At 52.8% G+C, this 69,458-nt stretch overlaps 10 non-coding genes and 2 pseudogenes across 10 annotated transcripts; 6 read left to right on the top strand and 6 right to left on the bottom strand.

Moving 5' to 3' along the window:
- The first annotated feature begins 5,736 nt into the window (after positions 1-5,736).
- TRNAS-AGA (transfer RNA serine (anticodon AGA)) lies at positions 5,737-5,818 on the top strand. Its single transcript has one exon. It is a non-coding gene; the product is annotated as a tRNA-Ser (tRNA).
- A 2,278-nt stretch (positions 5,819-8,096) lies between these two features.
- TRNAH-GUG (transfer RNA histidin (anticodon GUG)) lies at positions 8,097-8,168 on the top strand. Its single transcript has one exon. It is a non-coding gene; the product is annotated as a tRNA-His (tRNA).
- A 1,392-nt stretch (positions 8,169-9,560) lies between these two features.
- Positions 9,561-9,642, bottom strand: TRNAS-UGA (transfer RNA serine (anticodon UGA)). The gene has a single exon. It is a non-coding gene; the product is annotated as a tRNA-Ser (tRNA).
- A 12,959-nt stretch (positions 9,643-22,601) lies between these two features.
- On the top strand, positions 22,602-22,674 carry TRNAF-GAA (transfer RNA phenylalanine (anticodon GAA)). The gene has a single exon. It is a non-coding gene; the product is annotated as a tRNA-Phe (tRNA).
- Positions 22,675-31,221: 8,547 nt separating this feature from the next.
- TRNAL-UAA (transfer RNA leucine (anticodon UAA)) lies at positions 31,222-31,303 on the top strand. Its single transcript has one exon. It is a non-coding gene; the product is annotated as a tRNA-Leu (tRNA).
- Positions 31,304-36,328: 5,025 nt separating this feature from the next.
- On the top strand, positions 36,329-36,400 carry TRNAH-GUG (transfer RNA histidin (anticodon GUG)). Its single transcript has one exon. It is a non-coding gene; the product is annotated as a tRNA-His (tRNA).
- Positions 36,401-37,790: 1,390 nt separating this feature from the next.
- TRNAS-UGA (transfer RNA serine (anticodon UGA)) lies at positions 37,791-37,872 on the bottom strand. The gene has a single exon. It is a non-coding gene; the product is annotated as a tRNA-Ser (tRNA).
- A 7,378-nt stretch (positions 37,873-45,250) lies between these two features.
- Positions 45,251-45,322, bottom strand: TRNAH-GUG (transfer RNA histidin (anticodon GUG)). The gene has a single exon. It is a non-coding gene; the product is annotated as a tRNA-His (tRNA).
- Positions 45,323-45,997: 675 nt separating this feature from the next.
- On the bottom strand, positions 45,998-46,197 carry LOC142016243 (small nucleolar RNA U3; annotated as a pseudogene).
- Positions 46,198-52,466: 6,269 nt separating this feature from the next.
- TRNAG-CCC (transfer RNA glycine (anticodon CCC)) lies at positions 52,467-52,538 on the top strand. The gene has a single exon. It is a non-coding gene; the product is annotated as a tRNA-Gly (tRNA).
- Positions 52,539-59,757: 7,219 nt separating this feature from the next.
- On the bottom strand, positions 59,758-59,839 carry TRNAC-ACA (transfer RNA cysteine (anticodon ACA)). The gene has a single exon. It is a non-coding gene; the product is annotated as a tRNA-Cys (tRNA).
- Positions 59,840-64,055: 4,216 nt separating this feature from the next.
- Positions 64,056-64,255, bottom strand: LOC142016251 (small nucleolar RNA U3; annotated as a pseudogene).
- Between the last annotated feature and the right edge of the window lie 5,203 nt (positions 64,256-69,458).

Here is a 69,458-nt window from a genome sequence, read left to right as displayed (position 1 = left end):
TTGACCACAGCCCTGTATCCCCCAGACACCCCTTCAACCCATCTGAGGTGTGTCAGGAGCCCAGCCAGGGGACGCAGACGAGGGCCCCTCCTGGAGTGAGACGGAGTTTAAGGATTTCTGACACTCTGGGGAAAGAGGAGCTGCTGCTCCACATGACTGGCTGGTGCCAGGATGCTGCAGCCTTCAGCCACCTGTTCTCTGGCCTGAGCTCCGAGGGTCACCCCACCTGAACAGCTGAACTACTGGGGAGAAAAGTGAAGGAACTGTGGCAGGCCAACTACCAGGCCCAGGATGAGGCCAGCCACTCGAGGGGCAGTGGCCACTACCTGCCCCACTTCCAGGAGTTCAATGGCCTCCTGGGACCCAAGGAGGCAGCACTGACCCCCAACGTCCTACACACGACCAGGTCAGATGGCGCTTGCCAGGGGGCTGCAGGAGGTGTCAGGACCAGTAGCAGGCAGCAGCTCCCACCCAACAGGCACAGGAACAGAAACCCAGAGCCATGACAGGGGTTCCAGCAATGGGGCCCTCATCATCTCTGTGTCCTCAGAGGTCTCCATCTGGGCCCTCTCCACCTGGCCCTCCCTTGAGTTCCTCTAGGGACACGAAGGTAGGTTTCGTGCGTGTTGGACGCCTGGCACAAAGGGAGGGGAGGCCAGCAGTGGCCCACTCACACAGCCACCAGCTCCAGTCTGGATGCACCCCACATGGCTGTGCTCCCTGAGCCTCAATGGGGGCCTCATGCAACACTCAGCACCTGCCCCTGAGGACAGCACCACGGGCTGCATGCCCAGGGAGGGAGGCTGACCTCCGCTGCATATGTCCCACCCACGCAGGGACCCCCCAGCCACACAGATCCCTCAGGGACCCCGGGCCAGATGAGGGGACAAGGTGGAGGGGGGCACACAGCCCCCAGGGCCAGGTCATGGTACTGATGGCCTTTCCCTGCGTCCCCTTCTGTCTCCAGAGCTGCACCATCCAGGGGCCAGACAAGGCCTGTACACAAGCCAGAAAGGCCCACACCAGAGGGCGAGGGGGCTGGAACTGCACCCCTAAGAGCTCCCACATGGGGCCAGTGCTGGGGTATTGCTGGTGCCACTGTGGGGAGGAGGAAGCTGCTGCTGTCACTGCTCACACCACCCCCCTGCAGGACGTGACTGCTGTCATGCAGGGGAGGCTGGTGATGGAGCAGGAGGCCTGGGGTTGGGTGGCAGGCAGCCTGGACACCCTCACACAGGCTGTGACCACGTGCCTGGCTCAGCCTCCCACCCCATCACCAGTCCCTCCCACAGCCCCTGCAGCTCCTCCCTCCACATGTCCCTCACAAGCTGTGTCTACACGTGCACACTACTTCGAAGTAGCGGCACTAACTTCGAAATAGCGCCCGTCGCGTCTACACGCGTCAGGCGCTATTTCGAAGTTAACTTCGACGTTAGGCGGCGAGACGTCGAAGTCGCTAACCTCATGAGGGGATCGGAATAGCGCCCTACTTCGACGTTCAACGTCGAAGTAGGGACCGTGTAGACGATCCGCGTCCCGCAACGTCGAAATTGCCGGGTCCTCCATGGCGGCCATCAGCTGGGGGGTTGAGAGATGCTCTCTCTCCAGCCCCTGCGGGGCTCTATGGTCACCGTGGGCAGCAGCCCTTAGCCCAGGGTTTCTGGCTGCTTCTGCGGCAGCTGGGGATCTATGCTGCAGGCACAGGGTCTGCAACCAGTTGTCAGCTCTGTGGATCTTGTGTTGTTTAGTGCAACTGTGTCTGGGAGGGGCCCTTTAAGGGAGCGGCTGGCTGTTGAGTCCGCCCTGTGACCCTGTCTGCAGCTGTGCCTGGCATCCCTATTTCGATGTGTGCTACTTTGACGTGTAGACGTTCCCTCGCTGCGCCTATTTCGATGTTGGGCTGAGCAACGTCGAAGTTGAACATCGACGTTGCTGGCCCTGGAGGACGTGTAGACGTTATTCATCGAAATAGACCATTTCGATGTCGCAACATCGAAATAAGCTATTTCGATGTTGGCTGCACGTGTAGACGTAGCCTTAGTTGTTAAAAGAATTTTATCCTTTTTTGATGTACACACACATTTCCTTTGTTACACTATGCTGCAATCTTCACGTGGGGACCTGGTTCTGCTTTTCTACACTTTTCTCTGTGGCTGGCTGAGTCTACACCACAGTGTGATGTCAAAAGGCAAACTTTCCAAAGCCACCTTCTGACAGATCAGCGTTCGAAACGGAGCGTCCACACGCCCCAAGCGAAAGGAGATTGTGAGCCACTCTTTGAAAAGACCAGGCCCTTGGTTTGCAAGAAAGCAGCCACATGTCACCGGGTGCTCTTTTGGGAGAAAAAGGCCAGAAAATGCAGTGGCTGCGCTAGCAAGGCAGATAATCCCTTCTGGGGGCTGCAGCCTGGTGCTCCTTTAAAGGGCTCCTCCAAAACACACTCATTCTGCATATGCCAAGGGCTGGCTTGTACCCAGAGCACCGAGAATTCAAATACATGGAGAAGCCACTTGGTGGCACACAATGGCCCCCAGAGACTCCCTGGTGCCTGACTCATCCAGGCCATGGTCAGCATGTAGGCACTGCTCCGAGCTGCCACCCTCCAGCAGCGAGTGATGGGACAGGCTGGTTCTGGGGGACTGGAACGACACCCGCTGGCCCCACAACTTCAGTATGACAAAGAGGCGATTTCTGGAGCTAAGTCATTGGCCCTCCCCGGCCCCCCAGCACCATGACACACAGGTGCCGCCCACACTCCCCTTGCACAAGGGGGTAGCCATTCCTACTTGGAGGCTCACTACCCTGGACAGCCACAAGTCATTTGGCCATCAATTGGGGGTGGGCAGGGCCACCATTGCGGCTGTTCTGCTGGAGGTAGGGCATGCTTGGGGCACCTCCCCACCACGGGGAGGAGGGCTACCAGGCAAGGGGGACCCTCAGAGATAGGGGAGAGGGACAGGGTGGGGTGGCTGGGACCTGGTGGTGGGAGGGGAAGGGGATGCATGGAGCACCCCACCACGCACACATGGACATGTTCTCCCCACACACCATTCAGGTCTTCTGGGCAATCAAAAACAACCTACTTTACTGGGTTGTCCATGTCTGGGATCTGCAAGTCACCCTAATGGGGGCTGAGAAGCTGGACTTCCCCAAGTGCTTCAGGGCTCTGGATGGGACCCACATTGCTATCCAGGCCCCAGAATGCAGCACAGGCATCTTCATCAATTGCAAGGGGTACCAGTTTGGGGTGCTCCAGACCCGCGTGGACACCAAGTGGCAATTTATGGCATTCTGTGTGGGTTTGTCTGGGTGAGCCCACAATGCAGGTATCTTCCAACTCATGGCTCTGCTGCAGCATGCAGGAGAAGACATCCATCCCAAGCTGGGAACTACCAAATGGGGACACCACTAGCCCCCCGATATAATGCCCAATGCCATTTACCCCTTGCATGAGTGGCTGATGTGGCCCGACATGGGACACACTGAGCCCAGCCAGGATGTTTTTATTTAGTTCCTAAACTGGGCTTGCAATATTAGGTGGCTGAAGGGCACTTTCAGGGCCCCCTCAGGATACTGGAGGTCATCCCGCGCAATGTACCAGATGTGGTGGGAACATGCTGCTCCCTCCACAACACTTTGGAGGTAAAGCAAGAGCCGTTTATGCAGGGGTGGGTTTTGGGTCTGGCCACGGCTCCAAGCAGCTGGCTGCTTTCCCATGCTGTCAGGCACAGAGGGTCAGGGTGCAGGTCACTAAGTTCCTCTGGGAGGCCTTTCTCCGGGGGCCCATGTGACCCCCAAACATACAGCCACCACCACAACTCCCTTCCCATGCACCCACCTCTCACTATCAACCCCGCCCGACACTCCCATACCCTCCTGGCCTCCCAATAGACACCAGGGACACGGGCGTGTTGCTAAAGAAAGTATTTCATGAAACTCTGGCAATGGATTCCAAACTGCATAAACAGAACTGTAAACGATTGACAAGAGGGATGGGGGACTATAGACAATTGGGGTCCTGGGGGGGGCAGTGGGGGCAATGGAACTTAGAGGAGGTCTTGGAGAGGGGGTGGGGTAACAGAACTCAGAAAGGGCTCTGGGGAGCGGGTGGGAGGCCACAGTCCATATTCTCACACGGGCTGGGATGGAGCTGGGACCATCAGGAGGTGGGGACAAGGAAGGGGTCCAGTGGGCTCAGGCTTGGGCTCACTGGGGGCTACAGGAAGGGAGGGAGGGGATGGGGGAAGTTTGGGGGGAGCCGGGCAGCAATGTCAGTGACTGTGGATGGATGGGTGGGGGGAACTGTGGGACACTGTGAGGGACATGTGGAGGGAGGAGCTGCAGGGGCTGTGGGAGGGACTGGTGATGGGGTGGGAGGCTGAGCCAGGCAAGTGGTCACAGCCTGTGTGAGGGTGTCCAGGCTGCCTGCCACCCAACCCCAGGCTTCCTGCTCCATCACCAGCCTCTCCTGCGTGACAGCAGTCACGTCCTGCAGGGGGGTGGTGTGAGCAGTGACAGCAGCAGCTTCCTCCTCCCCACAGTGGCACCAGCACATGCCCCAGCACTGGCCCCAAGTGGGCTCTCTTAGGGGTGCAGTTCCAGCCCCCTCGCCCTCTGGTGTGGGCCTTTCTGGCTTGTGTACAGGCCTTGTCTGGCCCCTGGATGGTGCAGCTCTGGAGACAGAAGGGGACCCAGGGAAAGGCCGTCAGTACCATGACCTGGCCCTGGGGGCTGTGTGCCCCCCTCCACCTTGTCCCCCCATCTGGCCCGGGGTCCCTGAGGGATCTGTGTGGCTGGGGGGTCCCTGCGAGGGTGGGACATATGCAGTGTAGCTCAGCCTCCCTCCCTGGGCATGCAGCCTGTGGTGCTGTCCTCAGGGGCAGGTGCTGAGTGTTGCATGAGGCCCCCATTGAGGCTCAGGGAGCACAGCCATGTGGGGTGCATCCAGACTGGAGCTGGTGGATGTGTGAGTGGGCCACTGCTGGCCTCCCCTCCCCTTGTGCCAGGCGTCCAACATGCACGAAACCTACCTTGGTGTCCCTAGAGGAACTGAAGGGAGGCCCAGGTCGAGAGGGCCCAGATGGAGACCTCTGAGGACACAGAGATGATGAGGGCCCCATTGCTGGAACCCCTGTCATGGCTCTGGGCTTCTGTTCCTGTGCCTGTTGGGTGGGAGCTGCTGCCTGCTACTGGTCCTGACACCTCCTGCAGCCCCCTGGCAAGCGCCATCTGAGCTGGTGGTGTGTAGGACATGGGTGGTCAGTGCTGCCTCCTTGGGTCCCAGGAGGCCGTTGAGCTCCTGGAAGTGGGGCAGGTAGCGGCCACTGCCCCTCGAGTGGCTGGCCTCATCGTGGGCCTGGCAGTTGGCCTGCCACAGTTCCTTCACTTTTCTCCGCAGTAGTTCAGCTGTTCAGGTGGGTGACCCTCGGAGCTCAGGCCAGAGAACAGGTGGCTGAAGGCTGCAGCATCCTGGCACCAGCCAGTCATGTGGAGCAGCAGCTCCTCATTCCCCAGAGTGTCAGAAGTCCTTAAACTCCGTCTCACTCCAGGAGGGGCCCTCGTCTGCGTCCCCTGGCTGGGCTCCTGACACACTCAGATGGGTTGAAGGTGGCTGGGGCTGAAGAAAGGGGAGGGCAGTAAACCCCACCAGCTGTCTGGAAGTGTTCCTCACCAGCCTCGGCCCACCGAGCATTCAACAGGGTCTCTGGCCTGGGGGGGGGCAAAGGTGATCTCACAGCTGTGATGATCAAGTGGTTATGGTGTTGGACTAGAAATCCAATAGGGTTTCCCTGTGCAGGTTCCAATCCTGCTCACAGGAAGGGCTCTGTTTTAGCCACATCCTGGAACCAGGACACTACAGCAGCACACACCCTGAGACACTGCCCAGGGGCTGTCTGTGACCAGTGTGTGGAAGAGGCCAGGGGAGTCTGTGCCTGGGGGAAATGCTGACCCTGGGGTGTGGTCACTGCTCTGGCTGCTGCTGGGCCCAGCCTGTCTCCTATGTCAGCCCAACAGTGCTACACTCACCTGTGTAATGCCCTGGCAAGGAGTGGGCAGCCCTGGTTCAGCTGCAGCCAGACATAGGGCAGCTGCCTCTAAGGGAAGAGCCTCTTCCCAAGGCTGGCTCAGGGGCTCTGGTCTCTCCCAGCTCCTGAGCTGTGCAGTACACAGCTGGGAAAGGGGCACACACTTGCCCAAGGGGGAATGAATGTCGCAATCTTCTGTCTGCCCCCACAGCAATAGACTGATCTACACAACCAGACACAGGCCAGCATCTCTTCCTATGGTTCTCCCAGAGGTTGTGGGGACCAGCTCAGTGCAGGGCCAAAAAGGGGGCACAGCATAAAAACTATCATCACCCCTGTTCTAGGGGCAGCCGCCACAGCTGGGAGACCCCAGCTCCTCTGGTCTCTGGGGCAGAGTCAGTGATGCTCCTTTGCATACCCACAATGCATTGCGTGGTGTGTCCAGAGTCCCTCATCCACCAGGTGCCTTTTTCCTGGAGCCTCTGGTTCTGGTGCTGAAATTCGGCTGGAAGCACCTCTGGGCAATGGGCTGCACAAAGGGGAGGCTTTGTGGGTTGTCTGTGTCATCACTGTGATGTGAGAAGAACTTGCTTTCCCCCCAACTCCAGCTCCTTTAGCTGGTTTGGTGTGTACTCTCTTTCTTGCTTGTTTAATTTGTGTTTGTTTGTTTATAAAGCTGTCTGTGCAAAGAAGCATGTGAGAATTTTTATCCAGTTTGTGGTTGATGTGTGTTAATAGTTTGATTTTTATGTGTATTTCCTTGAATGTTTCTTGCTGTTTAACACCATTTTTTTTCAAATGTGCTTCCTGTGTGGTCTGGATATTCTGTGATTTTATTAAACTTTTTGCGTGTTGTATAATTTTTGCTCTTTTAAGCTGTGGGTCACTGTGTTCTGGAGGACCAGAGCTCTAATTCTTTAGCTGTGCACAAAAAAAAAGTCAGAGACCTAGCATGGGTGTATCTTACCCTCTCTGCGTCTCCTCGATACCAGCGTAGCCAAGCCGGATCGGTCACTCAATTCCGACGGAAAGACAAATACGAGGTTGGGCGTCCCCAGCTGTGGACCTCGGGAGGCAATCACCTGACCCGACCAGCAGGAAGTTGGTCGAATGCACTCAAAGTTAGAGTTCTGCTGGACCCATCTTTTATACCCCCTTTTGGATTACGTATTCTCTTTCTTATCTATGGTGCCAGATCATACTGGTTTGTCTTTGTGACTCCAGTTTGTTACAAGGGCATTTCTACTTAGTTTGCACTTGTAAGACAAGAGATAAACAATTTAGGAGTACAGGACATTCTTTTGTGCGGGCGGGGCACGTCCCCTTCTGAGTGATTGTGTGTGTGCATCATATTGATCAATGCCAGCTGGGGTGATTTCTTGAGGGTTCACCCCCCCTCTCATGTTGACAGTCTGGCCTGTTAGCCTTCTAGCTGTACTTTCTGCTTCTCAGGGTCACGATAAGCCAGCATATCTGGGCCTCAATGAGGGCATCAAAGACTGTGCTGTCAGCAGCCATTTCCGTGCCCTGTGTGCTCCTCAGTGGGGGGGGGCAACGAGCAAGCTGGCTTGTAAGGGGGAGACTCTGTCTGGCTACAACCAGGGTGGGTAGGTAGTAGGTTGAGGGCTCTATTTGCGTGAAAGCAGACACATTGTAAAAAGCCAGAGGTTTCTCTCTTTCCAGAAGAATGAGGCACTTTCTAGCACAGAGAATGTGTGTTATGTAGAAGTGCAGCAAAAGACAGAACCATCTGCTTCCCACCTGAGGCAACTCCCCCAGCCTTTTCCAATGTGGGCTTCTTTAACATTGTACATTCCTCTAATGCTGCCCTGACTGCACTTGTATCGAGGGCCAAAAGGAAAAGCCCCTTTTACCAGCAGAAGTTGGATGAGCATCAGGCTCTTTATCTGGCAGTGCTGGGCTCAAGTCCTTCTCTGGGCAGCTGGCTGTTAATTTGCTTTGTGCCCTGGAGCCCAAAGAGTCCTGCCTACAGCTGGAGCAGTGGTCCAGGCTCCAGACTGTGGGGTGATGCCCAAGAAAGGAAAGCTTATGAGAAAGCTTCCCCAGCTGGCCATGATTGTACAGTGGTTAGTACTCTGCACTGTGGCTGCAGAAACCTTGGTTCAAATCCAAGTCATGGCAGTAATAGTCGACCACAGGGCTGGTTCTGCTTTTATTTTCCCCAAAAGGGCGGTGAAGCACTGCAACGCGTTACCTGAAGAGGTGGTGAAATCTCCATCCCTGGAGGTTTTTAAGCCCTGGCTTGACAAAGCCCTGGCTGGGATGATTTAGTTGGGGTTGCTCCTGCTTTGAGGAGGAGGCTGGACTCAATGATCTCCTGAGGTCCCTTCCAGCCCCAGGATTCTGTGGTTCTAAGCCCATAGCCACAGGAATGGGCCTGGAAAGCAGATTGTCTGTCTGGTGGAAGCTTTGTAGGGCCAGGTGCTGAGAAAGCCCCGGGCAGAGAGAGGGAGTCCTCGGAGACACAGGATCTGCAGAGAAGCAATGAGGACACAGTCCATGCTGCCAGCTGAGGGTGAGAGGTGTCCAGAGGGCAATGCCAGCCAGCCCCAAAGGGTGAGGGGCAGGTGGGGAGGGCTGGAGCCATTGTTCAGGGCTCTGCTTCCTGCAGTCTGAGTTCAATGTCAGAGGCACCTCCTGGGGCTGCTTTACTGAGGCACAGCCCTAAAGCACTCTGAGCTGCTTCCCTCTCCTGTCCTGCACGAGAGTGAGTGGGGTGACTGGCGCCTGGTGGAGCCAGGTCTTTGGCCCAGCCAGATGGAAGGGTTCAGGCGATTGGTTGGTGCGCTGGAACTTGGCAGTGTGCCCAGAGATCCCTGGAGTCCTGATGCTGGTGTGATCTTGTGAGCCTGGGGCGGCCCTTCCTGGCAATGCCGTATCTCTCCTGCTGAAGGCTCTGGTGCAGTGAGAAGTGATTTAAACTCCCCACTCGCATGTACACAGCGCTCTTCTGACCCCAATAGGCCCCCTGCCGCCCATCCCTGCAGTGTGGGGAAAAAAAAGTTTGTGATCAAGAGAAAACAAATGAAGAGGACGGGAGGAGTTACAAGGCAGGTCACAGACATACAAAGCCTTCAGAAGCCTTCATCCACGCCGTGCTGGGGAGTTTGCAGGCCTGATATTCCCTCTGCAGCACACCCCCAGCTGGGGCAGGTCATTCAGTGCTTTTCTCAGAGCTCTGCTTCTCGAAAGTTTACCCCAGAGGGGAGGAGCAGGAACCTGGGAGAGGTGCAGCCTCCCTCTGACCTTCCTGGTGATATGTGGCTTGTGTTTCCTCTGTCCCAGCCACAAGCTGCCCAACATGTAACCTGGAAGCCTCAGGGTTCTGTGCATGGACATGGCCAAACCGACCTGCTGAGCCTTCAGCTGGGCCAGCAGCAGCCAGAGCAGTGACCCAACCACAGTCTCCCCAGACATATTATACACACTGCTCACAGACAGCCCCTGGGCAGTGTCTGAGGGTGTGTGCTGCTGTATTGTCCTGGTTCCAGGATGTGGCTAAAACACAGCCCTCGCTGTGAGCAGGATTTGAACCTGCACAGGGAAACCCTATTGGATTTCAAATCCAACGCCTTAACCACTCGGCCATCACAGCTACAAGGCTGTTTTTTCCTGAAAGCCAGAGACCCTGGTGAATGCTCGGTGGGGGTGAAGGAGGTTCACTGGCCCTGGGGCAACTTGTCACTTGATAGCTGTGTTTTGAGCACACTGCTGTACGCCAGTGAAACATGGACTTTGCACTCAAAACAAGAGCAGCGGCTCAACACATTCCACATGCGCTGCCTTAGGCGCATACTCGGTATCTCATGGCAGGACAAGGTCCCCAGCAGCGCAGGGCTTGAGAGGGCACCGCCTCCACGTTCACCCTTCTCAAACAGAGGCGTATGCGCTGGCTGGGCCACGTCTCACGCATGACGGATGGCCGAATACCGAAGGACCTCCTCTTCGGCCAACTGGCGTCTGGGAAGAGGCCGAAAGGGCGACCTAAATTGCGCTACAAGGACACGTGCAAGCGTGACCTCAGCGATCTCTCTATCAGTGCGAACACCTGGCATTCGCTCGCCTCAGACAGGCATGTCTGGAAACAGGGAGTGAAGGAAGCGCTTGTTATGTATGAAAGTACCTTGCTGAAGGAAGCGGAAGGCAGGAGAGCCCTCAGAGAGGTCCGTGCCCGTGACACCACAGCGACGTCTGCCTCCTGCTGCTCACAGTGCGGAAAGGACTGCCACTCCCGCCTTGGATTGCACAGCCACAGGAGACACTGCGCGAATCAGTCCAGCTGGGGCGCAAACCCAGGATCCCTTGGGATCGAAGGATGCCTACAACTAATGAAAAAAGAACCGGGGTGGGGTGGAAACCACATGCGCAGTAATTCATATTTCTGCACGTTGCCCTTTTAGCCCCCCTCCCAACCCACAAAGAGGTGTGGGTGCTGTAGTGGTTAGCATGGCTGCTTCCCATGCAGTTGGTCTGGGTTCAGTTCCCAGCTAGCACAGCTTTGCTTCTTACTTCCTCTTCCCCCAGCAAGTGCTCTGTTGGAATTGGAGAGCAGGGATGATTTGCTCCTTGGTGAGATGGCGGGTGTTGGAGTTTAAACCTGTGGTGCTTGGTGTGAGCTAAGATCTGTTGGTCAAAGCTTTCAGACAGCTTATGTGCAATCCCTTTACTGTGGTCAAAGGGGCCCAGAACAAGGGGAGAGCAAAGCAGCTGGTCACCAGGAGCTTCAGGTGTCTCCAAACAGACCTACTCACATGGAAAGGAGAAGTGGGAGGAGAAGAGTGAAGTCAAGCTGCCTCCTGGGGGCTGAGGCAACTCAAGGCCTCCTGGGGCTGCTCTGCTCCAGTGGAGTAGTGGTAGAAATGCCGTCACCACCAGGTTATGGGAGTTTGCCGACTTCTCAAGAAAACTGGCAGCAGAAAACTCCTGAATATTTAATACCCAGCCAGCAGTTCCCCTCTTTCTATTCTTTCCAAATAGCTACAGAGAGCCTCTGGTGCCCTTTCATGTAAGACCAATCTCATGACTGATGCTCACCTGCCCCGACTGCCCTGGCTAGACAAGTGTCAGGTGTGAAGAATCAGAACTCTCCAAGCAGAAATCTCCATCCAGCCCTTCAACACACACCATCCCCTCCCCCGTCTCAGTAACACTTTTCCCATCACCTTTTTGACCCTCCATCTTTTGTCCTTGTGTAAGTGAGGAACACGAACGCTGAGCTCCCCATTTTCTTACCGTCCCCTGGACATACGTAATTCATGTCTAGGCCCAGTGCACAGATGGAGCTGATGTGGAAAGACATAAGACATAAGAACGGCCACTCTCTGAGGATGATGGAAATACCAATTTCTCCTCTCTTCACTTCTACGAGAGCTGAGGACAAGAAAAGACTTTTCCTGCCTTAGGCCAGGATGTCAAAGGAAACAGAGCGAGAGAGAGAGAGAGAGAGAGAGAGAGAGAGAGAGAGAGAGAGAGAGCAGAGCCCTGGCTGAGTGTGTCTTGGGGTCATGACTTCAGCTATTTTGAATATTTCAAAAAGCTCTTTTGACATAGGGACTGTGTAGGGAGGGAATAGCGCCTTGTTCAAAATAAACCATAGTCCTTCCAATGACTGTATTCAGAATAGGCTTCAGTGTCTGCAGCTGCTGTATGTCAAAATAGCTGAGCCATATTTTGAAATCCATATTGTGTGTAGCTGTGCTATGTTGGAATCGGCTATTCTGGAACAGCTCTTCTGGAATACCTCACTCAGGAATAATGCTGCTGTGCAGACATAGCCTTTGGCTGTGTCGACACGTGCCGCATCTTCTGGAGGCCTCAGGCAAATGAGTTATCTCTAAGATGCTAATGAGGCATGGATGCAAACTTTCCACACCTTATTAGCATATCAGCACATGGTTCGGAGTCCAGAAGAAGCTCTTCCTGACTCCGAAGTACACGTGCAGACGTCGGGCCTGCGGGGATCTTCTGGAAGGAAACCCACCTGTGCCCCAAACTCCCTCACCCGTGTCCCCAGAGCTCTGAAGTCGCTCTTGACCTGCTGAGCATCACACTTTGCCATATCATTAGTGCCCACGTGGATAAGAAGCATAGGATAGTAGTCAGAGGGACGGATAATCCTCGACAACACCTCTGTAATGTCTTGGATACGGGCCCCCGGCAGGCAGCTCACCTCCCGAGATGAACTGTCAGGGCGACAGATGGGCACCTCCTTCCCCCTTAGAAGAGAGTCCCGAGCACCACTAATCTGCACTTCCTCCTCGCAGTGGTGGCAGCAGACTTCCCAGCCGTGGGGGCACGAGGCTTCTCCTCTGCTGTGTGGGGCGATTCTTTGTCTCCTGTATCAAGTACAGCGCGTAACGGTTTCCGAGTACCACGGCGGGAGGGTTCGGAGCAGGGGTGGAACACTGCCTGCTGCCAGCAGTAACCAGCTGCCAGTGTCCCTCCGATCTATCTCCTCCTCCACCAGTGGTTTATCAGCCGTCCTGTGTCCTGGGACAGTCACCTCAGCTGTCTCCACATGAATACTGTCCAGGAGCTGCTCGTGGAGTCGGGTACTCCTCAACCTGGCCACCTCCTCCTGTAGCTCTCCCACTTGCCCCCTGTGAGATTCCACCAGCAGGCACCTTTCACACTGGATGGTGCCCCCAGCCTGGGTATCAGTGAGTGGGAATTGCAAGTCACAGTCCCTGCAAAGCCGCACCAGCATCTGGGCAGAGGCATCCATGGCCAGGCAGTCTGTCTGGCTACAGGCGCAGGTGGAGGAGACAGGAGTCGTGTTCACACAGCTGTTGGGGGTCTTCCTAACCATCGTAGGCCTCCCTCTGTCACACTCCCTCTTCAAGTCCCCGTCTGCAGCTCCCTGTCCGTGTCTCTCCCCTGGTCGCCCTTGCCTCTGACTTTCAAAGCCGACTGGCCTGCGTCAGACCCTCCCCCCTGGGAGTCACACAGCGGAAGGCTGATGAAGGCAATCAAGGGAACAAAGGTGACGCAGGAATCCCACCTGCCTCAGAAACTGAAACTGAAACTCACCCACCTGAGATCAAAATGGCAGTTCAAATTCAAACAGTTAAGCACACGCACTCACTCACTCACTCACTCACTCACCCGCCCCAAAAGCCAGCGCTCTCACCTGGTAGCTTCTGCAGCGGCAGGATCACTTGCTCTGCCTCCGAAACTCCCCTGTCTGCAGCTCCCTGTCCGCTTCACCATGAAGTCCAGCCCCGAGCTGAGACTCCTTTTTGCAGCCCTATTGGCAGCGTCCCAGAGCAGTTGATTGACTGGCTGACCCTGCTTTAGGCAGCGGCAGAAACAAAAAGTTGTGTTAACAACCAGGGTGAACTTGCAAATGTTACAGCTTCTTAGCAAGGGCGCTGATGAGCTCTGTCCCTGAACAACCTGCAGCAGAGAGAAGAACCAGGCAGAAGTTCTCTGTCTGAGCTGGAGCTCACAGACGCAATGGATTCCTGTTTCCCTCCCATGCGACTCAGCAGGCGCAGTTACAGTCCCCTCGAACTGGCACACCAGTGTGAATCTGATAAACTCTTGCTCGAGCTGGAGCTGCTGAGCTGTCAGCCGGCACTTTAATGGAGTGGGCCATTTTGTTAATGACCATTTGCATGGCCATTTCGAAGTGTTTGGCTTGTGCAGACGTAGCCTTAGAAAGACGAAGTTTTCACAGCTTAGAAGAGAAAAATTGTTCTCTGTTGTTGAAATATATCGTAAAGCTTCCCACAGAGCTGTCACTAAGAGCAGTGGGGGTTCATCTGGGTAAACGTGTGAGTGTAGGAGGCTCTGAGCGTGTGTGGTCGTAGAATCACAGAATCGTAGAACAAAAGAGCTGGAAGTGACCTAAAAATATCATCGAGTCCAGCCCCCTGCCTGAGGCAGGACCAAACCCATCAGATCAGCCCCGCCAGGGCTTTGTCAAGGTGAGACTTAAACACCTGCAGGGATGGAGACTCAACGACTTCCCTGGGGAGACCATTCCAATGCTTCACCACCCTCCGAGTGGAAAAAAGTTTTTCCTAATGTTCCACCTGGACCTTTCCAACCGCAACTTCAGTCCATTGTTCTGTGTTCTGCCATCCGTGACCACTGTGAACGGCCTCTCTCCAGCCTCTTTGCAACCTCCCATCAGTAAGTTGAAGGCTCTTATCAAGTCCCCCCTCAGTCTTTTCTTCTGCAGACTAAACAGTCCCAATTCCTTCAACCTTTCTTCAAAAGTCATTTGCTCCAGCCCCCGAATTATTTTGGTCACCCTCCACTGGACCCTCTCCAGTGTATCCACATCCTTCCTGTAAAAGGGGGCCCAGAACAGGACACAGTATTCCAGATGCGGCCTCAACAAAGCTGAATAAAGAGGAATAATCAGTTCTCTGGATCTACTGGCAACGCTCCTCTTGACGCAACCTAATATGCCATTAGCTTTCTTGGCTACAAGGGCACACTGTTGACTCTTGTCCAGCATCTCGCCCACTCCAACTCCCAGATCCTTTTCGGCTGTTATTCCCCACTGTCCCTCAAGTGTTAAAGTTTCATGAAAGGGAAAAAAAAAAAACCTATGAAGAAGAAAGCAGAGCAGGTGAGGGTTGGACATCCCTGGACCCAGCCTCCCAGAGCTACCAGCCCTCACTGCACAGCACTCCTTACTCAGGTAGGAGCAGCAGGATCACTCTCCCAAGGGCACCAGCACTCCACAGCAGCTCCATTGGCTTTCTCTGCTTCTCATTTCCTTGCCAGGTCTTCTGACCTCAAGAACTCCCTCTCTAGGAAGCGAGAAAGTTATAGAAACAGGAATCCACTACCAAAGCCAAACAAACACAGACACACTTTAGCAGAGACTTGCGTGGCACCCGAGAAATCCCATTCAGCCTGGTTCAAATGCCTCTGGCTATTTCTGTACGACAAAATTAGGTTGAAGAAGTTTGTTGTGGCTGGTTTTAGTAAGAGGGAGGCCAATGTTGCAGAAGAGAGAGACATTTGCAGGCTGACAATTCTGGGCTCCTGGGAAAGGAAAACCAGCAGTGGGAGGATATGGACATGGAACCGACTCTCGCCGCACCTGAAAGGGGAGGAGGTACCACTTGAGCTACCCCCCCACATATGCAAGCCGTTTGAGGCACCAGCCAGGGAAAGTGAAGGCTGCAGAGTCTGAAGTGGAACAGTGTCAGATGTGTGTGGTGGGAGGGGAATATGTACATTTGGGAAAGGGTCCTGAGTCCTGGATCCCAGCCACATGCCTTGGCACAAAGAGCAACGGCTCCTGCATGAGGTGTGTCATGGGGATAAAAGTTCCCCCTACAAAAAGCACCACACCTCAGAAGAGAAAACCACTGTGATGTAACCCAACAAACCCAGCCGCACACCGAGCTCGGAAGCCCCAGCTGGCCTTCCCAAAATTCCCACTGAGGTCCATCACACTATGACCAGCCCTCCCTTCACCTTGCTGGACACCCACAGACAATGTCCCATCCAGCCTTTTCCATCGAGACCTGGATTCTCCCCTGGAGCTTTAGCGGAGGCGACAGGAGAGCAACAGAGGCTCAGCTGCAGCTTTGGCGCTGGGTCTTGAGCCGAAAGCCACCCCATCTTTCTTAGTGGCACTTGCTTCTTTCCTCTAGTTCCTCTTTGGCAAGTATAGGAAAACAGGCCGGGGGAAAAGCTGGCCTCCAAGGGCAGAGGAGGCCAAGGCTGAAAGCTGTTAGGAAGAGCTGATTGGCCTTTTGCCTCTAGTTTGCCCCTGATGGCACCAAGGGGCGTTCTCTTGGGCCGGGAGGTGATGGTAGAGCACAGGCCAGCGGGAGAAACAGAAGCGCCTGCCAGAAGAGAAAGGGGATGAGCAAGGATGAGATGCCGTGTTTCTGTCTGCTTTCAAGCGGGAGCCATTTTGCAGGCCTGGCTAACACGAGAGCCCAGTGGGCTACAGAACCTCCACTTTCTTCTTTTGCCTGTTCCCTGAAATGCCATCCGCTCGGGAGGCGCTCGCCCCGACGCATGCAGCCGGGCCTAGCTGGGCAGAGCGGCGGCTCCCCTCTCCCCCACTTTCGATAGCTCAGCTGGTAGAGCGCAGGACTGTGGGGAAGGTGAAGCATCTTCTCCCCAGGTGGCTGGTTGAATTCCAACTCGAAGGAGAGGCTCTTTTTGTCCTCCCCTTTGCCGAACAAGAGAAGAAAGGAAACACCCCCTGACTGAGCAGAGAACGCCAATCCAGGAAGAGGCAGCTGTACTCTCCCAAAAGCAGCCAAAGCCCTGCTTCCGCCCAGGAGGAAAGGGTCCTCCCCAGGCCCGGCAATGGGCCCCACACCTTTCAAGCTTCAGCACAGCCCTCTCCCAAGTGAGCTCCTTCGACAACGGCTCTGCAGCCCTTGCCCCTGCCGCTTCTCGAGCTCGGCAGTAGTGCACAAGGAAGAAGCTCTTGCCTGTGGCCCCACCAGGCAAGGTGAGAGCTGCCTGCTTCCCTCAGCCTGACCCATTTTTTGCCCTTTTCCTACCTCACTTCCCCGCTTGAGCCAGTGGGCCAAGAAGGAGCAGCTGGCAGGAAGGCCAGAAAGGGGAAGCACAGGCTGTCTTCCTGCCCATTTTCCATCAGGGCTCCTTTTGCATGCCAAGGACACGCCACAATCGGCTCGATTGGTGGGCTCTTTCGCCCCGCCTCTCAAATGCCATTCATTTGCTTGCCATTGGTCCTGACACGCACCCGTGATGGCCTGCTGGAAAGTCAAGGGCTGACGTGCGAGACGTCAGAGCCTCCAGTCTCCTTTGCCGGCCGGAAGCATCACTGATTGCCGGGCCTCTTTTCCTGCCCAGAAAGGTGGGCATGTGGCTGCTGAGGGAACACACCAGGGAGGCTCTTGGCACCATCCTCATCGACCATGGGCTCAGCGTCCATTGGTGTCCAATGCCCCTCTCACTATTTCCTTCCATCTTTCCCTCTCTAGTGCAGAGCGCCTTCCTTTCTGTAGACGAGCTCTGCGCCGAGCTACCAGATCGCCTCCCTGTTCTCTCTGGGCTCTGCCTCTCGTATTCGAATCCACCGTTATGCCCAAAACTCGGGGGGGAAACTGTTTTCAGTGTTAAAATGGTTTTTCATTCTAACCTGGCCTCACTCTGCAAGGGAAACTAGATGGTCATCTGCACTTCTTTGAAGTCCCTACCTTGTCGCCTAGCGATGATTCATCCTGTCGGCTCCTCTGTCTGTTTTATCGGGTTCCTTTGTCATGTAAACTGGCCTCAGGCACATCTGTTGCTTACAGACATGTATCAGGGCAAAGAAGAAAATTACTGACTAAACTGTCTAAACAAACTGTATAAAGAGTCCTTACAACTGGTTCTCAGGGCTCCCACTTCTTTGCAAGCTGGCAGCCTGCATACATGCAGAATAAAGTTTCCTTTTAGATCTCACTCTTGCCTCATGCTTTGACCTCTAGCCTCGGGCTTTGGGGGACACTGTACCCCAGGGGAATGGGGTTCCTCAACAACTGGCATCACAAACAGGATGGCTTGGAGCTCCAGCTGGAAAGGGTGACGACGGAGAACAGGATGGGGCCACAGCGCGCATGTGAACAGTAAGGGATCCATCTAAACTCCCCCGGTCTGCCTCCCTGTTCCCATCGCCGGCTGAACTGCCTGGCGGTTCGAGTCAACTTTTGTTCCTAAATTTTCTCCAGGAGGCTTGAGAGGGATTTAAAATGTTGGGTGTAGCCAAATGGGTTGTTGCTGGCTGACTGGTGGCGAGTCCAAGCGCATGATTTTGAGTGAGCGAAGTCTGGAACAGAACCACAGCTGCACTGGCGCTGTCAGAGCTACTGAACCACTGCCCAAAGCAGGGGCGGTTTCTCCCCGGCGCGTAAGAAGTGTGAGTGAAGCTGACAGTTTCTCTGGACTCCCCCCCCCACCCATCCTTGGAGAGGGTTGTGTTGCTGGACGCCTGTGCTGCACTTGGACAGGGTAACCCCATTAGGCTCCTGTAGTAGACTCCTAGCAGGACATCACCCCTGTTTTTTACCCCTCTTAGTTTAACCCAGAGACTCTCAACATGTCCATGTCCTACATCCATCTCCACCTCAGTACAAGTGTGTCCATTTTTAATATAGAAGGCAACACCTGCGCCCTTTCTTACCTGTCTATCCTGCCGAAGCAGGCTGTGCCCTTCCATACCAACATTCCCATCAGGTGTATTATCCCACCACGTTTCCGTGACGCCAATGATGTCATAGTTGTATGTATTTATTAGCACTTCCAGTTCTTCCTCCTTATTTCCCATACTTCTTGCATTCGTATATAGGCATCTAAGATATTGATTTGATCTTGCCTCCCTGTTTTGCCCTCACCCTCTTTTTACTCTGACATTGTTGCCCATGCTGCCTCCCATTTCTGACCCACCTCCCAGATTGCCATGTTCTCCACTTATCTGTGGGCTTTGCTCCCCTGCCCCCATCGAACTTAGTTTGAAGCCTCTCCTCACTAGGTTAGCCAGTCTGTGTCCAAATATGGTCTTTCCCCTCCTCAAAAGGTGAACACCATCTGTGCCTCGCAGTCCTTCCTGGAATAGCATCCCATGGTCAAGGAAGCCAAAGCCTTCCCGGCGACACCATCTTCGAAGCCAGGCATTCACCTCTAGGATGGACCTGTCTCTGCCTGAGCCCCTACCACTGACAGACAGGATTGAGGAGAATACAAGCTGCGCCCCAAACTCCATGTTGTGGAATCTCCATTCCTGGAGACATTTAAGATCAGGTTAGATAAATATCTGTCAGGGATGGTCTAGACAGTACTTGGTCCTGCCATGAGGGCAGGGGGCTGGACTCAACGACCTCTTGAGGTGCCTTCCAGTCCTAGTATTCTATCATTCTGTGATTCTGTGAAAAAAGCAGTCCAGTAGCACTTTAAAGACTAACAAAATAACTGATTGGGTTATGACCTTTTGTGTCCCATGAAAGCTCAGCACCTAATAAATTATTGTGCCAGTCTTTGAAGTGCTCCTGGACTGCTTTATGGCTTTGATAGTACACAGACTAGCCCGGCTTTCTCTCTGTTCCTATTCAATATGAGCAGCAATTGTCACTTCCCCTCTGTACCCAGATCTCAGCCGAGGGACAGGTTTGCTGGGTTGATGTGTATTGGCATAACTGTGACCCCGACCAGCCCAGGGCTCAGCACCATCCCCTGCCCCCTCCCCCCGCAGCTACTGCTGTGTCGCCAAATCTCAGCCTCTGCACCAGAGCGCAGGGGACAGAGCGGAAGCTGGGGGATGGGAGCTGTTTGTGATGGGCCAAGCAGGGGGAGGAGGCAGGTGCACCTGTGACAACTTCCCTGCTGCTGGGCTGAGGCGGCTGGTTCCTGGCTGGCAGGTGCCCCAGTGGGGTGCACAGGGTCCCCCAGGGGCACTGCAGGCAGCCTGGCTTCATAGCACTTCCCCCTCCCCCAGAGAGGAGCCACTGCTGGCCCAGCACCTGAGCCCCCACCAGCACGCGCCCCCCCCAGCATCCCTTCCTATGGTTCTCCCACAGGTTGTGGGGAGCAGCTCAGTGCAGGGCCAAAAAGGGGGCACAGCATAAAAACTGTCATCACCCCTGTTCTGGGGCAGCCACCACAGCTGGGAGACCCCGGCTCCTCTGCTCTGTGGGGCAGAGTCAGTGATGCTCCTTTGCATACCCACAATGCATTGCGTGGTGTGTCCAGAGTCCCTCATCCACGAGCTTTTGTGGTCCACGTTGCTTGGGGAAGGGCAGATTTAGAACTCCTAAGGACGAGGTGATTTCCAGCACAGAAACAAGAGCAGCTTCTGTGACAAATGATATGTTTTTCACAGGTCCCTCCCAGGGCATCCCTGGTCAGAGTCCTGCCAGCTGGTCGTATTGGGGGTAACAATAAGATAAAGTCTTCCCCTTTTTTCACACACTCCCAGGCATTGCTTTTCTCACAGCTTCACCTCACGCCCGCAAGTTTGGCCCTTGCACTTCAACTCAGCTTTGTCCCTCGTCCCTCTGATGCGAAAGGAAAGAGGCCCAGGGCCAGGCTGACAAGTCAGGGGAGAGCAGGAGGGAGCAGGAGTTGCAGGCTGCAGCCCACCACAACTCCCCTCCTCTGGGAAGCTGGAGCAGGAGGCAACTAATGCTCACAACTCCATGGGGAGGCTTAAAAACACAGAGAACCAAAGGTGGGGAGAGCCCTGGCCAGGACACAGCCACAAAGAGCCTCCCCGCCCCCCAGGCGCCAGTAGCATGTGGGGTGGCTGCTGACACGCAGGGACCAGCATGAAGGAACACAAACAATAATTACTGACCAATAGACTTGAATCTATGATCCCTGGACCTCAGCAGAGGAGCACTGAAGTGTCAGCAGCTCTCTTACGAGTCCCTGTCAGCATCTTGGAAACCAGCAGAATGGGCATTGGGGGTTATATCTCACATCCGTGTGGTGCAATGTCCTGGCAGGTTTCCTGAAAGGGCAGTAGTTGGGCACCCCTGGGACAGGAAACCAGGAGTTCCTGTTGAGAAGGGAGGTGTTTTAGCCAGCTAAGCCATGAGGCCTGCCTCAGCCTGAGCTCTGCTGTCTGCCCACACCTGACTCCTGCCAGCCACACCTGGGCCTGCTTCGCTCTGCTGGAGTTTAGATCCTGTCCGGCAGAGGAGCTGGGGAAGTTTAACTCCCAAGGGGGGTGACTCTTTGCACAGATCCGCGCTAGACAATTGGGTGGTGTCTCTCAGGGGTGTAAAAAACTGTCCCCCACGTCCGGAAGACCTACTGCAGTGACCAGATTGTCATGGCAACCACAGGGCTTTCATGGTCCACATTGCTTGGGGAAGGCTCTTGGCCAGTGAAGACCCAGAGGACAGGTGTCCTGGGACTGATGTACTGGGGAAACTGTGGTCAGTGCTGGAAGGTCCCTAGAAATGGGGAACTGGTCACATCTGAAAGATTAGGTAATCATAGCACATAACCCAGGTTAACCTTTGTTTTAAAGAGAAATCGTTAAGGCCAAGGAGGCCGGGGTCCAGCAGCTCTCGAACCCAAATGGGCTGTTTCTTTGCAGGGAGCAAAAAGGGAGGGAAATGGAAGAGGGCACTGGAGAAGCTTCGCTCCCGGCCTGACGCTGCCTTGGAAAAGAAGGAAAAAAGACACCACTTCTGTTGGAGAACGTGGGCATTTATCCCAAAGCCTCTCGCACGCTAAATGAGCCCTCTGCCAACTGAGCTAATTCCCCTGTGTCTGAACATAATTTCTGACTCACCGATCTTATTCCAGAGGCCACAGCATCCCTGTGGCTGCCCATGGCTACGGCTGAGGGACACAAAGGCTGTGTGTGCACAGCAGAGTTCTGCCTCAATAAGCGATTCCAGGAGAGGGATTCCAGAGCTGTTGATTCTGATATCGCACAGCTACACTCAACATGGGTTTGGAAATACTGCTCTGCTATTTGGACATTCAGCATCTACAAACAATGGAACCTGTTTTGAAGCCCCTTTTTCAAGAGAGCTATTTCAACTAGCTAGAATCATAATCCCCGGAGATGCCCAGCCAGGGCTCTGCTCTCCCTCTCTCCCTCTCTGTCTCCTTTGAGCTCCTGGCCTTAGGCAGGAAAAGTCTCTTCTTGTCCTCAGGTCTGGAGAGGAGCAATTGATGTTTCTGTCACCCTCAGAGAGCAAAAGAGGATTTTCTTCTCTTCAGTTCCATCCCCATATGCCCCAAGAGGGCAGAAAAAAACCCTTTGCCAGCTCACTGTCCTCCTCAGCGCTCTGTCATGTCATATCTTTCCACATCAGCTCCATTTGTGCCCTGGACCTATAAATGATCTACACATAGTCAGGAAAGGAGGAGCTCTGAATTCGTGTTGTTCACTTATACCAGTACAAAGGTTTGAGCGCTCTGCCACTTGAGCTAACTCCTCTGCCTGGGAATGACTCTCTTAACCCACTCACCTTGTTCCTGACCCCATACTGGGACTCTTTCTGCCCCTGAATCTTCTCTTTGTTAAGTCATCCCATCTCCTCCTTGCAACGTGTATGCCCAGAAGAGAATCCCATGGTTGAAGAAACCATAGCTCTCTCTCCGACATGATCTGCACAACCACACATTTATCTCCATGGTTCAATGATCCTGGACCTTTTCCTTCAACAGGGAGGATGGCCGAGAGCACTTGAGTACCTCTGGATGCTTCATCCCGATGGGTCACGTCTTCAAAGACTCTTCCTGGGGTTGCTTTGCTTTGTAACTCTTGGCCTTTACACACGAGTGGCCCTGCTTACTTCTTGCCCTTCTCCAAAAGCTTGGGCACCATCCCGTAACACAATGATCCTGAGGCTAAGTGGCCAGGATGTGGTAAGATACTCTTGTGGTGAAAGGGTCAGATCCCATCTTCTTCCTTACCATCAGTATCCTGCAGTCCCCTGCGGCCACTGGGTGAACCAGGAAGTAAGGCAGAAATGGGGCAAAAGAGGAACTCAAGCTGAAGGAATCTGCCCATATTCCTCCTGCCTCTCAAGGACACTTGCAAAGGCAACAATAGCTGAGGAAAACATTTCCAATAGTGAGGTGGTGGCTTTTTTTACAGCTGCTGAAGTAGCTCAGTTGGGAGAGCGTTAGATTGAAGATCTAACGGTCCCTGGTTCAATCCCAGGCTTCAGCAGAGCCTTTTGCTAACAAAGGCCCTAGAGCAGTTAGTGACTACTTGGGTCCTTGCCGCTGGCAAATGCTCCTGGAAAGGACATTGTCAGACCTTTCCGGACACGTTGGTGTTTGAAGGCTGTTCCTTTCTTCCCTTGCTCTTCCTCAGCAAGGGGAGGGTGAAAAGACCCCATTGTGCCCACTCTCATCCAGTCAACTACACAGAACTTGCTGAGAGTTCCCTAAAGTCCACTGCTCCACCCGCTGAGCTAGTGAAAGGCAGCTCTTAGGGCCTCTCACCACCACTTTCTCCAGGTTGGCCTATCCATGTGTCTCGGCACATGCCACTCAGGTGGATGGCATTGCAGGGGTGGCTCAGAGGAACCCAGCCGAGATTCTGTGGTGCGGTGGTTAGCCCAAAAGTTTCCAAGCTGAAATCAGCAACAAACACACGATGTCATTTGTGTCCTGGCATGTGTTCCTGCTTGTATGGCTGGCCTGGAGCCTGGCATTCCCTGCCCCTATGAGTGCCAGCAATCAGACAGCCTGCAGTACCTTTCAATGAGACAAGGGAACACAACAGCCTTGGCCAGGGAGCCTGTCCTTCCTCTCTGGCTGCTATGAGCAGAGGCCCAAAAAAAAGGACACAGGCTGAGTGGCTGGCAGGGAGCAATCAAGAGACCTGATGGGAGGCGATTTCAGCATTCACAGGTGGTGTGGATGGCAAGTTAAAGGAATGTGGATTTTATAAATGGACTGTAAGGTGGATAGAAAGCTGGCTAGAAGGTTGGGCCCAGCGGGAAGTGATCAACGGCTCAATGTCGGGATGGCGGTCGGTTTCTAGTGGAGTTCCACTTCGCTTCCGTTCTGGATCCTGGTCTGTTTAACATAGTTATCAATGACCTGAATGAGGGGTTGGATTCCACCCTCAGCAAGTTTATGGATGACAATGAGCTAGGGGGAGAGGTAGATATGCTGGAGGGTAGGGCTACGGTCCAGAGTGACTTCAAGAAATTGGAAGACTGGGCTGCAAAATATCTGATGAGGTTCAATAAGGACAAGTGCAGAGTCCTGCACCTGGGCCGGAAGAATCCCAAGCGTTGTTAAAGGCTGGGGTCTGACTGGTTCAGTAGTAGTTCTGCAGGAAAAGACCTGGGAGTTGAAGTGGATGAGAAACTGGACATGAGTCAACAATGTGCCACTGTAGCCAAGAAAGCTTACGGAATATTAGGTCGCATCAAGAGGAGGGTTGCCAGTAGATGCAAAGAAGTGATTATTCCTTTTTATTCAGGTTTGGTGAGGCCGCATCTGGAGTACTGTGTCCAGTTCTGGGCCCCCCGTTATAGGAAGGATGTGGATACATTGGAGAGGGTCCAGAGGCAGACGACCAAAATAATTCGGGGGCTGGAGCATGTGACCTATGAAGAAAGGTTGAGGGAATTGGGACTGTTTAGTCTGCAGAACAGAAGACTGAAGTGGGACTTGATAACAGCCTTCAACTTACTGAAGGGAGGCTGCAAAGAGGCTGGAGAGAGGCTGTTCACAGTGGTCACGGATGGCAGAACACGGAACAATGGACTCAAGTTGCAGTTGGGAAGGTCCAGGTTGAACATTAGGAAAACTTTTTCACGCAGAGGGTGGTGAAGCATTGGAACGGTCTCCCCAGGGAAGCAGTGGAGTCTCCATCTCTGGAGGTGTTTAAGTCTCGTTTCGACAAAACTCTGGTGGGGCTGATCTGATGGGTCTGGTCCTGCCTCGGGCAGGGGGCTGGACTTGATGGCTTTTTTAGGTCTCTTCCATCCCTGTTCTATGATTTTAGTGCAGCCACCCCCACCCCTTTGTCCTATGGATTGAACAGCTCTGATAATAGACAAACACCCAAAGGAACATCACTCCTTTGCTTTCACTTACCCCAGCTCTGCCCTCTCCACCTCAGCTGCTGCTCTTTGCATGGAGTCTTTTCCAGGAGCACACACCCAGCTGACTGCAGTTCTCTCCCAGAGGCCAAGGGAGGAGGGTTGATCTCACATCACAGGAGCTGAAGAGGGAGAGGGCGGGAAAGGGCCTCCGAGAGAAATCCTGAGCACGGACTTTTCTCATGTGACTGGAGAGGTTGAACTGAGGCTGTTTCTTGTTGTCAAAAAGTGGGTGTGTCAGGAGAGGAGTTTGAAGCTGTGTCTCCCCACAGAGACCTGAACACCCAATTGAGGGCAAGGGACACACTTTGGTCAGGCACTTGTGAACACTTTACCACATGCATTTGACTTTTACACACTTAACTCCTTCAACTCTGTGACAGAAGGAAGAAAAGTTGTTTCTTGGGGCCTGTCTACCTCTATTGGTCAACAATGAGCTGTTTCCATGCAGTGTCATAGGTTCAAAGCTCATAGTGGGCAGTTTTCTTCTTGCATTGATTGTCTCATCCCACACAGCAATCTTCTCACACCTTTCACTGACATGTTGGCCTTTGGCAGCAAATGACTGTTCTTGTCCTCAGCTCTTGCAGAAGCGACTACATTACCAATTGCTATTTCCATCATCTTTGGAATGTAGAAGAGGATTTTATTCTCTTCACTTCTGTTTCCACCTGACCAAGGAGAGAAGAAAACCTCTCACCAGCTGACTCTCCCCCTCAGGTGCTCTGTAGCTTCATGCCCTTGTGCATTCGCTCCAGCTGTGCACAGGGGGTATAAATAAGATACACCTATCCAGGTGACAGTTAGGAAATGTGGAGCTCACAGCTCATGTTACTCACTTCCAGAAGGGCAAGAGGGTTCAAAAGTGTTATGGGAAAAGTCTTATTGAGAAGGGGAAGATGATAGTTGTGTTCAATAAACATTGGTCCTGCTTGAGGGCCTGTGGCTGTCTGTGGGGCAGGCATGATGGTAAACCTCTTCACAGTGTGTACCATGGATGATTTTCAGAGGAACTTTTGCACATGCTGGGAATGGGAGAAGAGAAGTCACAGGACCTGCAGCTCATAAGCCGTTACCCGTGCACAGGCGTAGAGCTGGGTAGAGAAGTAAAGGCATAACAAGCCTGCACTGCTGTGTGGAAGGGGAAACTGAGGCAGTCCTACTGAGGAGTTTACCTCAGATTGCAAGAGTCAGAGTCCTGAGTGGTGTCCATTACACAAGAGGAGCAGCTGCTTGTGCTTAATTGACACTCTTCTCCCCCAGCTTAATTTGCTCTGCATTTATGGCTTGTTTCCATCTGCTCCCTCTCCTGGGCCTGGTAGAGCTGTGACTGTGCTGCTGGGCATCCTGTGCACTGGGGATGGAGCCTGGGAACACCGTGTCTGCCTCTCCTAAGTGCTGTGGGTGCAAGCACTGGCTAGAAGAGAAGCCATTGATGGTCTTGCACTTTGGTTTCCTGTTTTGTTGAAGGAGTCCCTGGGCGGTGGCAGGAAATATCGAGGGGGTATGAAAATTGATGGTTGGAAGGTCTGGCTGTGTTTCGACTGCTTGTGAAAGAGGGAATTGGAGAAGCTGTTGCACCATTGTTATTGGCAAAGTTTTAAAAAGTTCTTGGTGCCCGTTGCTTGCCCATTCTTCAAAGAGAATCTGGCTGATGCACTGGCTCCTGAGAACACTTCAGAAAAGCACCAAACTGTCAGTGTGTGCTGCAGTGTCGTGGTTAGCACTTTGGCCTAAGCTGTAAGTAGTCACTTGCTCAGGAACAGTGCTCCTGTCTCTTGTTATTTCTTCTGTGGGGCAACTCATTTCCAGAAGTATCCTTAAGAGCTCTGCCTTCCTCCTCAGTGTGGTTTCTTTCCCTTCATGAAACTTTAATATCTAAAGATGGGGCAGAATAAGAGCCAATAAGAGCTCCTGTCTCTTGGGTGATTGGTTGCCACCTATTTTGCAAATATGAGCATAGGAGAATTCCAGCCCTCAGTGTGGCAACCTGGCGGTTTCTTCTTCATTTGTTTCTTTTCAGCTAATGCCAAAGCACGTCCCAGTATTAGGTCAGGGTGATTGTGTGTAAAAACCAGCTGTGCTGGAGAAGGGCTGCTGGGTTTTGAAAGAGACGTGCTGCAGTTGGGTGCAGAAAGTTGTCAATCTGACTCATAAAGTATTAAAGAAAACTAGGGCACAGTGAGTGCTGCTCTTAGCTCTGTCAGAATGGCTGAGTGAGTGAAAGCACCTGCTTCAATCTATTGTGTTTACTTCCCATGGCTGCTTTGCTGTTAAAAGAAAGGTGCAGGTTCAAATCCTACTAATGGCATCAATTTGATTTTTTTCAACATCCCCAACTGGCCTCTTTTCAATGTCTCTGCTGACATTGCCCCACTCCTGCTTCAGGTTTCTGTTAGAGCAGTGGCAAGACTGAGGAATAATTCAGACATGAACTTCTTGGGAAAGTGACGGCGAACCTCCTACTCTGGCAGTGCAGCCACACAGTCAAGTGGCCAAGACCCACCATCTCTACCAAGCTCCTGCTCTCTGCTCTGAGAACTGCACGAATGCCAGGCTTGTAATGCACCAAAGGGGTTCTATCCCCATGTGTCACCAGCCCCACCTTGCAGCTGAGCCTTGGGTTAGTTGTTTGGGCTCAGGCTGTGTCCAGAACAAGGCTATGGAAAGGGGATGGAGCCACACACCTGTCTGTGGTGCCTGCAGCCCCCTGAGGGGGAGAAAGGAAAACAGGCTCAGTCCCTCTCTGCTCACACAGGGGATGGAACTGCTGTGCGGATTTTCATAACATCAAGGGGCTGAGAAAGAGCCAAAGGATTAACTTGATTCCATCGCTCCTTCCATCACACTGCCCCTTAAACTTCCCTGTTTCCTTCCATCCCTTATTGCTCTGCCGCTGGCTTTTAAAGCTGCTCACCGAGCTCAGGCCTTCCCCCTCCTTAGCCACACAGGGGCAAGCTGAGCCTCAGGCTGATCAAAGGCAATCAAGGCAACAAGGGATCAAACCCGCCCAGACACACAATCCCACCTGACACCATCACTGACATGACCCCCAATCAGAATCAAACTTCACACAGTTCAGAAAACTCACTTCATTCCCACCAAACCATCGTACACTCACGGGCACCTCTTCAGCAGCACCATCTCCTGCTCTCCCTCTTACGCTCCCCTGGCTGCAGCCCCCGTCCAAGACCTCATACAGAGTCTAACCCTTCTGATGGAAGGAACTGGGAGCAACCAGGGCTGGGTTCATCATCGAGGGCTTCCTTTTCATCCCTCACACTTGAGCCCCCACCCAGTAGGCTGGGAAATTCTCACACCCCTGAGCACCTCGCACAGGCAATGCTTCCCCACGCGCAAGCACAGAGTCTGAGTGTAGAAAAGGACTTTTAAGAAAAGAGGCAGAAAAGTCAATTAGCAACAGCTTGGGAAAATTATCACACCCAGAATTCATAACCAATCCTCAAGTAACTGGCCCAGGTCAACTGCATTGAGCAATGTCCTTGGCCTCTCAGGCTCACCAGTCCAATAAATCAATCCACACACCCAACTTTCTCTGCACCTCTGAATTCAAATGCCCCTCTTATGACTCCGTCCAGTCCATGTGGGCACTGACACCTCACACTGATGCATTCCCTCATGTCACCTTTGCGCCAGTCCAGTGTTCTGCTTGCTCATCCCACCCATCTGCCAGTCGTCCACCTTCTACTCCTCCTACCAGCTGCCCACTGGTTATGCCACCTGTTTGCCACTGTGGGTCTAGGCTGAGGCAAAACCCTGTGATTTAAAATTTTGATATCTATAAAAGGACAGCCTCATAGAAAGTCATTAATACGCAGCTCTACCTTATAACAGGCAAGAGGGACTGGTCAAACAAGACTTTAAAACAGGGAATCCTGTGCAATCCATGTCTTATGCAGTTACATCGACTGCCCTGTCCCCCACAATGACCTGTGACATTGGAGAGATTTCACAATTCTGCTGAGTGTTAGCATAAATTGTGATTTTATAATAATGACTTTACAATCGAAAAAAGTTCATTGCTTCCTTGCTACCCATCAGGCTTTGTTTGCAAGGTATCACACATGCACACCTTTGCATTCTCATGCAAATGATATCTGGGCAACACAATCCTCCCAGCCTTCAGCAGCATTGAGTTCCCCCTGGCACATAAATGACATAAATAACCTAAATCCAATATCAGGCCTAATTGGTCGAGAAAACCCTGAGGGGTACCAGAAATCATCCCCTTTTTGGCACCTTACAAAAAGAGACTTGGGGAGAAAAATCACCTCCTTGAGCAAGTTCCATCTTTGTGCTGCAGCCGCCGTCAGTGTTCTGTGTAAGGTGTGGGCTTGTGTGAGTGCTCAGCAGAGATTCCAATGCTCCCCAGCTGGTTAGCAGAGCATGTCCACCTCGGTATTTTTGTGTCTATTCATGGTGTGCATTTCCTCAGACATAAGATCTGGGGGGGTGGGGGGGGGCAACAGAACTGTGAGAGGTCTCTAGGGAAGGGACAGGGGGCCATACTCCACATTCCCACCAGGGTTGGGATGGGGCTGGGATCATGAGGAGGTGAGGGCAAGGGACGGGTCCAATACGCTTGGGTTAACTGGGGGCTGGCCAAAACTTCGAAATGGCCACGCTAATGGCCAGATCCAAGAATACTAGTGAGTACCCCCCCATAGAGCTGTGTAGAGCCACACACGTTTGAAAGCCACACTTTACATGTGCTACGGCCAGAAGCGTGCGAATGCTAAAGAGGTGATAACCATTCAATTCAGTGCCTCATTAGTATTCTTTGATTTGGCCATTTGCATGACAATATTGAAGTTTTGGCCAAGTGTGGCCACAGCCAGAATGTGGGTAGATGCCTCAGGGGCCCTTTTTCTGAAAACGTTGTCCTCATGGTGCTGGATTTTTCAGTCCCTGGCCCTTTCCTTCCTCAGAGTGGGGATTGTGTGGCCACTCTCCAGAGGAAGACCGGACCAATTATTTTGAGCCCCTTTTTTGTGGCTCTGATTAGCATGGACATGGCCCTCTGCAGTCGCTCATAGATGAACCAATGCAGTGCTGGCCTCCATTAACCCCTTCCTACATAACAGCTCTCCTAGTGGGGCGAGGTACAAGGGTTTTAGTTGGAGGGAGGTACAATGGCCCCAGTGGTGGGGAGGAACAATGGCCCCAGTGGGGGGAGGCACAAAGGCCCCAGCAGGGACGGAGGTACAATGGCCCCAGAGGCAGGGGGAGGGAGAGGTACTATGGTCCCAGTGGCGGAGGGAGGTACAATGGTTCCAGCAGGACAGGGGTGGAACAGTGTCCCCACCATGGTGAGCTACAATGGTCCCAGTTGGGGGGAGGTTCACTGGCCCCTGTGGGTGAAGGGGAAGGTTCAATAGCTCCAGGAAGGGAAAGGGGAGGTCCAATGGACCCAGCTGGGGGAGGGGGAGGTCCAATGGTCCCAGGGGAGGAAAATACCCACCCCCTGTGCCCCTAGTGTGTTTTTCTGAGACACCCCCGTGGGGCCGCTCTGTCCCTGAGTCGGGGGGCTGCCCAGGGCCCTGCTCCGATGGCCAGACTGGATTCGGCTCCCCCCAAGCCAGGTCAGAGCAGGTCTGAGAGAGAAGAGAGAAAGTCAACAAGGAAAATGATTAACTTGTTCCCATCATATCAGAACCAGGGGCCACCAAGTGACATGAGTGAGCAGGAGGCGTAAAACAACTAACAGGAAGCTCTGCACCCGGCACACAGCCGCCCCGCGGCTCTCCCTGCTGGGGGAGACTGGGATGGCCAGGGCTATAGCAGGGATAAAAAAGCTCGATCAGTTCATGGAGGTTAGGTCCAGGCTGGGAGGAATGTTGTCCCTGGGCTCTGTCTGTCAGGGGCTGGGCATGGATGGCAGGAGAGAGATCGTGACCTGTCCACTTCACTCCCTCTGGGGCACCGGGTATTGACCATTGTTGGTGGACAGGATACTGGGCTGGCTGGACCTTTGGTCTGACCCAGTACGGCCATTCTTAGGTTCTTATCCATGTGGGGCTCCCCTCACCCCACGCACTGCCAGCCGGAGGCTGCAGGCACTGCTGGGGAGCCAGTCGGAGTGAGACCCATGCCAGGAACCAACCACCGCCTGCCTCTGTCCACGGCACTGCCCAGGGTGTGGTCAGTGACAGCCACTGCTGTGTCTGGTCAGGGAGAGAAATGAAATGAAATGAAAATGTTCTTCTATTTGCACCTTGTTGCAACAATATTTTCTGAATTAGAAAGCTGTGATTATTCCGATTTTACACTGAACTTTCACTGGGCAGAATGATCCCCCTCCCACACCATCTGCTGCCTCAGGGCCACAGTTCCCTCGAATGTTCCCTGGGGACGTAGAATACATTTTGCTCTGTGCACCAAGGCCTGGGCAGATGTGCACCTCCAAGAGAAACACCGGCTGCTGCCTGTGGGGCTCTGCTAATTAGCCAGGCAGCACCTACATCTCTCCTGAGCAGCCGCCCAAGCACACAGCTTCCAGGGACACTGCTGGGGCCGGGGCTGAGGACAAGGAGGGCAGCAAACGCACCAGCTGTCTGGCAGTGTTCCTTACCAGCCTCGGACCCCTGAGCATTCACCAGTGTCTTTGGCCTTGAAGAAAATTTAGCTGTGTATCTGTGATGGCTGAGTGGTTAAGGCATTGGACTTAAAATCCAATAGGGTTTCCCTGTGCAGGTTCAAATCCTGCTCACAGCAACAGCTGTGTTTTAGCCACATCCTGGAACCAGGACAACACAGCAGCACACACCCTGAGACACTGCCTAGGGGCTGTCTGTGACCAGTGTGTGTAAGAGGTCAGGGGAGTCTGTGCCTGGGGGAAATGCTGACCCTGGGGGGTGGTCATTGCTCTGGCTGCTGCTGGGCCCAGCCTGTCTCCTATGTCAACCCAACAGTGCTACACTCACCTGTGTAATGCCCTGGCAAGGAGTGTGCAGCCCTGGTTCAGCTGCAGCCAGTGATAGGGCAGCTGCCTCTAAGGGAAGGGCCTCTTCCCAAGGCTGGCTCAGGGGCTCTGGTCTCTCCCAGCTCCTGAGCTGTGCAGTACACAGCTGGGAAAGGGACAGACACTTGCCCAAGGGGGAATGAATGTCACAATCTCCTCTCTGCCCCAACAGCAATAGACTGATCTGCAGAACCAGACACAGGGCCTTGGGCAGGTCTCCATGTGCCTGTGCCTAACCCTGTGCAAGTTCTGGCTTGTTTTGCGCTTGTCTCCAGCTGGGGAAAAGCCTCTTCAGGACACATCTCCTGCCCCACAGCTAAAATGAGCCCCACAGTTATGAGACCCCACTGAGGGACTGGCTGATTTTCTCCCACCTTGTGATGCTGGCTGCAGACCACGCGCTGCTTTGGGGTGTCCTCAGTGAGGGGTTGGTGGTGGGGAGCAGCCTGGCTCAGAGGTGTTATGAAGATTCTCAGGCCACATGCAGTCATGGTCCTCCCGTCCTCTTGCACTGCCCTCTGCAGCTTTTGAGCCTTCCCCTTGAGGTGTCAGTACCAGCTGCCCCACCTCCAGGTGCCCAGAGGAGGACAGGTGAGCTGGGCTCCAGCCTGGGACTCCTCCTCTCCCCTTCTGTCCCCTGAATTTTTAGCCTGGTTTTGATGCTCCTTCCTTTGAGTGCCATGTGTGCAATAGGAATAACCTGGCACCCCCAGGACCAGTTGTGAGGGCATCAGGAGAAGCCATGAGAAATACAACCTCAGACCTCATTTATCTCTACACACACTGCTGAGTTCTGAGGCCCCAACCTTTTGCACTCAGGTTGACGAGCCAGCCCAACCCAAGACCTGGCTCCAGTGGGCCTCATTTACGCAGCAGGAGGAAAAAGACCTCACTCAGGTACCCCTGGGGACAAAATAGCCCAGCCCTTGGAGAAGACGAGATTTACAGTAGAGCACCACCAGGTCCCACTGAGATTTGAACTATGGCAAGTACCAGACACGAACCTCTTGGGCGGGGGAGCTGCTCTCCTGTCTCAGGGCTCCTCCTCGATGGTGTGTTGGTGACTCACAGTGATGCACCACAGATGGAGGTGACACAACAGAGACAAAGGGGAGTGGAGGATGGTTGTACCCTCTAGGTACAGAATGTGCTGAAAATAAGGGTTGTGAAGCCACCCAGCAGCCACCTCACAGCAGGGGTCCTGGCCAACAGGCAGCTGCCCCATGCAGAAGACTCCCCATAGCAGGAGCTGCCTCCCTGAGTAGCAGCATGCCAGGGCCTGAGGCAGCTGCCCCACAGGAGATCTCCCTGGGAGTAGAGTGACTGACAGAAATGACAGCCCAAACCCAAGAGAAGAAACAACTGCAGAAGCAACACTGACAGAGTGGGCAGAAATGAAGCCCCTCAAGTGTGCATGCCGACTGCTTCAAGAACCTTCCCTGCTGCCTTTCCCAAGATCCCCTTTCCCTCCCTGGATTTTACCTCACAATGCTGCCATGGAGGGAGCCCTGCGCAATCCATATCTTACACAGCAGTGATGACTGCCCTGTACCCTCACAACAACTTCAAGCATTGATGAGACTCCTCAGTTCTTACACTGGGTGATAGCCTAAATTGTGACTTTACAACAACATGTTGTTTACAGTAGACAAATGCTCATTGCTTTGCCTGTTCCCATCAGGCTTTGTTTCCAAGGCATTACATAAGCACACCTTTGCATTTTCATGCAGACGCTCTCTAACGGACACATTCCCCAAACCCTTCAGCAATACTGAGCTCCTGCTGGCACATGCCTTACATGTAAAAAATAATACTCAAACTGCTCTTATGAGAACCAAAACTAAAACCTTTTCTGTTCAATATATTCATGAACGGTTTAGATATTGGCAAAGAAAGTACGCTTATTAAGTTTGCAGATGATACCAAGCTGGGGGAGGGGTTGCAACTGCTGTGGAGGACAGGGTCAAAGTTCAAAATGATCTGGAGAAATTGGAGAAATGGTCTGAGGCAAACAGGATGAAGTTTAATCAGGACAAATGCAAAGTGCTCCACTTGGGAAGGAACAATCCGCTTCACACATACAGAATGGGCAGAGACTGTCTAGGAATGACTACAGCAGAAAGGGGTCTAGGGGATCTAGTGGACCACAAGTTAAGTATGAGTCAACAGTGTGATGCTCTTGCAAAACAAGCAAGTATGAATCTGGGATGCGTTAACAGGTGTATTGTGAACAAGACACAAGAAGTCATTCTTCTGCTCTCCTCTGCGCTGGTTAGGCCTCAGCTGGAATATTGTGTCCAGAGCTGGACACCGCAGTTCAAGAAATATGTGGAGAAATTGGAGGAGGACCAGAAAAGAGCAACCAGAATGATCAAGGATCTAGAGAACATGAGCGATGAAGGACGGCTGAAAGAATTGGGCTTGTTTAGATTAGAAAAGAGAAGATTGAGGGGGATGTGAGAGTGGTTTTAAGTTATGTAAAAGGGTGTCATGAGGAGCAGGGAGAAAACTTGTTCTTTTTGCCCTCTGAGGATAGAACAAGAGGCAATGGGCTTAAACTGCAGCAAGGGAGGTTTAGGTTGGACATTATGAAAAAATTCCGAAGGGTCAGGGTGGTCAGACACTGGAATAAATTGCCTGGGGAGGTTGTGGAATCTCCATCTCTGGAGATATTTAAGAACAGGTTGGATAAATCTCTATCAGGGATGGTCTAGACAGTACTTGGCCCTGCCATGAGGGCAGGGGACTGGGCTCGATGGCCTCTCGAGGTCCCTTCCAGTCCTAGTGTTCTATGATTCTATGATTCTGAGAAAAAAGCAGTTCAGTCGCACTTTAAAGATTCACAAAATAATTTACGAGGTGATGAGCTTTTGTGTCCCATGAAAGCTCAGCACCTAATCAATTATTGTGTCAGTCTTTGAAGTGCTCCTGGACTGCTTTTTGGCTTTGATAGCACACAGACTAGCCCGGCTTTCTCTCTGTTCCTGTTCAATACGAGTAGCAACTGTCACTTCCCCTCTGTACCCAGATCTCAGCCGAGGGACAGGTTTGCTGGGTTGACGTGCATTGGCATAACTGTGACCCGACCAGCCCAGGGCTCAGCACGATCCCCTGCCCCCTCCCCCCGCAGCTACTGCTGTGTCGCCAAATCTCAGCCTCTGCACCAGAGCGCAGGGGACAGAGCGGAAGCTGGGGGATGGGAGCTGTTTGTGATGGGCCAAGCAGGGGGAGGAGGCAGGTGCACCTGTCACAACTTCCCTGCTGCTGGGCTGAGGCGGCTGGTTCCTGGCTGGCAGGTGCCCCACTGTGGGGCACAGGATCCCCCAGGGGCACTGCAGGCGGCCTGGCTTCATAGCACTTCCCCCTCCCCCAGAGAGGAGCCACTGCTGGCCCAGCACCTGAGCCCCCACCAGCACACGCCCCCCCAGCATCCCTTCCTATGGTTCTCCCACAGGTTGTGGGGAGCAGCTCAGTGCAGGGCCAAAAAGGGGGCACAGCATAAAAACTATCATCACCCCTGTTCTGGGGCAGCCGCCACAGCTGGGAGACCCCGGCTCCTCTGCTCTCTGGGGCAGAGTCAGTGATGCTCCTTTGCATACCCACAATGCATTGCGTGGTGTGTCCAGAGTCCCTCATCCACCAGCTGCCTTTGCTCCTGGAGCCTCTGGTTCTGGTTGTGGTGCTGAAATTCGGCTGGAAGCACCTCTGGGCAATGGGCTGCACAAAGGGGAGGCTTTGTGGGTTGTCCCTGTGGACACTGTGATGTGAGAAGAACTTGCTTTTTCCCCGTCAGCTCCTTCACAGGGGGTGCTGAATAATCTGCTTTCTTTTCAGTTCATGTATCTCTTTTGCTTTTTTGTAAAAGTTTTTGTGCTGGGCAACTTGTAAAATGTTTACCCAATTCTTCAGTGCCCATTTCTTGGGGGTTCCTTGTGACTTTCTTTTCCCTGTCAGCTCTTTTACAGGGGGTGCTGTGTGGTTTGGTTTCTTTTCAATTTGTGTACATCTTTTCTCTTTTAAATATTTTGGTGCAGTGAAACACATAAGATTTTTTCCTGGTTTTTGGTGTCGTTTTTTTGTGAGCTTTTCCAGCTGCTTGTGAGTAACAGAAAAAATTCTCTGTATAGTTCATGCATGTTAGCAGTTTGTGTTTCATGTACATATTTTTTCTGGTTTTTGCATTGACTCTAGTTTTTGCAAAATATGCTTGTTATGTTGTGTAGATGGTTCAGTGATTTTTTTAAACATTTTATCTGTTGTACAATTTTTGCCTTGCTAATCTGTGAGCTGTGTGTTCTGGAAGAACATGGTGGTTTGGCAGTTGGCTGATGGCTCTATCAGCCTTAGAGGAGACAAATTGTAAAAGAAACCCGAAGGTTCTCTCTTTTCAGCAGAATGAGGCACTTTCTTGCACAGAGAACATCTGTTATGTAAAAGCGCAGCAAAGACAGAACCATCTGCTTCCCACCTTAGGCAACTCCCCCAGCCTTTTCCAACGTGGGCGTCTTTAACATTTTACATTCTTACAAGGCTGCCCTGACTGCACTTGTGTCAAGGGCCAAAAGGAAAAGCCCCTTTTACCAGCACAAGTTGGATGAGCAGCAGGCTCTTAATCTGGCAGTGCTGGGCTCAAGCCCTTCTGTGGGCAGCTGGCTGTTGATTTGACTTGTGCTGCTGGAGCCCAAAGAGTCCTGCCTGCAGCTGGAGCAGTGGCTCAGGTCCCACATTGTGGGGTGATGACCTAGAAAGGAAAACTCACTAAAAAGCCTTCACAGCAGGCCATGATTGTACAGTGGTTAGTACTCTGCACTGTGGCTGCAGAAGCCTTGGTTCAAATCCAAGTCATGGCAGTGATAGTCCAGCACAGGGCTGGTAGTGCTTTTATTTTCCCCAAAAGGGCGGTGAAGCGCTGCAATGCGTCACCTGAAGAGGTGGTGAAATCTCCATCGCTGGAGGTTTTTAAGCCCTGGCTTGACAAAGCCCTGGCTGGGATGATTTAGTTGGGGTTGCTCCTGCTTTGGGGAGGAGGCTGCACTCAATGTTCTCCTGAGGTCCCTTCCAGCCCCAGGATTCTGTGGTTCTAAGCCCATAGACACAGGAATGGGCCTGGAAAGCAAAGGGTCTGTCTGGTGGAAGCTTTGTGGGGCCAGGTGCTGAGAAGGCCCCGGGGAGAGAGAGGGAGTCCTGGGAGACACAGGATCTGCAGAGAAGCAATGAGGACACAGTCCATGCTGCCAGCTGAGGATGAGAGGTGCCCAGAGGGCAATGCCAGCCAGCCCCAAAGGGTGAGGGGCAGGTGGAGAGGGCTGAAGCCATTGTTCAGGGCTCTGCTTCCTGCAGCCTGAGTTCAATGTCAGAGGCACCTCCTGGGGCTGCCTTACTGAGGCACAGCCCTAAAGCTCTCTGAGCTGCTTCCCTCTCCTGTCCTGCACGAGAGTGAGTGGGGTGACTGGCGCCTGGTGGAGCCAGGTCTTTGGCCCAGCCAGATGGAAGGGTTCAGGCAATCGTTTGGTGCCCTGGAACTTGGCTGTGTGCCCAGAGATCCCTGGAGTCCTGATGCTGGTGTGATCTTGTGAGCCTGGGGCGGCCCTCCCTGGAAATGCCGTATCTCTCCTGCTGAAGGCTCTGGTGCAGAGAAGTGATTTAAACTCCCCACTCGCATGTCCACAGTGCTCTTCTGACCCCAATAGGCCCCCTGCCGCCCACCCCTGCAGTGTGGGAAACAAAAGTTTATGAGCAAGAGAAAACAAAGGAACAGGACGGGAGGTGTTACAAGGCAGGTCACAGGCATACAAAGCCTGCAGAAGCCTTCATCCACGCCGTGCTGGGGAGTTTGTAGGCAGGTAAGTCCATCTGCAGCACACCCCCAGCTGGGGCAGGTCATTCAGTGCTTTTCTCAGAGCTCTGCTTGTAGAAAGGTGACTCCAGAGGGGAGGAGCAGGAACCTGGGATAGATGCAGCCTCCCTCTAACCCTCCTGGTGATATGTGGTTTGTGTTTCCTCTGTCCCAGCCACAAGCTGCCCAGCATGGAGCCTGGAAGCCTCAGGGTTATGTGCATGGGCACTGCCAAACAGACCTGCTGAGCCTTCAGCTGGGCCCAGCAGCAGCCAGAGCAGTGACCCCACCACAGACTCCCCTGCCCTATTACACACACTGGTCACAGAGAGCCGCTGGGCTGTGTCTCAGGGTATGTGCTGCTGTAGTGTCCTGATTCCAGGATGTGGATAAAACACAGCCCTCGCTGTGAGCAGGATTTGAACCTGCGCAGGGAAGCCCTATTGGATTTCAAATCCAACACCTTAACTGCTCAGCCATCACAGCTACAAGGCGTTTTTTTTCTGGAGGCCAGAGACCCTGGTGAATTCTCGGTGGGCCGAGGCTGGTCAGGAACACTGCCAGACAGCTGGTGCGTTTGCTGCCCTCCCCTTTCCTCAGCCCCGGCCCCGGCAGTGTCCCTGGAAGCTGTATGCTTGGGCGGCTGCTCAGGAGACATGCAGGTGCTTCCTGGCCAATTAGCAGAGCCCCACAGGCAGCAGCCGGTGTTTCTCCTGGAGGTGCACATCTGCCCAGGCCTTGGTGCACAGAGCAAAATGTATTCTACATCCCCAGGGAGCATTCGAGGGAACTGTGGCCCTGGGGCAGCAGATGGTGGGGAAAGTTCAATGTAAAATAGGAATAATCACAGCTTTCTAATTCAGAAAATATTGTTGCAACAAGTTGCAAATAGAAGAACATTTTCATTTACGCTCAGCAGCTTTCCAAAAGCCGGCACCTAGGCACACTTCTCACAGTGGAATCACTTCCTTTGTTATTCTTCCCTCACATCTCTCCCCAGGTGGAACTTCTCCCGGTGGCCTCCTTTGAATGTCAACGGCAGCATTTCTAGAGATCCCACACATGGATCCAAACAAAACAAGGATTAAATGGTCAGCCTGGGCTGTGCAGCGACAATGTACATGTGCCAGAGACACCACAGCGACCTCATGTGCAGCCGCTCTCCCGTCAGGGCTGGTTCTCTATGCAAGGCAGGGCACAAACACCCTCCTGAGCTCCAGCTCTTAAAATGCCTCGGGGAAAAGTCATAGAGTTAAACGACCAAGAGACTGAAATTCTGTCTGTAGCCAGTCTCAGCTCAGGGAAACACCACTGCAGAACTATGAACTCTGCCTCCTCCGACAGGTGGACTTTCCCCATTTAGAGACCATCCCCCACTCAATGCAAGGGGCCAGATCCTTGCTGCACTTGGTGCAGCTCTGGGGGAACCCAAAGGAGCATCAATGTCACATTTCCACTTTCCCCTCCACACCCCGATCCTGCAGAACTGAGAGCAGCGCCAGCAATGCTCTCAGGTGCGCTCACCGGTCTCTGATCACTCGAGGCCTCACCGTCAGCGGCTCATCAAAGTGCGGCTACACCCGCATCTCTGTGGCTTGCTGTCCTCGCACAGCACATCAGAGAATGCAGCTCACACGAGCGTTTTCTTCACACGAGTGTTTCCTACAGGCTGAGCGCTTGGGTCACCACCCAGGAGCAATCCAAATGCCGCCCAGCTGATTAGCAGAGCGCGCCCAGCTGGCAGTGTGTGTGTTCATTGGCGGTGCTGATCCGCACATGCCTCGGTGCCTCGGTGTCTGTCTGTCCCATCCCTCCCCTGGGAAGGGCAGGTCATTTCGACAGGGCTCATTCCCGCCACCACACTCTGCTGTCTCTGCTCATGGCCTCTCGCCTGCAGGCTGCTCTGAACATGCTCACCAAGTGCCAGGTCTTGGGGTAAAGTGGAGACGGGATCCTGAGTGGTGGTGTCCCTCCTGGCTGGGTGCAGACAGCCATGGGGAACTCCAGCTCCATCCAGGTAAGTACCAGCCTGGAAGAGGCCAGGGGTAGGCAATTATGTGGGGTAGATGTTCATTGTTGGGGTATCACCAATTCCTGGTGCTCTTTTCCTGCTCAGAAAGGTGGGTGTGCGGCTGCTGAGGGAACACACGAGGGAGGCTCTTGGCATCATCATCACCATCATAATCAACCATGGGCTCAGCGCCCGTTGGTGTCCGATGCCTCCCTCACTGTTTCCTTCCATGGCTCCCTGCTGTGTGAGCAGCAGCCCAGGAGAAGGCCCAGCACAGTCACCTCCTGAATGGGTGGGGGTGGGGGAGGTGGCACTTGGCCGGACCAGATAGAAGGCTGTGGCCAGGAGCAAGAGGCTGGCAGGGAGGGTTTTGCCTGGGGTGGGTGAGAGAAGAGGCAGTTCCCTTCATTCTGAGAAGTGCTGGGCGAGATGTGCCGCTCGTATCTCTCTCTTCCAGGGTTACGATCGAAGCAGAGGGAGGGGAGGAGGGAGCTTTGCTCCAGGCCTTGCCCCAGGGCCGTGTCTCAGGGTTTCCCTTTCCGCTCTGCAGAGGCAATGGGTGAAGGGGTTTCAGGGACAGCCCTGGCCCTGGGTGCCCCACCCCTGGGAACCACTGGAACAGCTCCCCTGCTCTGAACTCTCCAGCACAGCCCAGTGTTTCTGCAAAACAGCTGAGAGGCTGCCAGAAATATTTGGCCAGGCACCAGTGAGTGCTGGTTCCCTCCCCTCCATTTGCCTGGCAGGTGCACGGCCAGGGGAGCCACAGTGCCTTGCTGGGACTTTTCTCCCAACTCATTTGGGTTTTGTCAGTGACAAAGGGACACGGGAGGAGAGTGACCCTTCTTGTCCTGCCCTGCCCCACCTGCAGAGGTTGCCATCTTCCAAGCAGCTGTCACAGACGCCTTTTCCCAAGCTCCAGGCTGCAATTGGATTCTCTCCACCCCTCCTCTCTCATCAGCCTTTTCCTGCCCCATCATGGGCTGGGCTTGCAAGGGGGGTCTCCTCTGCTCCCCTGCCAAGCATAGGAGAACTTTAGGGAATACATATGTCAGGAATGTGGCAGCAGGAACACAAGGCTGCTGAAGGCTGGGAGGAATGTGTCTCCCAGAGATCATTTGCATGAGAATGCAAAGGTGTGCATGTGTGATACCTTTTCAGGCAAAGCCTAATGGGTAGCAAGTCAGCCATGAGATTTGGTCTATTGTAAACACGTAGTTGTAAAATCACAATTGAAGCTGACACTCAGTGTGGGAGCTGTGAGCTCTCGCCAATGCTCTGGGTTGTTGTGGGGGACAGGGCAGTCGCCATAGCTGTGTCAGACATTGATTACACAGGGCTCCCTGGTTTAAAGCATTGTAAAAAAGAAGAGGAAGGGTAATGATAGAGTTAGCTTGTTCAAGGCCATGGTCTTGCTTATGTTTTGGCCATATAGCTATAAGCTCGTTTTGACTAATTCTTTCTATCTGTTCAAAGGTAGAGTGGGATACTAGGGTGTTTATGAAACCTCATATGAGAACTATGAAGAGCTGGAATCACAGACTGGCAGCTGAGGCCCTGCAGAGCTGGAATCACAGGGTTCTGTCTTAGGGTGATCCCAAGCAGTGGGGTTGAGAGTGATGATGGTGATTGGCAGGCAGGAATGAGAGCAGCGGGTGGGCAGCTGGTAGGAGCAGCAGGGGACAAGGGCAACTGGTGGGCAGCTGGTAGGAGAAGCGGCATTGGACGAGTGTGGGCTGTGGCTGGTGGCAGGAAGGGGAGGCTGCAGACAAGTGGACAGCTAGTACTGCCCTGGTGATGTATCTGCGGGCTCTGGGTTTGGGACTGCACCGCAGAAGGTTCACCCTGTAACTGTGTGTGGGGTAAAGGGCCAAGAGCCCCAGCAAGAGACTGGGTTCTACTGCATATGGGGATGGGATCTGGGTGAAGGGGGTTTGTCTCTTCTTTGCTTAGATACACTGCGTCTGTCACTGTAACCTTGGGGTAGGTTATGGTCATTAAACAAGCCTTTTCTATCTCAGACTCTGTGCTTGCGACGGGGCTGGGGGGGGAAGAAACAGCCTTACAGGCACCCAGCGGTGGGCGGGGGGGGGCGTGAAATTGTCCCAGGCCACTGGGCGGGGGCTCGAGCCAGTTGGTTGTATCCTTGACAGGAAAACCCCACAAGAGCTGAACTGGGCCCTTCTGGCAGGCATCTGGCATTAATAGAAGGGTTACACATAGAACAAGACACCACTAGGGATTAAACCCCAGATCTCCTTCTTATGCGGTAGATATGGTAATCAGTTAAGCCAGGGTGCCCCTCTCTCAGGAGTGCTCTTTGGTGACTGGAAGTCGCTGTGTTAGCCTGTATCTTAAACCAAACAACAGCCCTATGGCACTTTAAAGACGAGTGAAATAATTGATGAAGTGATGAGCTTTAGTGGGGCTGACCGACGTGGGCTGCCCATAGCAACACCTTCCAGCTCCCCAGCACAGACGTAAGGGGAGCCGGAGTTGCAGCCCAGAGGGCACTGAGGATGGGAGGAGTTGTTGGGTTTCTTATGTGCCTTTTTTGCTCCAGATCCTTAGGGGGTGTTTACACAAGGGTCTGCCAGGGGCAGGACATGAGCCCTGCAGGGCAGGGGTGGGTGTGGCAGTGACATCACAAGGGCCTGTTGAAGGACCTTAGCTGATTGGTTAAAGGCGGTGGGGAGGCGGTGACCTCAGACAGTCCAGAACAATAGGGCCATCTCAGAGCCCAGGAGAGGAGAACTGTCTGCCAGCGGGTCAGCCAAGGAACTCCTCGCACCCGGAGATGGCCGGCTTCCCAGTGACCGCCGTGCTGGGTGCAGCAGGCTCAGAGACGGACGGCCTCCTGACGGAGCCCTCTGGACTGAGCTCCCCCTTGGTGCTTGACATAAAACATCATGGCTGTATTGTCCATGAAGACCCAAACCACTTTACCTGCAAGGTGAGGGCGGAAGATCTCGCACGCTCTGTGAACCACCTGTAACGCTTTGACATTTCTGTGGAGGGGCACCTCCTGCACGGGCCAGCTACCTTCAGTACACCAGCTGCACCTGCGCATGCAGCAAGGGCACACACATCTCCACTGAATGGACACGAGCAACCGCCTGGAGAAGAACTGATAGCAATAAATAGAAATCAGATGGCAGAATGATAAAGAAAACTCTATGGGCAGCAAATTTAAGGACAATAAGAGGGAGTTATTTAAGCACTTTAGGCTAAAAAAGAATCAGTATTTGTCTATTGCTAGATTGAAATGGAGAAAAACATGAAGTTTTGTGCGTAAGCTTGTCTCTTTCACCAACACAGAATCACAGAACTGAAGGGAACCTCGAGAGGACAGCTAGTCCAGTCCCCTGCACTCGTGACAGGAGCATCCATTCATTCAATAAAAGCTCTTACTTTGCCCACCTGTTGCTACTAAGTTTAGACATTTTAAATGCAGCAAATCTGAAAAGATCCAAGAGTTTTAAAGGAGCTAGCCAAGGAGCCTGCTAAACTATGAATGTTGATTGTGAGTAACTGGAAGAAAGTGAATGTGCTAATGTTTAAACAGGGAAAACAGAATGAACTGGGTAGTTATAGGCCTGTTTGCCAGAAACTTATTTCAGGAAAAATAATGGAGCTTCTGGTATGGGACTTGATAAAAAATAACAGGAAGATAATGCTAATCACATGGGTTTGTGGAGAACAGCTCCTGTGAAGCTAACCTGAGATTTTCACCAGATTACAAAGCTGGTTGAATAACATCATAGAGTTGATACAATTGACTTATTCTGGTGTAAAGCACTTGCCTTGGCACCACACAACATTTTGATTAAGAACCGAGAATGATCCAATATAAACATAACACACACGACATGGATTAAAAGAACTGTCTCGCCAATTGGTTTCAAAATGTAAGTGTAAACAGGGAGTCCTAGTCAAGCTGAGGGTGTTTCTCATGAGGCCTTACAGGGACTCTTGACTCACCGCTATTTAACATTTTTAGGAGTGACCTGGAAGGAAACATCAAATTATCACGGACCAAGTTAAGAGAGGACACAAAGGGTGAATCCGCACTAGAAACTAACTTCAGAGTTAACTTCCAAGTTAGGCACGACTTCGAAGTAGGCAGCAGAGAGTCTACACACATTTGCCCTTTGGGAGCTAACGTCGAAGTCTTTACTCTATTCCTGGGGATGGAGAAGTGCCCAGCTTCGCAGTCTGGTGTGTGTCCATACTCAACTTCATGGTTATTTTTGTAGTGTAGACACAGGCAAAGACTGCGGGAGCAGTAAACAATGAAGGGTACAGACAGGTCACTAACCCAAACCAATCTGGACACCTTGATGAACAAAGTGCAATGAAATATGTGTTTCTGTACAGCCCAATTGAAGGTCATACATATAGGAACAAAGGAAGGACCATTATGACAGGGTGGGAAACTTACTGGCAGTGTGGGGCTCGGGCAGCTCAGGCTAGAGGGTGGGTGGCTGGCCCCAGCAGGGTGGGGCTTGGGCAGCCAATGGTTCGGGTGGCTTGGCCTGGAAGGCTGCCTGGCCTGCTTGATGGCTCATCCTGTACCGCCTGCTATCTTGTTGGCCCATTGGGAAAACAAGGGGTACAGCTGAAGGCTCAGCAGGTCGGTTTGGCCATGTCCATGCACATAAGCCTGAGGCTTCCAGGCTACACGCTGGGCAGCTTGTGGCTGGGACAGAGGAAACACAAGCCACATATCACCAGGAAGGTCAGAGGGAGCAGCACCTTTCCCAGGTTCCTGCTCCTCCCCTCTGGGGTCACCCTTCTACAAGCAGAGCTCTGAGAAAAGCACTGAATGAGCCGCCCCAGCTGGGGGCGTGTTGCAGAGGGACTTTCAGGCCTGCTAACTCCCCAGCACGGCATGGAAGAAGGCTTCTGAAAGCTTTGTATGCCTGTGACCTGCCTTGTAACACCTCCCGTCCTGTTCCTTTGTTTTCTCTTGGTCACAAACTTTTGTTTCCCACACTGCAGGGATGGGCGGCAGGGGGCCTATTGGGGTCAGAAGAGCGCTGTGTACATGCGAGTGGGGAGTTTAAATCACTTCTCACTGCACCAGAGCCTTCAGCAGGAGAGACACGGCATTTCCAGGGAGGGCCGCCCCAGGCTCACAAGATCACACCAGCATCAGGACTCCAGGGATCTCTGGGCACACAGCCAAGTTCCAGGGCACCAAACGATTGCCTGAACCCTTCCATCTGGCTGGGCCAAAGACCTGGCTCCACCAGGCGCCAGTCACCCCACTCACTCTCGTGCAGGACAGGAGAGGGAAGCAGCTCAGAGAGCTTTAGGGCTGTGCCTCAGTAAGGCAGCCCCAGGAGGTGCCTCTGACACTGAACTCAGACTGCAGGAAGCAGAGCCCTGAACAATGGCTCCAGCCCTCCCCACCTGCCCCTCACCCTTTGGGGCTGGCTGGCATTGCCCTCTGGACACCTCTCACCCTCAGCTGGCAGCATGGACTGTGTCCTTATTGCTTCTCTGCAGATCCTGTGTCTCCCAGGACTCCCTCTCTCTGCCCGGGGCTTTCTCAGCACCTGGCCCCACAAAGCTTCCACCAGACAGACACTGTGTTTTCCAGGCCCATTCCTGTGGCTATGGGCTTAGAACCACAGAATCCTGGGGCTGGAAGGGACCTCAGGAGATCATTGAGTCCAGCCTCCTCCTCAAAGCAGGAGCAACCCCAATTAAATCATCCCAGCGAGGGCTTTGTCAAGAAAGGGCTTAAAAACCTCCAGGGATGGAGATTTCACCACCTCTTCAGGTAACGCATTGCAGTGCTTCACCGCCCTTTTGGGGAAAGCAAAAGCAGTACCAGCCATCTATTACCACTGCCACGACTTGGATTTGAACCAAGGTTTCTACAGCCACAGTGCAGAGTACTAACCACTGTACGATCATGGCCAGCTGGGAAAGCTTTCTAGTGAGCTTTTCTTTCTAGGGCATCACCCCACAATCTGAGACCTGGGCCACTGCTCCAGCTTCAGGCAGGACTCTTTGGGCTCCAGGGGCACAAAGCAAATTAACAGCCAGCTGCCCAGAGAAGGACTTGACCCCGGCACTGCCAGAGAGGCTATGTCTACATGTGCCCCAAACTTCGAAATGGCCATGCAAATGGCCATTTCGAAGTTTACTAATGAAGCGCTGAAATGCATATTCAGCGCTTCATTAGCATGCGGGCGGTAGCAGCGCTTCAAAATTGACGAGCCTTGCAGCCGCGCTGCGCGTCCAGACGGGGCTCCTTTTCTAAAGGGCCCCACCTACTTCGAAGTGCCCTTATTCCCATGAGCTCATGGGAATAAGGGGACTTCGAAGAAGGTGGCGTCCTTTCGAAAAGGAGCCCCGTCGGGACGCGCCGCGGGGCTGCAAGGCTCGTCAATTTCGAAGCGCCCCGCTGCCGCCCGCATGCTAATGAAGTGCTGAATATGCATTTCAGCGCTTCATTAGTAAACTTCGAAATGACCATTTGCATGGCCATTTCGAAGTTTGGGGCACGTATAGACACAGCCTTTATGTAAAAGCAGCTAACACAATTCTCCCCACTCTAAAAACTTTTTTTAAACTTTACAATAAGAACCAACCACTCAGACTAGGTTCTCTTCTTCTTGCTTCCAAGAGAAAACAAGAACAGTCATCAAGAGCAAACAACAATACTGCCTGCTTATTTCGTGCTTAGAAGAGAACACTTAAATTCATCATCATGGTTGGCAAGACCAAGAACACCCACATACACTTCTCTAGCTATACACTACAGAAAAGATCCATAAAAGTACAGTCTTAAACACATACTCCTCAGCTGCACACCCAGCAGAACAGGCACAAGCTTCCTGCCCATGGGGAACATTTTCAAACAGCTGCTTCCACCCTCCTCGAACTAAGGGACAAAAGTCTAAAACCAACCAACCCTTTTGCTGAAGCCCAATTCACCCGCTTTGGGACGCAGTGTATCAGAGGTGGTTGCATGTGGCTGTTTGCAGACACACCTCTCCTGATTAGTATACAGCGCCCTTTGGAGTCAATCAAACCCTCTCACTTTTACTTCCCCAATCTGTCACTTTTCTTACAGGCTCTCATGTGACAGGTATCAGGCACAGAGGACTCTGACAGGTAAGTTCCTTCTTGCCAGCTGTGCAGGTGATGTAAAAGGAAAGTAGAGAGGCACTGAAATCAACAGGCACCAATTGAAATGAAAAGAAAAAAGCAGTCCAATAGCACTTTAAAGACTAACAAAAGAATTTATGAGGTGAGCTTTGGTGGGAAAGACCCACTTCTTCAGACCAGAGCCAGCCCAGAAAAGACTCAATATTTTAGACACAGAGAACCAAAAACAGTAATCAAGGTTGACAAATCAGAAAAAAAACTATCAATGTGAGCAAATAAGAGAGCAGAGTGGCAGGGCGGGATGAGGGTCAAGAATTAGATTAAACCAAGTATGCAAAAAAGCCCTTATAATATCCCAGAAAATTCGCATCCTGGTTGAAACCAAGTGTTACTGTGTGGAATTTGAATATGAAAGAGAGTTCTGTAGTTTCTCTTTCCAAAGCAGACTGAAAATTCTTCTTCAATAACACGCAAACTCTTCACTCATTAACAGAATGGCTCACTCCATTAAAATGTAGACTAACTGTTTTGTGGATCAGGAGTGTTTTGATGTCTGTTTTGTGCCCATTAACTCTTTGTCACAGAGAGTTTGAAGTCTGTCCAATATACAAAGCACCCGGGCATTGTTGGTACATGATGGCATAAATGATGTTAGCAAAGGAACATGAGAATGTGCCTGTGATTCTGTGAATAATCTGGTTAGGTCCAGTGATGGTATCTCCACAATAGATATGTGGATAAAGCTGGTAGCGGGCTTTGTTGCAAGGAAAAGTCCCAGAACTGGTGTTCCTGCGGGCTAGACTGTAGATATTGGTCAGAATCCTCGTAAGGTTGGGAAGTTGTCTGGAGAAGAGAACAGGCCTGTCACCAAGGGCCTTCTGGAGTGTGGCATCCCAATTAAGGAGAGGTTGTAAGTCTTTGACAATGCATTGCAGTGGTTTGAGTTGGGGGCTGTAGGTGATGACCAGTGGTGTTCTGTTCTTGGCTTTTTTGGGCCTGTCTTGGAGTTGCTGGTCTCTGGCTATTCGTCTGGTCCTGTCAATTTGTTTTTTTTATTTCTCCTGGTGGGTAATTCAAGTTTATGAATATTTTGTAGAGATCTTGTAGTTTTTGGTCTCTGTCAGTTGCATCAGAGCAAATGCGATTGTATCTGAGGGCTTGACTGTAAACAATGGCTCTCGTTATGTGTGCAGGATGGAAGCTAGAAGCGTGTAGGTAAGTATAGCGATCAGTGGGTTTCCGGTACAGTGTGGTACTGATCAGACCAGGCTTGATTAGTACTGTAGTGTCCAGGAAATGTATCTCTTGCGTGGAGTAATCAAGGCATAAGTTGAAGGTGGGGTGCAGATTGTCAAAGTCTCTGTGGAATTCTTCTAGAGTCTCTATACCATGAGTCCAAATCATAATAATGTCATCAAGGTATCTTAAGTAGAGGAGGGCTAATAGGGGATGAGAGCTGAGGAATCGTTGTCACTTCCACAGCTAGGTCAGTGCAGGGCAGCTGACGTTAACGTAATGGTGTAATATAGACAAGGTCTTAGTCTCACTTCCCAGGTGGTGTTTCCAATTCAGCCGAAGCTGGTGGTGGTGGTCGTATTTGGCTAAAATCAAGGCACCTCATCTTTTAGGCTCTTGTGGACCCAGCTCAGGCATCCTGATGCTCATGGTCTTCCGGCCCCACATGGTGAAAGCCTGGTCTGTGCCCTTTGCCTTGGGCTGCAAATATTATTTACTAAGCTGTGAGAAAAGCAATGCCTGAGAGTGTGTGAAAAAAGGGGAAGACTTTATCTTATTGTTACCCCCAATATGAGCAGCTGGCAGGACTCTGACCAGGGATGCCCTGGGAGGGACCTGTGAAAAACATATCATTTGTCACAGAAGCTGCTCTTGTTTCTGTGCTGGAAATCACCTCGTCCTTAGGAGTTCTAAATCTGCCCTTCCCCAAGCAACGTGGACCACAAAAGCTCTCTGATTGCCAGGATGATATGTGCACTGGGGGAGGTCTACATTGTACTGGGGGGGGGACAGTTTTTACACCACTGAGTCATGGAGTGACACCTCCGAATTTTCTAGCCCAGACCTGTCCAAAGAGTCACCCCCCTTGGGAGTTAAACTCCACAGGCTCCTCTGCGTTACAGGATCTCCACTCAAGCAGAGCTGAGCAGGCCCAGATGGGGCAGCAAGGAGTGAGGTCAGGCAGACAGGAGAGTTTGACTGGAGACAGGCTTAGCTGGCCAAAGTACCTGTCTTGTAAGCAGGGGATTCTGGGTTCAACTCTTAGTGGTCCCTTGTTATCACCCCTGTTTGGGGTTGGCTACTGTTCGCAGACAGGACTGGTCCACATGTGTGTTAGAGGTGACCCACCATGTACCTTTTAAGCATTTCCATGATGCTGAGAGGGACTCATAGCAGAGCTGCTGACAGCTCAGTGCTCCTGGCTCCTCAACTAGTGGTGGGAGGGTCCTGGGGGGTGGGAGTCTCTTTCTGGGGGTCTGCAGGCCAGGGCTCTCTCTGCCTTTCATACTCTGTGTTTTTCAAGCCCCCCCATGGAGTTGTCAGCATTAGCAGCCCCCTGCTGCAGGTTCCCAGAGGAGGGGAGTTGTGGTGGGCTGCAGCCTGGGATGACTCCTCCCTTCTGCTTTCCTCTGACTTCTGAATGCTGGACTGAATGCTGGACTAATCTCGACCTTCACAGCCTCCTCTGGTGAGGGGTTCCATTGGTTGGCTGTGAGCTGTGTGAAAAATGCTTCCTCTTTGGTTCTGGTTGAACTGGTGCTCATTAATTTCATTCAGTGATGCTCGTTCTCATGTTATAAGGAGTAAATGGTATTTTCATATTTATGGTCTTGTCAGGGGTGGTGTATTCAGAACCCCCTTTATGTTTCACAGGGCAGCGTAAACTTGCGGCCACAGTCAGTAGTCCAAGTGCTGTCTGCAGGGCAGCGTGTGCCTGTACGGAGAGAATAAAGACAGCAAGGTCCTTAATGGATCAGTGCTTTGGAAGGGGGCGGGGTCACAACCACAGACCCCACAGCAGGGAGCTGGTTTGTGGCTTAATCACATGGCTAAGCAAGTCCAGCAGTCTCTGCAGCTGTGCCAGGATTGTGTTCCCAGCACCCCCACATGACGTGAAGTTTGCGTCAGTTGGGAACCGGCTGTTTTCCTGGCAGAAGGCCCCTTCTGCAGCCGGGGAAGCAGCAGGAGCATCTGAGCTCCTGGAGCCCCTTTTGAAAGGTAAGTCCTGGGGCTGGGGGGCAGCTGAGGTGGATTAAGCCTGGCTGTTGGTTGGGGCCATGGCAGGGGAGTAGTGGGATGAAGCCTGGGGTGGGTTAAAGCATCAGATGGTGAAGTTGAGCCAGGGCCATGCAGGGGATTGAGCTGGAGCTGAACGTGGTGGGGGTGAGTCAGAGCTGCACGGTGGGTGGTGATCCAGAGCCATGCAAGGGCTTGAACTGAGACTGCACAAGGCTGGGTGTGGTGAGCCAGGGCCAAGGGGGCAGGATTTTGAGTTGTGCTTGAGGTGCATTAACCAGTGAAACCTAAACCTCCCACACACCTGAACCACTGAAACATAACCCCCACTCTGTCCCCTGCACCCTGAACTGCCAAAACTCAACCCCCCGCCAGCCCTGCACCTAAATCCCCCCCACACAAACCGCTGAAACTTAAACCCCCCACCCCGGCCCAGTGCACCCGAACTGCTGCAGCCTTAACCCCCCACAGACTGAACCTGCAGCTGGCTGACCCCCCTGCCCCCATGGGCCCTTTCCGCCATCAGGTTTGAACCCTCCCTCCCACTCATGTCCCCAAACTGCTGCTAGCCTTCAATTCCCCACAACCCCAGGCTCACTTACCTTTCAAAATCAGTGTCATCTGCTGCCACTCTGAGCACTCAGAACCAAACAGAGACTTTTACAACTATTTTGGTAGGAATTTAGTGTCCCTCTTGACAGAACCAAGCAGATGGAACGCTGGGTGGAACACAACTCACAGTTGTACGCCAGAGAGACCGTAGTTACAGAGAGAGCCCTGAATGCCATCGAGCCTCTGCCCACCATGACTGAACTCGACGCTGAGCCCACCTTGGAGGAACTCAGCGACGCGCTAAAAGCACTGTCTTCTGGAAAAGCCCCAGGGAAAGACGGTATTCCCTCAGAAATCCTCAAATGCGCCAACGGTACCGTAGTTTCAGAGCTGCACAGAATACTCTGCCAATGCTGGAGAGAAGGCAGCGTACCGCAAGATATGAGGGATGCTAACATTGTTACTGTCTACAAGAACAAGGGTGACAAAAGCGATTGTAACAACTACTATGGCATCTCCATTCTCAGTACCATGGGGAAGCTATTTGCACGTGGTGTTCTGAAGAGACTCAATGTTCTTCCAGAGAGAGTCTTCCCTGAGTCTCAGTGTGGGTTCAGAGCTGAACGGTCCACCATAGACATGGTTTTCTCTGTTAGGCAACTACAAGAAAAGTGCAAGGAGCAGAACAAACCTCTGTATATTGCCTTCATCGACTTGACCGAGGCATTTGACCTCATCAGCAGAAAAGGTCTGTTCGCGATTCTGGCTAAGATTGGCTGTCCCCCAGCTCTGCTCAGCATTATTAGGGCCTTCCATGAAGGCATGAAGGGGACCGTCATATACAACGGATCTACATCTGAACCCTTTGAGATTCTCAGCGGAGTGAAGCAGGGGTATGTGCTGGCTTCAACACTGTTCGGCATTTTCTTTGCAGTTTTGCTCAAATATGCCTTTGGAACTGCTACAGAGGGCATCTCTCTCCGCACGAGAACGGACGGCAACCTCTTCAAATTGTCGAGGCTTAGAGCGAAGACCAGGGTGCTTATGAAGCATCTAAGGGAGTTCCTTTTTGCTGACGATGCAGCTATCGCTGCTGACGCTCAGCAGGAACTGCAGTCACTCATAACTCGCTTTGCAGATGCATGTATGGAATTTGGCCTCACAATCAGCTTAAAGAAGACCCAGGTGATGGGCCAAAACATGGGTAACGAGCCATCTACCAACATGCAAGACTACGAACTGGAAGTCGTCCATGAGTTCGTGTACGTGGGCTCGACGATCTCGGACAACTTGTCACTTGATAGCGAGATCAACAAGCGCATTGGAAAAGCCGCCACAACGTTCTCCAGGCTGACGAAGAGAGTATGGGCTAACAATAAGCTCACCGTACACACCAAGGTGCAGGTCTACACAGCCTGTGTTTTGAGCACATTGCTGTACGCCGTTGAAACATGGACTTTGCACTCAAAACAAGAGCAGCGGCTCTACACATTCCACATGCGCTGCCGTAGGCGCATACTCGGTATCTCATGGCAGGACAAGGTCCCCAGTAGCGCAGTGCTTGAGAGGGCACCGCCTCCACGTTCACCCTTCTCAAACAGAGACGTATGCGCTGGCTGGGCCATGTCTCACGCATGACGGATGGCCGAATACCGAAGCGCCTCCTCTTCGGCCAACTGGCATCTGGGAAGAGGCCGAAAGGGCGACCTAAATTGCGCTACAAGGACACGTGCAAGTGTGACCTCAGTGCTCTCTCTATCAGTGCGAACACCTGGCATTCGCTCACCTCAGACAGGCATGTCTGGAAACAGAGAGTGAAGGAAGCTCTTGTTATGTATGAAACTACGTTGGTGAAGGAAGCGGAAGGCAGGAGAGCCCTCAGAGAGGTCCGTGCCCGTGACCCCAGAGCGACGTCTGCCTCCTGCTGCTCACTGTGCGGAAAGGACTGCCACTCCCGCCTTGGATTGCACAGCCACAGGAGACACTGCGCGGATCAGTCCAGCTGGGGCGCAAACCCAGGATCCCTTGGGATCGAAGGATGCCTACAACTAATGAAAAAAGAACCGGGGTGGGGTGGAAACCACATGCTCAGTAATTCATATTTCTGCATGTTGCCCTTTTAGCCCCCCTCTTGCCAAAAGAGGTGCTGGTGGTGTAGTGGTTAGCATGGCTGCTTCCCATGCAGTTGGCCTGGGTTCAATTCCCAGCTAGCACAGCTTTGCTTCTTACTTCCTCTTCCCCCAGCAAGTGCTCTGATTGAATTGGAGAGAGGGGATGATTTGCTCCTTGGTGAGATGGGGGGTGTTGGAGTTTTAACCTGTGGTGCTTGGTGTGAGCTAAGATCTGTTGGTCAAAGCTTTCAGATAGCTTTTGTGCAACCCCTTACTGTGGTCAAAGGGGCCCAGAACAAGGGGAGAGCAAAGCAGCTGGTCACCAGGAGCTTCAGGTGTCTCCAAAACAGATCTAAACACACAGAAATGAGAAGTGGGAGGAGAAGAGTGAAGTCAAGCTGCCTCCTGGGGGCTGAGGCAACTCAAGGCCTCCTGGGGCTGCTCTGCTCCAGTGGAGTAGTGGTAGAAATGCCGTCACCACCAGGCTGTGGGAGTTTGCCGGCTTCTCAAGAAAACTGGCAGCAGAAAACTCCTGAATATTTAATACCCAGCCAGCAGTTCCCCTCTTTCTGTTCTTTCCAAATAACTACACAGAGCCTCTGGTGCCCTTTCATGTGAGAACAATCTCGTGACTGATGCTCACCTGCCCTGACTGCCCTGGCTAGACAAGTGTCAGGTGTGAAGAATCAGAACTCTCCAAGCAGAAATCTCCATCCAGCCCTTCAACACACACCATCCCCTCCCCCTTCTCAGTAACACTTTTCCCATCACCTTTTTGACCCTCCATCTATTGTCCTTGTGTAAGTGAGGAACATGAATGCTGAGCTCCCCATTTCCTTACCGTCCCTTGGATATACGTAATTCATGTCTAGGCCCAGTGCACAGATGGAGCTGATGTGGAAAGACATAAGACATAAGAACGGCCATACTGGGTCAGAACAAAGGTCCCTCTAACCCAGTGTCCTGTCTGCTGACAGTAGCCAATGCCAGGTGCCCCAGAGGTGCTGAGGGGGACGGTCAGCTGGGGAAGGGTTATTTTCTCTCTTCTCTGGGCAGGTGAGGATAGAATTGAAGAGAAGAAAATCCTCTTCCACTCTCTGAGGATGATGGAAATACCAATTTCTCCTCTCTTCACTTCTACGAGAGCTGAGGACAAGAAAAGACTTTTCCTGCCTTAGGCCAGGATGTCAAAGGAAACAGAGTGAGAGAGAGAGAGAGAGAGAGAGAGAGAGAGGGAGCAGAGCCCTGGCTGAGTGTGTCTTGGGGTCATGACTACAGCTATTTTGAATATTTCAAAAAGCTCTTTTGACATAGGGACTGTGTAGAGGGGGAATAGCGCCTCGTTCAAAATAAGCCATAGGCCTTCCAATGACTGTATTCAGAATAGGCTTCAGTGTCTGCAGCTGTTGTATGTCAAAATAGCTGAGCCATATTTTGAAATCCATATTGTGTGTAGCTGTGCTATGTTGGAATCGGCTATTCTGGAATACCTCACTCAGGAATAATGCTGCTGTGCAGACATAGCCTTTGGCTGTGTCAACACGTGCCGCATCTTCTGGAAGCCTCAGGCTAATGAGTTATCTGGAAAATGCTAATGAGGCATGGATGCAAATTTTCCACACCTCATTAGCATATCAGCACATGGTTCGGAGTCCAGAAGAAGCTCTTCCTGACTCCGAAGTACACGTGCAGACGTGCGGCCTGCGGGGATCTTCTGGAAGGAAACCCACCTGTGCCCCAAACTCCCTCACCCGTGCCCCCAGAGCCCTGAAGTCGCTCTTGACCTGCTCAGCATCACACCTTGCCGTATCATTAGTGCCCACATGGATAAGAAGCATAGGATAGTAGTCAGACGGACGGATAATCCTCGACAACACCTCTGTAATGTCTCGGATACGGGCCCCCGGCAGGCAGCTCACCTCCCGAGATGAACTGTCAGGGCGACAGATGGGCTCCTCCATCCCCCTTAGAAGAGAGTCCCAAGCACCACTAGTCTGCACTTCCTCCTCGCAATGGTGGCAGCAGACTTCCCAGCCGTGGGGCACAAGGCTTCTCCTCTGCTGTGTGGGGCGATTCTTTGTCTCCTGTATCAAGTACAGCGCGTAACGGTTTCCGAGTACCACGGTGGGAGGGTTCGGAGCAGGGGTGGAACACTGCCTGCTGCCAGCAGTAACCAGCTGCCAGTGTCCCCCCGATCTGTCTCCTCCGCCACCAGTGGTTTATCAGCCGTCCTGTGTCCTGGGACAGTCACCTCAGCTGTCTCCACATGAATACTATCCAGGAGCTGCTCGTGGAGTCGGGTACTCCTCAACCTGGCTACCTCCTCCTGTAGCTCTCCCACCTGCCCCCTGAGAGATTCCACCAGCAAGCACCTTTCACGCTGGATGGTGCCCCCAGCCTGGGTATCAGTGAGTGGGAACTGCAAGCCACAGTCCCTGCAAAGCCGCACCAGCATCTGGGCAGAGGCATCCATGGCCAGGCAGTCTGTCTGGCTACAGGCGCAGGTGGAGGAGACAGGAGTCGTGTTCGCACAGGTGTTGGGGGTCTTCCTAACCATCGTAGGCCTCCCTCTGTCACACTCCCTCTTCATGTCCCAGTCTGCAGCTCCCTGTCCGTGTCTCTCCCCTGGTCGCCCTTGCCTCTGACTTTCAAAGCCGACTGGCCTGCGTCAGACCCTCCCCCCTGGGAGTCACACAGGGAAAGGCTGATGAAGGCAATCAAGGGAACAAAGGTGACGCAGGCATCCCACCCGCCTCAGAAACTGAAACTGAAACTCACCCACCTGAAATCAAAATGGCAGTTCACATTCAAACAGTTAAGCACACGCACTCACTCACGCACTCACTCACTCACCCGCCCCAAAAGCCAGCGCTCTCACCTGGTAGCTTCTGCCGCGGCAGGATCACTTGCTCTGCCTCCGAAACTCCCCTGTCTGCAGCTCCCTGTCCGGTTCACCATGAAGTCCAGCCCCGAGCTGAGACTCCTTTCTGCAGCCCTATTGGCAGCATCCCAGAGCAGTTGATTGACTGGCTGACCCTGCTTTAGGCAGCGGCAGAAACAAAAAGTTGTGTCAACAACCAGGGTGAACTTGCGAATGTTACAGCTTCTTAGCAAGGGCGCTGATGAGCTCTGTCCCTGAACAACTTGCAGGAGAAAGAAGAACCAGGCAGAAGTTCTCTGTCTGAGCTGGAGCTCACAGACGCAATGGATGCCGGTTTCCCTCCCATGCGACTCAGCAGGTGCAGTTACAGTCCCCTCGAACTGGCACACCAGTGTGAATCTGATACACTCTTGCTAGAGCTGGAGCTGCTGAGCTGTCAGCCGGCACTTTAATGGAGTGGGCCATTTTGTTAATGACCATTTGCATGGCCATTTCGAAGTGTTTGGCTTGTGCAGACGTAGCCTTAGAAAGACGTAGTTTTCACAGCTCAGAAGAGAAAAATTGTTCTCTGTTGTTGAAATATATCGTAAAGCTTCCCACAGAGCTGTCACTAAGAGCAGTGGGAGTTCATCTGGGTAAACGTGTGAGTGTAGGAGGCTCTGAGTGTGTGTGGTTGTAGAATCACAGAATCGTAGAACAAAAGAGCTGGAAGTGACCTAAAAAAATCATCGAGTCCAGCCCCCTGCTTGGAGCAGGACCAAACCCACCAGATCAGCCCTGCCAGGGCTTTGTCAAGGCGAGACTTAAACACCTGCAAGGATGGAGACTCCACGACTTCCCTGGGGAGACCATTCCAATGCTTCACCACCCTCCGAGTGGAAAAAGTTTTTCCTAATGTTCCACCTGGACCTTTCCAACCGCAACTTGAGTCCATTGTTCTGTGTTCTGCCATCCGTGACCACTGTGAACAGCCTCTCTCCAGCCTCTTTGCAACCTCCCATCAGTAAGTTGAAGGCTCTTATCAAGTTCCCCCTCAGTCTTTTCTTCTGCAGACTAAAAAGTCCCAATTCCCTCAACCTTTCTTCAAAAGTCATTTGCTCCAGCCCCCGAATTATTTTGGTCGCCCTCCGCTGGACCCTCTCCAGTGTATCCACATCCTTCCTGTAAATGGGGGCCCAGAACAGGACACAGTATTCCAGATGCGGCCTCACCAAAGCCGAATAAAGAGGAATAATCAGTTCTCTGGATCTACTGGGAACGCTCCTCTTGACGTAACCTAATATGCCATTAGGTTTCTTGGCTACAAGGGCACACTGTGGACTCTTGTCCAGCATCTCGTCCACTCCAACTCCCAGATCCTTTTTGACTGTTATTCCCCACTATCCCTCAAAGTTTCATGAAAGGAAAAATAAACCAATGAGGAAGAAAGCAGAGCAGGTGAGGGTTGGACATCCCTGGACCCAGCCTCCCAGAGCTACCAGCCCTCACTGCACAGCACTCCTTACTCAGGTAGGAGCAGCAGGATCACTCTCCCAAGGGCACCAGCACTCCACAGCAGCTCCATTGGCTTTCTCCGCTTCTCATTTCCTTGCCACCTGTTATGGCCTCAAGAACTCCCTCTCGAGGAAGCAAGAAAGTTATAGAAACAGGAATCCACTACCAAAGCCAAACAAACACAGACACACTTTAGCAGAGACTCGTGTGGCACCCGAGAAATCCCATTCAGCCTGGTTCAAATGCCTCTGGCTATGTCTGTATGACAAAATTAGGTTGAACAAGTTTGTTGTGGCTGATGTTAGTAAGAGGGAGGCCAACATTGCAGAAGAGAGAGACATTTGCAGGCTGACAATTCCGGGCTACTGGGAAAGGAAAACCAGCAGTGTGAGAATATGGACCTGGAACCGACTCTTGCCTCACCTGAAAGGGGAGGAGGTACCGCTTGAGCTAACCCCCCACATGTGCAAGCCGTTTGAGGCAACAACCAGGGAAAGTGAAGGCTGCAGAGTCTGAAGTGGAACAGTGTCAGATGTGTGTGGTGGGAGGGGAATATGTACATTTGGGGAAAGGGTCCTGAGTCCTGGATCCCAGCCACATGCCTTGGCACAAAGAGCAACAGCTCCTGCATGAGGTGTGATGTTGGGATAAGAGTTCCCCCCACAAAAAGCACCACACCTCAGAAGAGAAAACCACTGTGATGGAAGCCAACAAACCCAGCCGCACACCCAGTTTGGAAGCCCCAGCTGGCCTTCCCAAAATTCCCACTGAGGTCTATCACACTATGACCAGCCCTCCCTTCACCTTGCTGGACACCCACAGACAATTTCCCGTCCAGCCTTTTCCATCGAGACCTGGATTCTCCCCTGGAGCTTGAGCGGAGGCGACAGGAGAGCAATGGGGGCTCAGCTGCAGCTTTGGCGCTGGGTCTGGAGCCGAAAGCCACGCCATCTTTCTTAGTGGCACTTGCTTCTTTCCTCTAGTTCCTCTTTGGCAAGTATAGGAAAACAGGCCGGGGGAAAAGCTGGCCTCCAAGGGCAGAGGAGGCCAAGGCTGAAAGCTGTTAGGAAGAGCTGATTGGCCTTTTGCTTCTAGTTTGCCCCCGATGGCACCAAGGGGCGTTCTCTTGGGCGGGGAGGTGATGGTAGAGCACAGGCCGGCGGGGGAAACAGAAGCGCCTGCAAGAAGAGGAAAGGGATGAGCAAGGATGAGATGCCGTGTTTCTGTCTGATTTCAAGTGGGAGCCATTTTGCAGGCCTGGCTAACACGAGAGCCCAGTGGGCTACAGAATCTCCACTTTCTTCTTTTGCCTCTTCCCTGAAATGCCATCCGCTCGGGAGGCGCTCGCCCCGACGCATGCAGACGGGCCTCGTTGGACAGAGCGGCGGCTCCCCTCTCCCCGCCTTTTGATAGCTTAGGAAGGTCAGAGGGAGCTGCATCTTTCCCAGGCTCCTGCTCCTGCCCTCTGGGTAAACCTTTGTACAAACAGAGCTCTGAGAAAAGCACTGAATGACCTGCCCCAGCTGGGGGTGTGCTGCAGAGGGACTTTCCAGGCTGCAAACTCCCCAGCACGGCGTGGAAGAAGGCTTCTGAAGGCTTTCTATTCCTGTGACCTGCCTTGTAACACCTCCCGTCCTGTTCATATGCACTCTCTTGATCACAAACTTTTGTTTCCCTCACTGCAGGGGTGGGCGGCAGGGGGCCTATTGGGGTCAGAAGAGCCCTGTGCTAGAAAGTGCCTCATTCTCCTGGAAAGAGTGAACCCTCTGACTTCTTTTACAATGTGTCTCCTTTGACACAGATAGAGCCCTCAGCCTACTACCTACCCAGCCTGCTCCTCCAGAATACAGTGACCCAGTGCTTAAAAGGGCAAAAATTATACAGCAGAAAAAAAGTTTAATAAAATCACAGAATCATCCACACAGCATAGCAAATATATTTGAAAAACAAATGGTATAAAACAGCAAGAAACATTCAAGAAAATACACATAAAACTCAAGATGTTAACACACATCAACCACAAACTGGGTAAAAAATCTTATATGTCTCTCTGCACAAAAGTTGTTTCAAAGAAACAAAAAAAAAAAATACACAAGCAAAGAAAAAATTACACACCAAACCCAGTGAAGGAGCTGGAGCGGGGAGAAAGCAAGTTCTTCTCACATCACAGTGATGACACAGACAATCCGCAAAGCCTCCCCTTTGTGCAGCCCATTGCCCAGAGGTGCTTCCAGCCGAATTTCAGCACCAGAACCAGAGGCTCCAGGAGCAAAGGCAGCGCGTGGATGAGGGACTCTGGACACACCACGCAATGCATTGTGGGTATGCAAAGGAGCATCACTAACTCTGCCCCAGAGAGCAGAGGAGCTGGGGTCTCCCAGCTGTGGAGGCTGCCCCTAGAACAGGGGTGATGACAGTTTTTATGCTGTGCCCCCTTTTTGGCCTGACACTAAGCTGGTCCCCACAACCTGTGGGAGAACCATAGGAAGGGATGTTGGCCTGTGTCTGGTTGTGTAGATCAGTCTATTGCTGTTGGGGCAGAGAGGAGATTGTGACTTTCATTCCCCCTTGGGCAAGTGTCCGTCCCTTTCCCAGCTGTGTACTGCACAGCTCAGGAGCTGGGAGAGACCAGAGCCCCTGAGCCAGCCTTGGGAACAGGCCCTTCCCTTAGAGGCAGCTGCCCTATCACTGGCTGCAGCTGAACCAGGGCTGCCCACTCCTTGCCAGGGCATTACACATGTGAGTGTCGCACTGCTGGGCCGACATATGAAACAGGCTGGGCCCAGCAGCAGCCAGAGCAGTGACCACATCCCAGGGTCAGCATTTCCCCCAGGCACAGACTCCCCTGACCTCTTCCACACACTGGTCACAGACAGCCCCTGGGCAGTGTCTCAGGGTGTGTGCTGCTGTCGCGTCCTGGTTCCAGGATGTGACTAAAACACAGCCCTTGCTGTGAGCAGGATTTGAACCTGCACAGGGAAATCCTATTGGATTTGTAGTCCAACACTTTAATCACTCAGCCATCACAGCTGTGTAACTGTTGCTGCCTACAGGATAGAGACCCTGGTGAATGCTCCGTGGGCCGAGGCTGGTCAGGAACACTGCCAGACAGCTGGTGGGGTTTGCTGCCCTCCCCTTTCCTCAGCCCTGGTCCCGGCAGTGTCCCTGGAAGCTGTGTGCTTGCGCGGCTGCTCAGGAGAGATGCAGGTGCTGCCTGGCTAATTAGCTAATTAGCAGAGCCCCACAGGCAGCAGCCGGTGTTTCTCTTGGAAGTGCACATCTGCCCAGGCCTTGGTGCACAGAGCAAAATGTATTCTACGTCCCCAGGGAACATTCGAGGGAACTGTGGCCCTGGGGCAGCAGATGGTGGGGGAGGGGGATCATTCTGCCCTGGTGAAAGTTGCATGTGGCAATCCATGACCAATGACCACAGCCCTGTATCCCCCAGACCCCCCTTCAACCCATCTGAGGTGTGTCAGGAGCCCAGCCAGGGGATGCAGACGAGGGCCCCTCCTGGAGTGAGACGGAGTTTAAGGACTTCTGACACTGGGGAATGAGGAGCTGCTGCTCCACATGACTGGCTGGTGCCAGGATGCTGCAGCCTTCAGCCACCTGTTCTCTGGCCTGAGCTCCGAGGGTCACCCCACCTGAACAGCTGAACTACTGCGGAGAACAGTGAAGGAACTGTGGCAGGCCAACTGCCAGGCCCAGGATGAGGCCAGCCACTCGAGGGGCAGTGGCCGCTACCTGCCCCACTTCCAGGAGCTCAACGGCCGCCTGGGACCCAAGGAGGCAGCACTGACCACCCACGTCCTACACACCACCAGCTCAGATGGCGCTTGCCAGGGGGCTGCAGGAGGTGTCAGGACCAGTATCAGGCAGCAGCTCCCACCCAACAGGCACAGGAACAGAAGCCCAGAGCCATGACAGGGGTTCCAGCAATGAGGCCCTCATCATCTCTGTGTCCTCAGAGGTCTCCATCTGGGCCCCCTCCACCTGAGCCTCCCCTGAGTTCCTCTAGGGACACCAAGGTCAGTTTCGTGCATGTTGGATGCCTGGCAGAAGGCGACGGGAGGCCAGCAGTGGCCCACTCACACAGCCACCAGCTCCAGTCTGGATGCACCCCACATGGCCGTGCTCCCTGAGCCTCAGTGGGGGGCCTCATGCAACACTCAGCACCTGCCCCTGAGGACAGCACCACAGGCTGCATGCCCAGGGAGGGAGGCTGACCTACACCGCATATGTCCCACCCATGCAGGGACCCCCCAGCCACACAGATCCCTCAGGAACCCCGGGCCAGATGGGGGGACAAGGTGGAGTGGGGCACACAGCCCCCAGGGCCAGGTCATGGTACTGATGGCCTTTCCCTGGGTCCCCTTCTGTCTCCAGAGCTGCACCATCCAGGGGCCAGACAAGGCCTGTACACAAGCCAGAAAGGCACACACCAGAGGGCGAGGGGGCTGGAACTGCACCCCTAAGAGCACCCACATGGGGCCAGAGCTGGGGCATGTTCTGGTGCCACTGTGGGGAGGGGGAAGCTGCTGCTGTCACTGCTCACACCACCACCCTGCAGGACGTGACTGCTGTCACGCAGGAGAGGCTGGTGATGGAGCAGGAGGCCTGGGATTGGGTGGCAGGCACCCTGGACACCCTCACACAGGCTGTGACCACGTGCCTGGCTCAGCCTCCCACCCCATCACCAGTCCCTCCCACAGCCCCTGCAGCTCATCCCTCCACATGTCCCTCACAGGGTCCCACAGTTCCCCCCACCCATCCACCCACAGTCCCTGACATTGCTGCCCTGCTCCCACCCAGCCTTCCCCCATCCCCTCCCTCCCTTCCTGTAGCCCCCAGTGAGCCCAAGCCTGAGCCCACTGGACCCCTTCCTTGTCCCCACCTCCTAATGGTCCCAGCTCCATCCCAGCCCTTGTGAGAATATGGACTGTGGCCTCCCACCCGCTCCCCAGAGCCCTTTCTGAGTTCTGTTACCCCACCCCCTCTCCAAGACCTCCTCTAAGTTCCATTGCCCCCACTGCCCACCCCAGGACCCCATTGTCTATAGTCCCCCATCCCTCTTGTTAATCGTTTACAGGTATCTTTATGCAGTTTGGAATCCATTGCCAGAGTTTGATGAAATACTTTCTTTATCAACACTCCCGTGTCCCTGGTGTCTACTGGGAGACCAGGAGGGTATGGGAGTGTCGGGGGGGGTTGATAGTGAGAAGTGGGTGCGTGGGAAGGGAGTTGTGGTGCTGGCTGTATGTTGGGGGGTCACATGGGCCTCCGGACAAAGGCGTCCCAGAGGAACTTACTGACCTGCACCCTGACCCTCTGTTCTTGACAGCATGGGAAAGCAGCCAGCTGCTTGGAGCCGTGGCCACACTCAAAACCCACCCCTGCATGAACGGCTCTTGCTTTACCTCCACAGTGTTGTGGAGGGAGCAGCATGTACCCACCACATCTGGTACATTGCGCGGGATGACCTCCAGTATCCTGAGGGGGCCCTGAAAGTGCCCTTCAGATACCTAATATTACAAGCCCAGTTTAGGAACTAAATAATGTCCTGACTGGGCTCAGTGTGTCCCATGTAGGGCCGCATCAGCCACTGATGCAAGGGGTAAATGGCATTGGGAATTATATAGGGGGGCTAGTGGTGTCCCCATTTGGTAGCTCCCAGGTTGGGATGGATGTCTTCTCCCGCATACTGCAGCAGAGCCATGAGTTGGAAGATACCTGCATTGTGGGCTCACCCAGACAAACCCACACAGAATGCCATAAATTGCCCCTTGGTGTCCACGCAGGTCTGGAGCACCCCAAAATGGTACCCCTTGCAATTGATGAAGATGCCTGTGCTGCATTCTGGGGCCTGGATAGCAATGTGGGTCCCATCCAGAGCCCTGAAGCACTTGGGGAAGTCCAGCTTCTCAGCCCCATTAGGGTGACTTTCAGATCCCAGACATGGAGAACCCAGTAAAGTAGGTTGTTTTTGATTGCCCAGAAGACCTGAATGGTGTGGGGGGAGAACATGTCCATGTGTGTGTGGTGGGGTGCTCCATGCATCCCCTTCCCCTCCCCCCACCAGTCGCTGCCACCCCACCCTGTCCCTCTCCCCTGTCTCTGAGGGTCCCCCTTGCCTGGTAGCCCTCCTCCCCATGGTGGGGAGGTGCCCCAAGCATGCCCTACCTCCAGCAGAACAGCCGCAATGGTGGCCCTGCCCACCCCCAATTGATGGCCAAATGACTGGTGGCTGTCCAGGGTAGTGAGCCTCCACACAGCAATGGCTACCCCCTTGTGCAAGGGGAGTGTGGGTGCACCTGTGTGTCATGGTGCTGGGGGCCGGGGAGGGCCAATGACTTAGCTCCAGCAATATCCTCTTTGTCATACTGAAGTTGTGGAGCCAGCGGGTGTCGTTCCAGTCCCCCAGAACCAGCCTGTCCCATCACTCGCTGCTGGAGGGCTCGTCCCACAGGGCCGGACAACCCAGGGGAGGGAGAACAAGCGTCGCCCCAAGGCAGTGGCCTGTGCCAGGGCAGCCATTAGGCTAGACCCCTGGAGCTGCTGGAGGGTGGCAGCTCGGAGCAGTGCCTACAGGCTGACCATGGCCTGGATGGGTCGGGCATCAGGGAGTCTCTGGGGGCCATTGTGTGCCACCAAGTGGTTTCTACATGTGGTTGAGTTCTCGGTGCTCTGGGTACAAGCCAGCCCTTGGCATGTGCAGAATGAGTGTGTTTTGGAGGAGCCCTTTAAAGGAGCACCAGGCTGAAGCCCCCAGAAGGGCTTATCTGCCTTGCTAGCGCAGCCACGGCATTTTCTGGCCCTTTTCTCCCAAAAGAGCACCTTATGACATGTGGTTGCTTCCTTGCAAACCAAGGGCCTGGTCTTTTCAAAGAGCGGCTCACAATCTCCTTTCGCTTGGGGCGTGTGGATGCTCACTTTCGAACGCTGATCTGTCAGAAGGTGGCTTTGGAAAGTTTGCCTTTTGACATCACACTGTGGTGTAGACTCAGCCAGCCACGGAGAAAAGGATAGAAAAGCAGAACCAGGTCCCCATGTGAAGATTGCAGCATAGTGTAACAAAGGAAATGTGTGTGTACATCAAAAAAGGATAAAATTCTTTTAACAACTAAGAAACAGAAACTTTTAAACACCATTTTCACTCTATCTGCTCCTGAAAATTTCATGTAAAAACAGCTAACGCAATTCTCCCCACTCTAAAAACTTCTTTTAAACTTTACAATAAGAACCAACCACTCAGACTAGGTTCTTTTTTTCTTGTTTTTAAGAGAAAACAAGAACAGTCATCAAGAGCAAACAGCAGCACTACCTGCTTACCTCATGCTCAGAAGGGAACACTTCAATTCATCATCATGGTTGGCAAGACCAAAAACACCCACATGCACTTCTCTAGCTAAACACTACAGAAAAGACTCCTAAAAGTACAGTCTTAACCACATGCTCCTCAGCTGCACACCCAGCAGAACAGGCACAAGCTTCCTGCCCATGGGGAACGTTTTCAAACAGCTGCTTCCACCCTCCTCGAACTAAGGGACAAAAGTCTAAAACCAGTCACCCCTTTCGCTGAAGCCCAATTCACCCGCTTTGGGATGCAGTGTATCAGAGGTGGTTGCATGTGGCTGTTTGCAGACACACCCCTCCTGATTAGCATACAGCGCCCTTTGGAGTCAATCAAACCCTCTCACTTCTAAAAACTTCATCAGTAGCAGTGGTGCAATAGCTTCTCCAATTTGCCTTTCTCACAAGGAGGAGAAACAGAGACAAACCTTCCAACCAACAATGTTCATATCTGCTCAATGTTTCCTGCCACCACCCAGGGACCCCTTCAACAAACCAGGACAGCAAAATGCAAGACCCTCAATGGATTCTCTTCTTGCCATTGGTTGCACCCACAGCACTTAGGAGAGGCAGACATGGTGATCCCAGGCTGCAGCCCCAGTGCACAGGAGGCCCAGCAGCACAGTCACAGCCCTGCCAGGCCCAGGAGAGGGAGCAGATGCAAACAAGCCATAAAGGCAGAGTGCAGCTTGTAAGCTGGGGGAGAGAAGAGTCAGTTATACACAAGCAGCCGGTCCTCTGGTGTAAAGCACAGAGCTCAGGACTCTGCCTCTTGCAATCTGAGTTAAACTCCTCAGTAGGACTGCCTCAGTGTCCCTTTCCTCACAGCAGTGCAGGCTTGTTCCACCTTTACTGCTCTACCCAGCTCTAAGCCCATGCACAGGTAATGGCGCACAAGCTGCCTGCTTCAGTGACTGCTCCGCTCCTGTCCCCAGCATGTGCAAAAGCTTTCTCCCAATAGCATGTATGTTCCATACTGTTCAGGGGGTCACCGTCATGCCTGCCCTGCAGACAGCCACAGACACCCCAGCCAGGCTGCCACCTCCCCTCCGGCAGGCCCCAGGTTTATTTAACACAAACCATCACCTTCCCCTTCTCAATGACACTTTTCCCATCACACTTTTGAACTCTCCATCTCTTGTCCTTGTGTAAGTGAGTCGGGTGAGCACCGAGCTCCACATTTCTCACCGTCCCCTGGATAATCATAGCTCATGTACATGCCCAGTGCACAGCTGGAGCGAATGCAGAAAGCCCTGAAGCTGCAGAGCACTGAAGGGGGACAGTCAGCTGGGGAAAAGTTTTCTTCTCTCCTCCTTGGGCAGGTGAGGATAGAAATGAAGAGAAGAAAATCCTCTGCCACACTCCAAAGAGGATGAAATTATCCATTTGCACTGTCTTTGCTTCGACCAAATCGGAGAACAAGAACAGCCATGTGCTACCAAAGGCCAAGACATCAGTGCAAGCTGGGAGAGAGCTGCTGTATTGGCTGAGAAAATCAATATCAATGCAAGAAAGAAACTGCCTAGAAGGGGATGTGATGTGAACCCATGACACTGGGGGAGGGTGGAAGCCTTCTCACCATGTACCAGAGGTTGCAGTCACTACCCCAATTTACCTCACAGTCTGCTGCCCAGCAGATGGAGTCAAGGGTGTATAAGTGTAGGTGTGTATAAGTGTGTATAAGTGTGTTGCACAAAGTCCAGGTCTCCTCAGGGTCTCTCACAAGTACTGCGATGGAAACACAGGTAATATCAGGAAATTCTATGATATAAGTCACTGATAGCAACTCCAGTTCCCAATTCCCTCTCCTCCAGCCCAAAGGCAGCTCTCTGGCGTAAACCGCCCTTAGGATTTAGCCTCACTGTCCCTTAACCCCTTCCCCTCGGTCCCAAGTGGCCCCAGTTCCCCAGCGGGGGCTGCCCTGCAGAAGGGTTTAGTACCTCACAGGAAGTGCCCCACACCAGCTCTCCTTTGACACTGGAGAGTTTGCCTCTGTTCCCGCACTGAGAGATCCGTTATTTCCTTGCAGCCTCTCCTGCGCCAGGAAGGCTTCACGGGCTGAATGACGAGTGTGTCAGGAAAGTGCCAATCAAACCAGCCAGTGATTAGATTTAAATGTAAGAGTGAATTTCCCGCCCTTGTGCTCCTGGGCAGCCTCCTCTGTGGGCAGCACCGTGTGAGCGCGGTGAGCCCAGGGTCCGTCACAGACCACACAGATGGGGCTTTGATCCTCTTCACAGAACAGTTTCAGAGCCTCCTGGTGCTCCCCACACACCCCGTCCTCTCCGGCTCCCTTCACTGCCAGCAAACTCAGCCCTCTGAGCAGTTCCACTACGTTTGCAGCTGCCTGTTGGGCCGGAGGTGTCTCTGCCACACAGTCTCTCTGCACTGAGGGCAGGAGGGGGCTGGATCGGGCCCCCCCAGCACTGGCTGAGGCAGGCTGGGCAGAAGTTGTACCCACACTCTGTAATCACTGGGTCCTTGAACTGCTCCAGACAGACGGGACACGTCGCATCCTCCTGGAGACTTTTCGCAGGGCTCACTGCAGCCCTGGCTCCCTCTGGGCTGGGGAACAGGGCTAGTTTCAGCTTCCTCAGTTCAGACTAGGCCCGGCCTGCAGCAAATACTGGGCATTCCCCTTCCTGGAACTGACTCAGCTCTTGGCTGAAGTGGGCAGAGCCAGCTGGTGTCATTGCAGCCCTGGGGGTTTGGGGAAAAGCCGACCACACTTGGGCGCCCAGCCTGCAATCTGCCACTTGTGCTGCTGTGGCAGGTCACTGGGGCTGCACGTGGAAACCAGAATCCCCCACTCTTGATAAGCTGCCAGACCTGGGTGTGTCTAAGGGGTGATATTCAGCCCTAGGCAGAATTCAGTGAATTTAATACATAGTTCTGACAGAATTAATATTTATAGTATTTTACATTTATCTCCTGACACGCTCCCAGCTGCAAAGGTTTTATCCATTGCAATGGGCAGAGCCGTGGGAAGCTCTGCATGGTAGGAGGTGAAACAATACGGTGCTCAGACAGTAATTACTGAACGGCAGCAGACACCCATTCCAAACTCCAAACCTTGTAACCGTTAAAGCCAAAACTGTCAAGAGCAGATCTGGAACCCTCAGAACTCCACAGCCTGACATCCAACTCTGCCAAGGGCTCCCGTCGCCTCATCCCTCTGGGCCCTGTCTGTGCCCTTCAGTAATTCCAAACTGGAATTTCAGTTTCTGGAGTGAAATGGATATTTACTGGCATCTAGTGATCACAGAATCATAGAGTGCTAGGACAGGAAGGGACCTTGAGAGGTCATTGAGTCGAGCCCCCTGCCCTCATGGCAGGACCAAGTACTGTCTAGACCATCCCTGATACACATCTACCTAACCTGTTCTTAAATATCTCCAGAGATGGGGATTACAGAACCTCCCTTGGCAATTTATTCCAGTGTCTGACCACACTGACAGTTAGGAACTTTTTCCGAATGTCCAACCTAGACCTCCCTCGCTGCAGTTTTAGCCCATTGCCTCTTGTTCTATCCTCAGAGGTTAACAAGTACAAGTTTTCTCCCTCCTCCTTATAATATCCTTTTACATACCTGAAAACCGCTATCATGTCTCCCCTTAATCTTCTTTTTTCCAAACTAAACAAGCCCAATTCTTTCAGCCTTTCTTCATAGCTCATGTTCTCGAGACCTTTGGTCATTCTTGTTGCTCTTTCCTTGAGCCTTTCCAATTTCTCCACGTCTTTCTTGAACTGCGGTGCCCAGAACTGGACACAATACTCCAGCTGAGGCCGAACCAGCGCAGAGGAGAGCGGAAGAATGACTTCTCGTGCCTTGTTCACAACACACCTGCTCACACATCCCAGAATCATGTGTGGTTTTTTTGCAACAGCATCACACTGTTGACTCATATTAAGCTTGTGGCCCACTAGAACCCCTGGATCCCTTTCTGCTGTAGTCATTCCCAGACAGTCTCCCCCATTTTGTATGTGTGAAACTGATTGTTCCTTCCCAAGTGGAGCACTTTGCATTTGTCCTTATTAAGCTTCATCCTGTTTGCCTCAGACCATTTCTCCAGTTTCTCCAGATCATTTTGAATTATGACCCTATCCTCCAGAGCAGCTGCAACCCCTCCCAGCTCGGTATCATCTGCAAACATAATAAGCGTACTTTCTATGCCAATATGTAAATCGTTGATGAAGATATTGAACAAAACCGGTCCTAGAACAGATCCCTACAGAACCCCACTTGTTATACTTTTCCAGCAGGATTGAGAACCATTAAGAACTACTCTCTGAGTACGGTTATCCAGCCAGTTATGCACCCACCTTATCGAAGCCTCATCTAAATTGTATTTGCAGAGATTTTTTTACTAGAATATCACGTGAGACATTATCAAATGCTTTACTAAAGTCTAGGTATTCCACATCTACCCCTTCTCCCCTATCCACAGTGCTCGTTATCCTATAAAAGAAAGCTATCAGATTGGTTTGACATGATTTGTTCTTTACAAATCCACGTTGGTTGTTTCCTATCACCTTACCACCTTCCAAGTGCTTGCAGATGATTTCTTTAATTACCTGCTCCATTATCTTTCCTGGAACAGAAGTTAAGCTGACTGGCCTGTAGTTTCCTGGGTTATTCTTATTCCCCTTTTTATAGATGGGCACTATAGTTGCCCTTTCCCAGTCTTCTGGAATCTCTCCCGTCTCCTATGATTTTCCAAAGATGATAGCTAAAGGTCAGATACCTCCTCAATCAGCTCCTTGAGTATTTTAGGGTGCATTTCATCAGGCCCTGGTGACTTTCAGACATCTCATTTTTTGCAGTGATTTTTAATTTGTTCTTTTTATATTTCAATTTCTAACCCTACTCCTTTCCCTCTAGCATTCACTGTGTAAGGCAGTCCTTCATCAGACTTGTCAGTGAAGACCGAAACAAAGAAGGCATCCACCCTAAGACTCTGGAACAATAAAGGAACATAAAAAATAATCTGTCTGTCTGTCTGTCTGTCTCTTCAAAATCTTATGCCCTGCATGGATCAATCTCATTTTTGAATAGTTTTCCTAAATGCTGGGGTCTCAGAGGTGTGTCACTGTGCTGTGAAGGGCACAACACCAGCTGGGTGCATGAAAGAATGAGCTAAGTCCCTGGAGGAGAGGTGCGTTGATGGTTCTTTCGCCAGGACTGTCAGGGAGGGGACCCCATATGCTGGGTGCCACTGTCGTCTGAGTGCCAGAGGAGAGGATGTGCTGTATAGCACACAGGGCTCTGTGGTGCAATGGAAAACAAGTTGGACTG

The sequence above is a fragment of the Carettochelys insculpta genome, chromosome 7, assembly GCF_033958435.1.
Source record: "Carettochelys insculpta isolate YL-2023 chromosome 7, ASM3395843v1, whole genome shotgun sequence".
Lineage (NCBI taxonomy): Eukaryota > Metazoa > Chordata > Testudines > Carettochelyidae > Carettochelys > Carettochelys insculpta.
This window is presented reverse-complemented; position numbering and strand designations above follow the sequence as displayed.